The 72089-nt window shown below is 37.5% G+C and overlaps 2 protein-coding genes and 2 long non-coding RNA genes across 4 annotated transcripts; 1 reads left to right on the top strand and 3 right to left on the bottom strand.

Moving 5' to 3' along the window:
• Window positions 1-18872: 18872 nt before the first annotated feature.
• Window positions 18873-38724, top strand: LOC112727424 (cytochrome P450 CYP82D47). Its single transcript, XM_025777161.3, has 3 exons — window positions 18873-19497; window positions 36900-37319; window positions 37932-38724. Exons 1-3 carry the CDS (start codon window positions 18940-18942, stop codon window positions 38565-38567), a joined length of 1614 nt encoding a protein of 537 aa, XP_025632946.1. The 5' UTR covers window positions 18873-18939; the 3' UTR covers window positions 38568-38724.
• LOC112727425 (uncharacterized) lies at window positions 20435-24215 on the bottom strand. The gene is made up of 2 exons (XR_003165754.2): window positions 23698-24215; window positions 20435-20649 (listed from the first exon to the last, which is right to left on the bottom strand). It is a non-coding gene; the product is annotated as an uncharacterized lncRNA (long non-coding RNA).
• On the bottom strand, window positions 33856-35296 carry LOC112727426 (uncharacterized). Its single transcript, XR_003165755.3, has 2 exons — window positions 34870-35296; window positions 33856-34278 (listed from the first exon to the last, which is right to left on the bottom strand). It is a non-coding gene; the product is annotated as an uncharacterized lncRNA (long non-coding RNA).
• Window positions 38725-53957: 15233 nt separating the features above from the next.
• LOC140176732 (uncharacterized) lies at window positions 53958-54371 on the bottom strand. Its single transcript, XM_072208276.1, has one exon. It carries the CDS (start codon window positions 54369-54371, stop codon window positions 53958-53960), a length of 414 nt encoding a protein of 137 aa, XP_072064377.1.
• Between the last annotated feature and the right edge of the window lie 17718 nt (window positions 54372-72089).

Below are 72089 nucleotides of genomic sequence, written 5' to 3'. Positions count from 1 at the left end.
GAACGAACCATACTCCGCTCTGTCACTATATCTGCAATCTCACCGAAGTAGATTACGACCTGCATCTGAAAAATAACAACAAAGTATGGAATGAGAATCGGAGGTTCTCAATATGGTAACAGTGCCCAATGATGTAAGATGTAAGGCTCTGGAACGCCAAAGGCAATCCTAGAACTTCACATCACATACAGATATTCAAGCTTAGAACAAAATAAATAAATATATAAAGAACTTAAACCATAAACCGGGTTATCTAAACTTAGGAGAATTCTAACTAATACTAATCACACCACTGTATCCCACAGCCTTCGCCAACCAAACCTCTGTGCGATCCCATCGCCACCACCGGCCTAACCTCCTCAGCACCAAACAAACACAAGATAAATGCAAGCAAGTAAAACACAGATAGTATACATTTACAGCAAGTAGATCAAGAAGCAGGTAGGCATGTTATACAATTAGGAAAACTCAAGTAAACAAAGCAAGCAAGCATATAAAAGATGCACATGATGAATGTCTGCCCTATTGGCTGTGATATCACATGTCGGTTATCGCCAAACCCGACAAAAAATCCGGTCGACAACTCCCGGATTAGTCTCTCTATTGCGCATAAGGAGGAAAATTCCGAGGGATGAGTGCCCTACCACCTTCTCCTTTCAGAGGGAAATGTTCCGAGGGAGCGTGCCCTACCACCTTGCAATCAGAGAGAAGTCGCATTTTCAGGAAGAATAGTTCCGAGGGATGAGTGCCCTACCACCTTCTCCTTTCAGAGGGAAACATTCCGAGGGAGCGTGCCCTACCACCTTCCTCTGGTTGCAAGAAATATGAGTGAGAAGCCCAGCTTCAACTCTTACATCCGAACGTAGGCGGGAGTCTGCCACAACCCCTATGACGGATAACAATGCATATTGTAATCATGTATTCAATCTCAGAAACCACTACTCATAGCACACTTACACTCATACTCATCACAACCATCATCAATTCATAAGTTCCATTCTGAACTCCTTAGTTCATCAGTTCCTCAATCCCAATACCATCCTCCTTTCTCATCTACCATACCCATCCTCATTACACCAGAAACCTACACCTCTGTTTACTAACTTTCTAATGTAAAACCCAAATTAAACCTCCTAGGACCTTTCCCTTATTCTGATACCCAAAAATAAGCCCAAAAGTCTTAAAATGGTGTCACAGAAGCTTACAAGCTTGTTGGGAAGGTGAAATAGTTGAAAACAAAGTTTAAGTTTGAGAAACAGGGCGTGTGCGTATGCACAGGAGTGTGCGTGCGCACGCCCAGGAAGTTTCAAAACGTGTGCGTGTGCATAGGGGTGTGCGTACGCACAGGTACTAAAATTTACAATGTCTGTTCACTCGCACAACCTATGCTAGCACCTCCAACAGACTGATCTTTCCCAACGTGTGCCTGCGCACAAGGCTATGCGTACGCACAGGTTGTAAAACTTCCTTGGTATGTGCGTGCGCACATACCAAAAATCACGAAATTCTGCAGAGATTTCAGATTTTGACACCAATCTTAGAATGATCATAACTTCCTCCACGAAAGTCCAAATTTTACAAACTTTATATCAATTTGAAGCTCTCAAAGCCATCTTTAATTTAAAATAAGTTTCATGTAATTTCAAGCTTTGAGGCTCAATTTATGATCCATCAAAGTTTACTAAAAATCTATTTTTACCCAAAATCTCAAAAACTCAATTTTTAACCAAACCTCAATGCAATACCAAATCAATCACATATCAATCATACCATAACAGCCCAAAATTCATACCAAACACTACTTCAACCATTTTCTCAATCACACAACCTTCTAAACCATTTCAACAATTCTGAATCCAACCTAATTCGCATTTTTCACTTTCCATTAACCTTATTAACATCAATATAACAACTCACCATTACCATTCATCATCAATGTCACATATTTCCAAACTCCCATGCAATAAACACATTATCATCAATTCATCATCATCGTCAATACTCAGACTCATTATTCACAATTCTCAACAATACATTCATCTTCATCATATCGTCATCAATCATTATAATTACTCAATTTCATCAACCCATCATAAATCCTCATACATTACCATTCAACAACTCAACACCCGATACAACTCCTCATCAATTTACCTCAACATTATCCATCATTATAAACATTCATATTACCACAATAAACATACACACTCATCAACATCAACCAACATCATAATATATCATTAACACCAATAACTCTCATCAATAATAATAAACCACAAAACTCATCATCCACCTCCATACAACTTATCATCAACATCAAATTTGCATACAATTAAACATATACCCAACACTCAATCCTATCTTAGGGTCAACTAGCCTCAGTTTCCAGAAACATTACATATTACATAAATGAAACCGAAACCATACCTTGGCCGATTCTCAAATGCACCAAACACCAAAACGAAACCACCGAGCTTGATCCAAAGCCTCAACCAACTCCAACAAACACCAAACTCAATCTAACATCATATATATATATATATATATATATATATATATATATATATATATATATATATATATATATATATATATATATATATATATATCAAGATCAAAACCTAAGATACACAAAACAACTAAACACAAGAGTTTAGTGGAACCTTAACTTATCCAACATGAGTAGGGGTAAAATCCAACAATTATCCGCTACTAGAGATCACCTAAACAACCAAAACCACAAAATCTATTCAAAATCCATAACCAAAATCACGCAGAAACTTAGGACAGAGAACTGGGGAGTGAGCTTCAAGTTCTTACCAAAAAAACTTAGATAGAAAGGAAGAGCTCGTCGAGAGCTTTGCGTGACCGCAAACGGCTTGTCAATCGGAGCTCCGGATCAAAAGTTATGGCTCTCGGAAGAGGAGAGTGAATAGTAACTTCTCTTCTCCCTCTCTTCCCTCTATGCTGCGCCCCTCTCTTCAAATTGAAGAGAAATGAGCTGAAATGCTCATTAAATGGGCATATAAATATTGGGCCTTGCACCCGATTTGGATCCGGTCCAACCCGTTAGCATTTTAGGTTCGTTTGGCCCACTTTGGACCAAAATCTTTAAGATTAGTGTCCGGTCTTCGATTCTAAATTATTTTTATCCTTTCAAAACAATAAACCAATTTTCCAAAATCTTATTTTTCTAAAACATAATACCGGACAGACTTAAACCGGTTCGACCGATTTGGCTGTCGGTTCGCAGTTTTTCTTAGAAAAATCCATTGAAACTAAATTTCACCTTTTTATTTTCAAATTAAAACTTCTAAATTTTGAATCCATCTCGGGCACTTAAAATTATTATTTTATCAAAACGGTTTTACGTGAAAAGCTCCGGTTCTTACATCCACCGTGGAAGCAAGCAGTTGCACATAGTCATTAATTAAAATCGCCAACATACACACATTATTTACTAATTAACTAACTAGAATCACTACTTCATGCTTTTTCATGTAGTATATAAACCTAAGATCTGTTTCACCCCCAATATAAATAACCATAAAACTGTTTAACAGAAATAAAATCACAAGTTAATTTTGGAAATACATGATAGTTGATCATTCCATCTTTCAGTACCTTAAAGCGTGATCTATTAACATAACAATTAACAAATGAAGATATCTAAGATGACCAAAAGAAATCAGAGCACTGCACAGTAAACAATACCCAATAAACAATTAGAGAAATCAACTGCCAATGTCAATATACAACTTAACTAATCCATATAAGTACCACACGCTTCACATTAATGTATGTACAATATTTTACAACGTACTCATAATTATGATCTAGAACTAGAAGCAGTACCTTACGGAACTCCCCAGTTGTGTGATGAGCAACATCCTCCTCGAGAGACTTCTTATAACGAGCATGATAAGCCTTCCTTGCGAAAAGCAATTGGTCAGAGGACCTGGTACAAGCTATTTCCATCAAAAGCTGATTGCTTGAAGTCGATCTTTTGGTTGCTTCATTCGCCAAAAATGTATCTCGCTTAGCAGGATCAAGTGTCCAAAGAAGTACCAGCCTCTGGAAGAATAATATTCAATGTGAATCTCAGTTTCAAACAATATAATATATATATTGTTCCTGTAGCCATGTTTTGTTATCAGCTTTAATCATCAAACTTGTTACTTCCTCCATTCCCTTTTCCCTGTTAATGTAAAAATCTAGTAGATCTTTGGATCAATCAATTTGAACCTAGAACCAATGTAATTCAAAGCTAGACACATTGATCTAAGGATGTACCAAATTTTTATAGTAACAGACAAAAGGAAATGAAGTGAGTATTATTCATGCTCCCATGATCATATTGATACCTTCTTGACCTGAGAACCCCGATATTAACTAAAAACTTTGTTCAAATTTCAATCAGCAAACAGACTTAATGAAACCAATTTCTTTTTCCATCTATATTGACACATCCTCAGTCAGATCTACCGGCAGCACAAACCAAAAGATTAAAAACAAATGTCTCCATAATTCTATGGTACTGACCTCGAAGTCATTGCTGAGCTCCTTGTCCAAGGCCTTGAGGAGATCTTCTCCATAAGTCTCAAAATAAGTTTCTCGAATCAGCTTTCTCTGATCGATATGACCCAAAATCAGCATCTTGAATTACAAGACTGCATTAAAAAAAATTAACACACAAACTGAATGATCTTTACAATAATCACACAGATCAAACTATCATGTATTTCTCCCTTGAAAGTTTCCATGGGAAGAGAAACGGTGATGAGCGGATAATTTATACGCTTTTTGGCATTGTTTTTAGTATGTTTTTAGTAGGATCTAGTTTCTTTTAGGGATGTTTTCATTAGTTTTTATGTTAAATTCATATTTTTGGACTTTACTATGAGTTTGTGTGTTTTTCTGTGATTTCAGGTATTTTCTGGCTAAAATTGAGGGACTTGAGCAAAAATCAGATTCAGAGGTTGAAGAAGGACTGCTAATGCTGTTGGATTCTGACCTCCCTGCACTCAAAATGGATTTTCTGGAGCTACAGAACTCAAAATGGCGCGCTTCTAATTGAGTTGGAAAGTAGACATCCAGGGCTTTCCAGCAATGTATAATAGTCCATACTTTGCCCAAGTTTAGACGATGCAAACTGGCGTTCAACGCCAGCTCTCTGCCCAAATCTGGCGTCCAGCGCCAGAAAAGGATCCAAAACCAGAGTTGAACGCCCAAACTGGCACAAAAGCTGGCGTTCAACTCCAAGAAGGACCTCTACACGTGCAACACTCAAGCTCAGCCCAAGCACACACCAAGTGGGCCCCGGAAGTGGATTTATGCATCAATTACTTATTTTTGTAAACCCTAGTGACTAGTTTATTATAAATAGGACCTTTCACTATTGTATTAGATATCTTTTGAACCATCTTTGAATCTGTTGATCATCTTTGGACGCCTGGTTCTTAGATCAGGGGGGCTGGCCATTCAGCCGTGCCTGGACCTTTCACTTATGTATTTTCAACGGTAGAGTTTCTACACTCCATAGATTAAGGTGTGGAGCTCTGTTGTTCCTCAAAGATTAATGCAAATTACTACTGTTTTCTATTCAATTCATCTTATTTCGCTTCTAAGATATTCATTCGCACTTCAACCTGAATGTGATGAACGTGACAATCATCATCATTCCCTATGAACGCGTGCCTGACAACCACTCCCGTTCTACATTAGATTGAATGAGTATCTCTTAGATCTCTTAATCAGAATCTTCGTGGTGTAAGCTAGAATGATGGCGGCATTCAAGAGAATCCGGAAGGTCTAAACCTTGTCTGTGGTATTCCGAGTAGGATTCAATGATTGAATGACTGTGACGAGCTTCAAACTCGCGATTGCCGGGCGTAGTGACAGACGCAAAAGGATAGTAAATCCTATTCCAGCATGATCGAGAACCGACAGATGAATAGTCGTGCCGTGACAGGGTGCGTTGACCATTTTCACTGAGAGGATAGGATGAAACCATTGACAAGGGTGATGCCTCCAGACGATTAGCCGTGCCGTGACAGGGCATTTGGATCATTTTCCCGAGAGAAGACCGAAAGTAGCCATTGACAGTGGTGATGTATCACATAAAGCCAGCCATGGAAAGGAGTAAGGCTGATTGGATGAAGATAGCAGGAAAGCAGAGGTTCAGAGGAACGAAAGCATCTCTATTCGCTTATCTGAAATTCTCACCAATGATTTACATAAGTATTTCTATCTCTATTTTATTATTTAAATTCGAAAACCCCATTACTATTTTATATTTGCCTGACTGAGATTTACAAGGTGACCATAGCTTGCTTCATACCAACAATCTCCGTGGGATTCGACCCTTACTCACGTAAGGTATTACTTGGACGACCCAGTGCACTTGCTGGTTAGTTGTGCGAAGTTGTGAACCATGGTATTGGCATCATGTTTTTGGCGCCATTACCAGGGAAAGAAAGAGCGATGAATTTTACATAATTAAAGTGTAATCACAATTTCTGCGCACCAAATTTTTGGCGCCGTTGCCGGGGATTGTTCGAGTTTGGACAACTGACAGTTCATCTTGTTGCTCAGATTAGGTAATTTTCTTTTTGTTTTGTTTTCAAAAATCTTTCAAAATTTTTCTTTTTTTTCGAAAAAAAAATAATAATAATAAAATATAATGTTTTCAAAAATAAATTATTCTATGACTTCAAAATTTTTAAGAATGAATTCTAGTGTTTCATGAAGCATGTGAAGCCTGGCTGGCTGTAAAGCCATGTCTAAATTCTTTTGGACTGAGGCTTCCACTTATAAGTATATGAAGTTGAATGAAATATCAGCTATTGTATACATGAGAGGTATCTATGTTTGCTGAAGCTTGGCTGGCCATTGGCCATGTCTAGTGTTTTGGACCGGAGCTTTCATTGAAAGCTTGGCTGGCTAGTGAGCCATGTCTAATTCCTGGACTGAAGCTTTAGACTAAGAATGCAAGATTCCTGGAATTCATATTAAAAATTTTGGAATCCTTATTTTCCTTTTTCAATTAACTTTCGAAAAATCCAAAAAAAATTAGAAAATCATAAAAATCAAAAATATTTTTCTGTTTCTTGTTTGAGTCTTGAGTCATGTTATAAGTTTGGTGTTAATTGCATATGCATCTTGCATCTTTTCGAAAATTCATGCATTCATAGTGTTCTTCATGATCTTCAAGTTGTTCTTGGTAAGTCTTCTTGTTTGATCTTGATGATTTTTTGTTTTGTGTCTTTTCTTGTTTTTCATATGCATTCTTGAATTCTTAGTGTCTAAGCATTAAAGAATTCTAAGTTTGGTGTCTTGCATGTTTTCCTTGCATTAAAAATTTTTCAAAAATATGTTCTTGATGTTCATCATGATCTTCATAGTGTTCTTGGTGTTCATCTTGACATTCATAGCATTCTTGCATGCATTCATTGTTTTGATCCATAACTTTCATGCATTGCATCATCTTTCTTATTTTTCTCTCTCATCATAAAAATTCAAAAATCAAAAAAATATCTTTCCCTTTTTCTCTCTTAAAATTTCGAAAATTAGATTTGACTTTTTCAAAAATTTTTAAAAAAAAAATCTAGTTGTTTTTATGAGTCAAATCAAATTTTCAATTTAAAAATCTCATCTTTTTCAAAATCTTTTTCAAAAATTACATCTTTTTAATTTTTTTTAGTTATTTTCGAAAATTTCAAAAATCTTTTTCAAAAATCTTTTTCTTAATTTTACATCATATTTTCGAAAATAACAATAACAATTAATGTTTTGATTCAAAAATTTCAAGTTTGTTACTTACTTGCTAAGAAAGATTCAAACTTTAAGTTCTAGAATCATATCTTGTGATCTCTTGTGAATCAAGTCATTAATTGTGATTTTAAAAATCAAATCTTTTTCAAAACTAATTTCAATCATATGTTTTCAAAAATATCTTCTTATCTTACATTTTTCAAAAACTTGATTTCAAAATATCTTTTCTAACTTCTTATCTTCTTATCTTTTCAAAATTGATTTTCAAATTTGTTTCAACTAACTAACTAACTTTTTGTTTGTTTCTTATCTTTTTCAAAACCACCTAACTAACTCTCTCTCTAATTTTCGAAAATATCTTCCCTCTTTTTCAAAAATTCTTTTTAATTAACTAATTATTTTAATTTTTAAATCTCAATTTTCGAAAATTACTAACATTTTTCAAAAACTATTTTCGAAAATCACTAACTCTTTTTCAAAAATTATTTTTGAAAATTCCTTCTCTCTCATCCCCTTCTATTTATTTATTCATCTACTAACACTTCATCCCACCCAAATTCGAACCCTCTCTTCCATCTGTGTTCGAATTTCTTCTTCTTCTTTTCTTCTACTCACACTGGGACCTCTATACTGTGGTAAGAAGGACCCCTATTATTATTATTTTTCTGTTCTCTCTTTTTCATATGAGCAGGAGTAAAGACAAGAATATTCTTGTTGAAGCAGATCCAGAACCTGAAAGGACTCTGAAGAGGAAACTAAGAGAAACTAAATTACAACAATCCAGAGATAACCTTTCAGAAATTTTCGAACAAGAAGAGGAGATGGCAGCCGAAAATAATAATAATGCAAGGAGAATGCTTGGTGACTTTACTGCACCTAATTCCAATTTACATGGAAGAAGCATCTCCATTCCTACCATTGGAGCAAACAATTTTGAGCTGAAACCTCAGCTAGTTTCTCTGATGCAGCAAAACTGTAAGTTTCATGGACTTCCATCTGAAGATCCTTTTCAGTTCTTAACTGAATTCTTGCAGATCTGTGATACTGTTAAGACTAATGGAGTAGATCCTGAAGTCTACAGGCTCATGCTTTTCCCTTTTGCTGTAAGAGACAGAGCTAGAGTGTGGTTGGACTCTCAACCCAGAGATAGCCTGAACTCTTGGGATAAGCTGGTCACGGCTTTCTTAGCCAAGTTCTTTCCTCCTCAAAAGCTGAGCAAGCTTAGAGTGGATGTTCAAACCTTCAGACAGAAAGAAGGTGAATCCCTCTATGAAGCTTGGAAAAGATACAAGCAGCTGACCAAAAAGTGTCCTTCTGACATGCTTTCAGAATGGACCATCCTGGATATATTCTATGATGGTTTATCTGAGCTATCAAAGATGTCATTGGATACTTCTGCAGGTGAATCCATTCACCTAAAGAAAACGCCTGCAGAAGCTCAAGAACTCATTGACATGGTTGCTAATAACCAGTTCATGTACACTTCTGAGAGGAATCCTGTGAGTAATGGGACGCCTATGAAGAAGGGAGTTCTTGAAGTTGATACTCTGAATGCCATATTGGCTCAGAACAAAATATTGACTCAGCAAGTCAATATGATTTCTCAGAGTCTGAATGGAATGCAAGCTGCATCCAACAGTACTCAAGAGGCTTCTCCTGAAGAAGAAGCTTATGATCCTGAGAACCCTGCAATAGCAGAGGTGAATTACTTAGGTGAACCTTATGGAAACACCTATAACTCATCATGGAGAAATCATCCAAATTTCTCATGGAAGGATCAAAAGCCTCAACAAGGCTTTAATAATGGTAAAAGAAACAGGTTTAACAATAATAAACCTTTTCCATCATCCACTCAGCAACAGACAGAGAACTCTGAACAAAATACTTCTAATTTAGCAAACTTAGTCTCTGATCTATCTAAGGCCACTGTAAGTTTCATGAATGAAACAAGGTCTTCCATTAGAAATTTTGAAGCACAAGTGGGCCAGCTGAGTAAAAGGATCACTGAAATCCCTCCTAGTACTCTCCCAAGCAATACAGAAGAGAATCCAAAAGGAGAGTGCAAGGCCATTGACATAAGCACCATGGCCGAACCTGTAAGGGAAGGAGAGGACGTGAATCCCAAGGAGGAAGACCTCCTGGGACATCCAGTGGTCAATAAGGAGCTTCCCTTTGAGGAACCAAAGGACTCTGAGGCTCATCTAGAGACCATAGAGATTCCATTGAACCTCCTTATGCCATTCATGAGCTCTGATGAGTATTCCTCTTCTGAAGAGAATGAGGATGTTACTGAAAAGCAAGCTGCCAAGTTCCTTGGTGCAATCATGAAGCTAAATGCCAAATTATTTGGCATTGATACTTGGGAAGATGAACCTCCCTTGTTCACCAATGAACTAAGTGATCTGGATCGACTGACATTGCCTCAGAAGAGACAGGATCCTGAAAAGTTCATAATACCTTATACCATAGGCACCATGATCTTTAAGGCTCTGTGTGACCTTGGTTCAGGAATAAACCTCATGCCCCTCTCTGTAATAGAGAAACTGGAAATCAATGGGGTGCAAGCTGCTAAAATCTCATTAGAGATGGCAGACAATTCGAGAAAACAGGCTTATGGACAAGTAGAGGACGTGTTAGTAAAGGTTGAAGGCCTTTACATCCCTGCTGATTTCATAGTCCTGGATACTGGAAAGGAAAAGGATGAATCCATCATCCTAGGAAGACCTTTCCTAGCCACAACAAGAGCTGTGATTGATGTGGACAGAGGAGAATTGATCCTTCAATTGAATGAGGACAACCTTGTGTTTACAACTCAAGGATCTCTCTCTGCATCTATGGAGAGGAAGCAGAAGAAGCTTCTCTCAAAGCAGAGTCAAACAAAGCCCCCACAGTCAAACTCTAAGTTTGGTGTTGGGAGGCCACAGCCAAACTCTAAGTTTGGTGTTGAACTCCCATATCCAAACTCTAAGTTTGGTGTTGGGGAGTTTCAACCATGCTCTGAACATCTGTGAGGCTCCATGAGAGCCCACTATCAAGCTATTGACATTAAAGAAGCGCTTGTTGGGAGGCAACCCAATTTTTATTTATCTAACTATATTTTTCTTAGTTATATGTCTTTATAGGTTCATGATCATGTGGAGTCACAAAATAAACAAAAAAAAATAAAAATGGAATCAAAAACAGCAGAAGAAAAATCACACCCTAGAGGAGCATCTGTCTGGCGTTCAACGCCAGAACAGAGCATGGTTCTGGCGCTGAACGCCCAAAATGGGCAGTGTTTGGGTGCTGAACGCCCAGAACAGGCATGGTTCTGGCGTTCAACGCCAGAAATGGCCAACAAATGGGTGTTGAACGCCCAAAATGGGCACCAACCTGGCGCTGAACGCCCAGAGTTGTGTGCAAGGGCATTTTACATGCCTAATGGGTGCAGGGATGTAAATCCTTGACACCTCCGGATCTGTGGACACCACAGGATCACCTCAAGATCTGTGGACACCACAGGATCATCTCAGGATCTGTGAATCTCATAGGATCCCCACCCACCTCACCCTCTCTCTCTCCATTCATGGTCATCCCTTCTGTTTTCCATTCACCACTCACATCCATACACACATCCCTCCATCTCCTCCATATCTTCTTCTTCTTCTTCTTCTTCTATTCTTTCTTCTTTTGCTCGAGGGCGAGCAACATTCTAAGTTTTGTGTGGTAAAAGCATAAGTTTTTTGTTTTTCCATTACCATTAATGGCACCTAAGGCCAAAGAAACCTCAAAGAGGAAATGGAAGGCAAGTGCTTTCACCTCTGAGCCATGGGAGATGGAAAGATTCATCTCTAAAGCCCATCACTAAAAAAAATATGGAGCAAGCAAGAGAGCACATTCATGGATCTCAACAGGCACATGAAGAAGCTCATCATCAAGAAATTCCTGAGATACCTCAGGGGATACAGTTTCCTCCACAGAATTTTTGGGAGTAAATCAACAACTCCCTAGGAGAATTAAGTTCCAACATGGGACAACTAAGGGTGGAACATCAAGAGCACTCCATCATCCTTCATGAAATAAGAGAAGATCAAAAAGCAATGAGGGAGGAGCAACAAAGACAAGGAAGAGACATAGAAGAGCTCAAGGACATCATTGGTTCCTCAAGAAGGAAACGCCACCATCACTAAGGTGGATTCATTCCTTGTTCTTATTTCTTCTGTTTTTCATTTTCTATGTTATGTGCTTATCTATGTTTGTGTCTTCATTACATGATCATTAGTAGTTAGTAACTATGTCTTAAAGTTATGAATGTCCTATGAATCCATCACCTCTCTTAAATAAAAACTGTTTTAATTCAAAAGAACAAGAAGTACATGAGTTTCGAATTTATCCTTGAACTTAGCTTAATTATATTGATGTTGTGACAATGCTTCTTATTTTCTGAATGTATGCTTGAACAGTGCATATATCTTTTGAAGTTGTTGTTTAAGAATGTTAAATATGTTGGCTCTTGAAAGAATGATGACTAGGAGACATGTTATTTGATAATCTGAAAAATCATAAAAATGATTCTTGAAGCAAGAAAAAGCAGCAAAGAACAAAGCTTGCAGAAAAAAAAAATATAGGCGAAAAAAAATAGAAAGAAAAAGAAAAAGCAAGCAGAAAAAGCCAAAAGCTCTTAAAACCAATAGGCAAGAGCAAAAAGCCAATAACCCTTAAAACCAAAAGGAAAGGGAAAATAAAAAGGATCCCAAGGCTTTGAGCATCAGTGGATAGGAGGGCCTAAAGGAATAAAATCCTGGTCTAAGCGGCTAAACCAAGCTGTCCCTAACCATGTGCTTGTGGCGTGTAGGTGTCAAGTGAAAACTTGAGACTGAGCGGTTAAAGTCAAGGTCCAAAGCAAAAAAAGAGTGTGCTTAAGAACCCTGGACACCTCTAATTGGGGACTTTAGCAAAGCTGAGTCACAATCTGAAAAGGTTCACCCAATTATGTGTCTGTGGCATTTATGTATCCGGTGGTAATACTGGAAAACAAAGTGCTTAGGGCCACGGCCAAGACTCATAAAATAGCTGTGTTCAAGAATCATCATACTGAACTAGGAGAATCAATAACACTATCTGAACTCTGAGTTCCTATAGATGCCAATCATTCTTAACCTCAATGGATAAAGTGAGATGCCAGAACTATTCAAGAGGCAAAAAGCTATAAGTCCCGCTCATTTGATTGGAGCTATGTTTCATTGATAGTTTCGAATTTATAGTATATTCTCTTCTTTTTATCCTACTTGATTTTCAGTTGCTTGGGGACAAGCACAATTTAAGTTTGGTGTTGTGATGAGCGGATAATTTATACGCTTTTTGGCATTGTTTTTAGTATGTTTTTAGTAGGATCTAGTTACTTTTAGGGATGTTTTCATTAGTTTTTATGTTAAATTCACATTTTTGGACTTTACTATGAGTTTGTGTCTTTTTCTGTGATTTCAGGTATTTTCTGGCTGAAATTGAGGGACTTGAGCAAAAATCAGATTCAGAGGTTGAAGAAGGACTGCTAATGCTGTTGGATTCTGACCTCCCTGCACTCAAAATGGATTTTCTGGAGCTACAGAACTCAAAATGGCGCGCTTCCAATTGCGTTGGAAAGTAGACATCCAGGGATTTCCAGCAACGTATAATAGTCCATACTTTGCCCAAGTTTAGACGACGCAAACTGGCGTTCAACGCCAGCTCTCTGCCCAAATCTGGCGTCCAGCGCCAGAAAAGGATCCAAAACCAGAGTTGAACGCCCAAACTGGCACAAAAGCTGGCGTTCAACTCCAAGAAGGACCTCTACACGTGCAACACTCAAGCTCAGCCCAAGCACACACCAAGTGGGCCCCGGAAGTGGATTTATGCATCAATTACTTATTTTTGTAAACCCTAGTGACTAGTTTATTATAAATAGGACCTTTCACTATTGTATTAGATATCTTTTGAACCATCTTTGAATCTGTTGATCATCTTTGGACGCCTGGTTCTTAGATCAGGGGGTCTGGCCATTCGGCCATGCCTGGACCTTTCACTTATGTATTTTCAACGGTAGAGTTTCTACACTCCATAGATTAAGGTGTGGAGCTCTGCTGTTCCTCAAAGATTAATGCAAAGTACTACTGTTTTCTATTCAATTCATCTTATTTCGCTTCTAAGATATTCATTCGCACTTCAACCTGAATGTGATGAACGTGACAATCATCATCATTCCCTATGAACGCGTGCCTGACAACCACTCCCGTTCTACATTAGATTGAATGAGTATCTCTTAGATCTCTTAATCAGAATCTTCGTGGTGTAAGCTAGAATGATGGCGGCATTCAAGAGAATCCGGAAGGTCTAAACCTTGTCTGTGGTATTCCGAGTAGGATTCAATGATTGAATGACTGTGACGAGCTTCAAACTCGCGATTGCCGGGCGTAGTGACAGACGCAAAAGGATAGTAAATCCTATTCCAGCATGATCGAGAACCGACAGATGAATAGCCGTGCCGTGACAGGGTGCGTTGACCATTTTCACTGAGAGGATAGGATGAAACCATTGACAAGGGTGATGCCTCCAGACGATTAGCCGTGCCGTGACAGGGCATTTGGATCATTTTCCCGAGAGAAGACCGAAAGTAGCCATTGACAGTGGTGATGTATCACATAAAGCCAGCCATGGAAAGGAGTAAGGCTGATTGGATGAAGATAGCAGGAAAGCAGAGGTTCAGAGGAACGAAAGCATCTCTATTCGCTTATCTGAAATTCTCACCAATGATTTACATAAGTATTTCTATCTCTATTTTATTATTTAAATTCGAAAACCCCATTACTATTTTATATTCGCCTGACTGAGATTTACAAGGTGACCATAGCTTGCTTCATACCAACAATCTCCGTGGGATTCGACCCTTACTCACGTAAGGTATTACTTGGACGACCCAGTGCACTTGCTGGTTAGTTGTGCGAAGTTGTGAACCATGGTATTGGCATCATGTTTTTGGCGCCATTACCAGGGAAAGAAAGAGCGATGAATTTTACATAATTAAAGTGTAATCACAATTTCTGCGCACCAAATGGGTGCCTTCTGCTTAGTGTCGAGTTTCTTGGCAAGGTCAGCGTAAAACTCAAAGCAACCAGCAACATCATCCTAACATAAAATCAAGCGTGAATCAGAGAATTACAGTAACAATCAGAGAGAATCATCTGAAATTGAAGCAGAATTGAAGTACCATGTCCCAGGCAGCTTCATCGAGTGGTTTTCTGCAATCAAGGGATTCAAGCTTAGCAAGGTGATCCTTTCTCTCGACGACCTTGGCAGCGATGGCGCAGAGATAGCGGGCTCGGTGAGCGCCGAAAGCAGAAGGCCAGTCGTTGCCTTTGTTACGATTGAGTGCTCTTCTAACGGCGGCGACGGCACAGTCAAAATGTGCATTAACTATGCAAAGCAAGCAAACCTCTTGGTGTTAGGGTTTTGCCATTGCAATGCAGCTTTATGACAATGCCATATGCATGCAGTGAGGACTTCGAAGGTGGTGGAAGATTGAGCAAGATGACGAGGGAGGAGGGCAGAGAATAGCGGCGCGGAGGAAGGAAAGGCGACCTCCGTTAGCTGACCAACACCGTGAGTAGTGAGCGCAGGGAATGCGAGCGCCAGCAGAGACGGGTTAGGGGAGACGACGGAGGGAGCGCCAGCAGAGGAGAGAGTGCAAGCGCCGACGATGAGCTCTATCTGAGTTGGGGATGAACAACAGAGTCTGAGTGTTAGGGTTTCAAAGCATTAGTGTAAGTGTCAGGGGAGAAGAGTAGAAGAGTCTGATGAGTTTTGTAGCTTGTTGGGGAACCTTTTCGCCACGCTTTTTTAGGGATGCCAAGATCATAAACTTTTTGCCACGTTTTAAAAGTGTCCCTGTTTCTCTCTATGGCCACGCTTTTGAAGTGTGGCAAAAAAAAGCATGGCCAAATCTTTAATCAATTTGTCAGCCTCATACAAGCGTGGCCGTAGATCCTTTTCGCCACGCTTTTTAAGCATGGCAAGAAAAAACGTGGTCAAATCTCTAATCAATCGCCACCCTCATAAAAGCGTGGCCATTTACCACTTTTGGCCACGCTTTTAAAGCGTGACAAGAAAAAAGCACTGCCATAAGCCTTTTTTCTTGTAGTACAAAATAAACACCATAGATAAATACATGTAATAAAAATTGAGAATAAACCTAGTAAATAACACGTAAGAATTTTACTATGGGAATAACCTTATTTTCAATGTATGTTATAGGGTAAGTTTTCTCAATGAATAGCACCTAACTATTGACATTAGTCATAACGTATCAGGGTATGTTTGGATTTATGTTGGGAAAGAGAGAAGCGCGCTTTAGTCTCTTGAACGCTTCATTTTTATGTTTGGCAACTTTTTTATCCTCTAAACTCAGAAGTGATTTCACCGAACTCAATGAAGCTAAAAGTTGTAGTTTCTACGTTCACGTTTATGGTAGTTGGTTACCGTTGAGAAATTTATTTCTTTCTTACCAACTCTATCCTTCATTTTTATTTCTATAAAAAAGATACAAGTAACCATCTACTTTCACAATAGTTCTTTGTGATTCTTCGTTCCGAAATATTTTTTTTTCATCAACATCTTTTAAATTTGTTTCCATCACTATTAAGGTAAATATTTTAATTTTTTTATTACTTTTAGTACTCTTTTTTATATTTTGATTTTTATATTTTTTTATTGTATTTTTTTATTTATATGAAAAATATTTTTTATAATATTTTTTTAGTGTCCTTGTTATATTTTTAGAGTTCATATTACTTTTTAGTTTATATGAATTTTTTTTATAATTTACTATACTATTTTTTATATGTATATTTTTTATGAAGTTTTTTTTATTTTTATTTGGTTTTGTTCATATCGTTTTTTATTTATTTTTATTTTATATTTTATTCATATGATAAATGTTGTTGACTTTTTTGTTCAGTGCTCTGATCTCTCGGATATTTTATTAATTTTTATGGTATATTTATTATTTCTTGTTTATATAAATTCTTTTTTCTATCTTTTATTGTATTATATTTATGTTGTGTATAAAATTTTTTATTTTTTATTTAGTTTTATTCATATGAATTTTATTTATCTTTTATGATAATTTTTTTGTTCATATGATATATGTTGTTGGTTTACTAAATTTTTTATTATTTTTTATTTGTATGATTTTTTTTCTATTTTTTTATGAACTCTATTTTTGTTTTATATAAAAAAATTTTATTTTTTATTCGACTTTATAAAATTTGTAATTGTAATTATTATATACTATACTATGTTTATTATCAAAATTTTGTATAATATGAATGATGATCACATCAAAAAGAACAAAATGAATAAAAAAAACTAATTATAAGTAACAATAGGATTATAAATAATGAAAATTTATAGTCCAAAATAATACTAAATTAAAGAGTTTTGACAATACTAAAAAAATTATAGAATATTTTCTTTTTGTTTGACATTATAAAATTTAGAAGAGTATTAGGGGCTAGTAAAATTTGTAATTTGTAGTCATTATTAGTATTTTTAATAGTGTGAGATTATATCTAATGGTATAGAATTACTCATTTTTATTTTACTGGTTAAGTACTAGTCAGATTTTAATAAAAACTACTAACCCCCTCCACTTTCTCTAAAATTTATAGTACTCTCTTTTATATTTTTATTTTTTATTATATTTATTTTATTTATATAAAAATATTTTTTATATTATTTTTTTAATGTTCTTATTTTTCATGTATGTTATTATTTCTTACTGTTTCTTAATTGATATAAACTTTTTTTTTATCATTTAGTGTTCTTTATGTCTAATATTTATCTCTTCTATAGAAATAGACTATGTTCGAAACTCGATTAAGGAGGATCAAATTATTAATCACATACAGGAGAAATAATAATATTTTTATTTATTAATTTTGTATAAGATATTATTTTTTATGTATTTTATTAATATTTTATCTTTTAATTTAATATTTATTAATATTTTTATGTCTTAAAATATATTTTGTCAATTTTTAATGTTATTTTAATTTAATAAATAAATATTTAAATTAAAATAATAAAATAATATTTTATTTAAATTAATATTTCTTTTCATAATTTTTATTTAAAAATAATTTTAAATAGTATAATTTAAATAATATTAATTTTATTATAATTTATTTTAATATAAAAATTACAAATAAATTATATTAATACAAATTTATTTTTTATTAAAATCAAATTTATAAAATCAATTTTATACAAATTTTTATTTATAAAAGGTAATCCAAACATATACTCAATAATTGGATCGTTACACAAGCAACCAAACACTTAATTAGGATTAGACATAGAACATGGGTGGTAGCTTGGTACTCCGGTAGGGCACTAGCTAGCTAACCCCATTGGCTGTAAGTACAGCTGGCTAACACTAAAATTGACGTGACGGCGCGATGCACTACTCCGTATGTTTTTTAGCACGTGCCTTTAAGATAATGTCAAACAAGTTATAATAATGAGAATTGATTAGAAGGCCACCTTGCGATAGGTATCGCCGTCTAGACAAGAATACAACTTCCGCATGCCAGATATTTAGTAAGGTGGAGAAATATGCACGATAATAAATCAGTGAATAATTAATTAATATAATTTTTAACATTTAAATATATATATTTTTTAAGAAATCTGAGCGATTAATATTTTTCTTTGTATTTATTTTGTATTTAAAATAATATTAGTCAACTTATTTGTTTATTAAAACTATATTATTGACTTCAATTTCTAATATTTTCATAATTTTTTAACTTTTTATGAGCAAAAGTTTTTTTTTATTGTTGGTTATTTTATGTTTTCCTAAAAAGACCGTAATATTACATATTTATATATACGTACAAAGTTTAATTCTATGAATGCATAAATTATTCAGAAAAATTGGATAGATCTGAAATTAAAAAGTATTCATTACACATCCTTTTTTTTCCTCTTGAACCACAAAGTAAGTTTGACTTTTTACACTCCAAATACGAAAAATCAATCCCAAAGAAGAATAAGAAAAATATCTTGCGCTCATTACATAATGGTGAACACGTAATACTATATATAGATAGTCGCCCCAATTAGTTAATATCTTATCCAACAACTTAACCAAACATGTCTTCGAACCCATCGATTATTGAAAATCTCCCATTCCAATCAACCACGTTCACCATACTCGCCCTTCTACTATTTCTTTACACACTATCTGTCATAACAAGAAATCGCAAAGGCCCATCCAAATCACCACTGGAGGCTGGTGGTGCATGGCCTTTAATAGGGCACCTCCACCTTTTTGGCGGCTCACAACCACCTCACGTGACGCTAGGCGAAATGGCCAAAAAGTACGGACCAATTTTCGCCATACGACTCGGAGTTCACAAGACTTTGGTTGTGAGCAGCAAGGAGATGGCCAAAGAGTGTTTCACAATTAACGACAAGGCGTTTGCTAGCAGGCCTACAGGCATTGCCTTTGAGGTGTTGGGTTACAATTTTTCAATGATAGGGTTCTGCCGTTACAGCGCCTATTGGCGCTATGTGCGTAAATTGGCCACCTTGGGGATCCTCTCTACCAACCAGACAGAGATACTGAAGCATATCATGGAGTCGGAGGTGAAGATCGCAATGAAAGCGAGCTATGATTTGTGGTTATTGAAGAAAACTTGTTCGGAAAAGGTAGTAATGAAAATTTGCATGGTAGTAACCAACTATTTATTAGCCATTGTTTTTAAAATTATTCTTTATTTTTAGAAAAAGTATAACTAACCAATTCTATATACAATCAATTTGAATATTTTTTCAAAAATTTAAAAAAAAATCTATTTTCAAAATTTTAAAAAGTAAAGTTAGATTTAGAAACACAGTTATCCACACTACAAAAAAAAAGCCTATGGTCACGGTAGCTAGTAAAAAGGGTGACCACAGATCTATGGTCACGGTTTTGGACCTATGGTCACGGTTTTTTACCGTGGCCTATTCTCTCGTAGCCATAGGTCTATAGTCACAGTTTTTATGGTCACGGTTTCAATTTTCAAAATCTGATACTTTAGGCCACGTTTTTTTTACCGTGACCATAGGTTAATCTATAGTCACGGTAAAAAAATGTTACCATAGCCTTATCTATGGTCACCCCTCCTTAAAACCGTGACCATAGATAAGGCTATGGTCACGGTTTTCACCGTGGCCATAGACTCTATGGTCACCCTTCCTTAAAACCGTGACCATAGCCCTATCTATGGTCACGGTTTTCACCGTGGCCATAGACTCTATGGTCACCCCACCTAAAACCGTGACCATAGCCATATCTATGATCACGGTTTTCCACCGTGGCCATAGACTCTATGGTCACCCTCCTTAAAACCGTTACCATAGCCTATCTATGGTCACGGTTTTTCACCGTGGTTATAGCCTCTATGGTCACCCCTCCTTAAAACCGTGACCATAGCCTATCTATGGTCACGGTTTTTCACCGTAGCCATAGCCTCTATGGTCACAGTTTTTTAAAACGGTGACTATAGCCTGTTGTTGTTTATGAGATTCAATTTTTTTAAATTATAATCACATCCCAAAATGATAATAATCACAAAATAAATCTAAAAATAAGAAATTCAAGAAATCTAAATCATAAAAGTTTCATTATAAGATAGATATGTTTAATTTTTAGTCTAAACAACACAAATCAAAATAGAGTAAAATTTTTTCAATTACATGTAATACCTCAAAAAGTACATAACACATCAAAATATTACATTTACATAACTAAGGTGGTAAGACCCATCTCATGTGATATTTGTATGGAACATATTTTCTTCATCACATCTTGTCTTCCTGCACGTAAAAGAAATAAACATGTTAGATATCTTGCAAAAATGCTTTTGATGATGCAATACATATGCAGCAAAAGAAGAGAAACATTCATCCACAGCAACACTCAAGAATTATTCACAACCATCATTCACTTCAAACAGCAGCTATTGCAAGAATGCAGCAGTAGTGATAGCTTAGACTCAAAAATTCATTAAAGTTATCACTACTGCACAAATAATTCAGAATTTGTTCATTCCAGTAGCAGCCAACACAAGAATAAGGCAGTAATAATACTATGCAGTAGCATCATATAAACCAGTTTAGCACAAAAGTAAAACAATGAAACAACAACATAGGATCAATAACAGTTTAAACCTAATCAACAGCACCAAACAAACTAATTTAGCACAGGACAGATCAATGAAGCAGCAGCAGGAAACTAAATTAGAACATGGCAAGTCATTACGAGCACAGGAAAACCAATTTCAGATAGAATAAACATCAAAGTTCAAACCCAAATCCACTACAAAATCAATTGAGTACCTAACCACCTAATTCAACTAAGCTAACCTAATCAAACAGCAACCAAAAGCATACTATTAATTTAACTAGAGGTTTCGAACAGTACTTACTTACAACATATTTAGCAAATCAAATCAATTTGGGGAAGCAGATAAACCCAGGATATAGCAAAGTTAATACACTAACATGTAAGACAGAACAGTACATTACCTGAGCGAAAGCATAAATTGCACGCACGAGTCTAGCATAAAATAGTTCAAGTATAAACTTAGATACACTTGCCAATGAATTATAGTCCAAATAATATAGTTTTCTCATATTCACTTAAGAAGTTGTGAGTTTAAATCTCCCTATTTTTAATAAAAAAAATTTAGATACACTTATCTTCCTATCTTTGTTTTCTTTTTGAATTTGTGGTCTTTAAATTTAAGTTTTATATATATGAAAAAATAAAACTAATATTAAGAGGATTAATCTTTAAAATTGGTCTTTCAATTTAAGTTTTATACGAAATTAACTGTACCTGAATTTTTATTTAAATTTATTAATAAATAATTTTTTTTATACACTTGATTTTGACATTAAAAGGAGGTTATGGTTAATTAGAGTATGTAATAAGATCTGAGTTATGATAATTGATAATCAAGTAGAAGGTTAATCAAGTTACTTATAAAAATAGATAGAAGAAAATGACATAAGCATTATTGTTTAATACATTAAAAAGGTGAAACATAAAGTAAGTGAACATGTCAAAAAGGAGACCCAAAAATGGGGTTTGAACTTAAAATTCAAAATACGCATCTTCCATTTAATTATTTTGAATGGGTCTTGGTATTTCTTTCACTTTGTAATAGTCTTGGAAAATTCTTGAGTATCTATTCAAGGTGTAGTCAAAACAGCTTGTCGCAACCTTCGTTGATAATTAGTTTATATCAAACAATAATTAGTTTATATTATATACTAACTATAATTACAATAATATAACATTATTATTTCTGAACTGAGATTTCAACTTTATGGCAAAGTCATTGCTTCAAGGTACAAATTAAGTAGCAGCAGCCAACACAAGAATAAGGCAGCAATAATACTATGCAGCAGCATCATATAAACCAGTTTAGCATAAAAGTAAATCAATGAAATAGCAACATAGGATTAATAACAAGAGAGAAAAAATAAAATAGAAAAAAAGCTTGAATTGTAAGTAAAATACACAAACAAAAAAAAATTAATAAATAAATAAATAGAAAGAAAAGGAAAAAAGTTGTGGCTGCTAAATCCTAATAAGAATTGGTGTTTAAAGTATTCCCTGACGCTAAGTCTAACAAATTGGTGTATGAGAAATAGTTATAGCTATATAATGCAGCAGCACAAGACACAAGTACACAACTGCATCAAACTTTACAAGTTCAATTAATATTTAATATTTAACTTTCTCATTCATGAGATTATAAGTTCAACAGGTAAAAATATCATTGAATGCTACAATACAAAGAAAATTTTACAGCATGTATGAACAAGCAATCACAGAAAATTTCCTCACCAAGTTTGCAGCACGGCAATTCAATTACTGATTCAATATCTATTTATAATGCAAGAAAGAGAAAACATCATCTTAGTTCCCATCTACAAATAAGAAGCATCACATTGCCTCAGGTAATACTTTGCTCAAATTGTAACTCAATGTTAAAGAAATGTAGAAAAGGCTACATAGATAACCAACAGCACTTAGTATTATGATTATGAATCTTCTGGTGATAAATTTTCTTTCAAAGCTTCAAATTCACAAATAACACTAACTGGACTCTCTTCTTAAGAGTAAAATACACTTACAAGCACATTCAATCGGATAAACACATAATCACAAAACTAGAAAGAGAATCTAGATTTGAATAAATTGATGCAGTTAATTTCTGTTTTGCATCATTGGATTCTAAACAAGCACAGCGATATTTTACTATATATATTTTACTATATACAAAATAGGTGAAACCATAGGATCAATCCACTTTATAGGATCAGTTTTGTTGTTCAAAGAAACAGAAACTAAAGTGAGATATGTTGTCCCGTTAGAGTATTTCATGAAACTGTATCTAAGGAGCAGAACCATAAACAACATGAACAATGATGCTATCACAATCCTGCCATACCACTTCTTCATTTTTTTTAATGATCCTATGAACAATGAAGTTGTTGAAGTGAAATATTCTATGCTTTAACAGTATGCTAGAACTAGAAACCAATAAGAAATGAAATCAATTGGTGAAAAATACAAAATACAAAATATAACACAGTCTAAAAGCCAGCATGACTTTTTTTTTATTATTTCTAAAAAGGCAACACAATTTTTTTATAATGTATAAATTTTGTTTTCATTTCACCAAAAGTTGTAAATAGGTTCTAGGTAGCATTTTTCTCATCATTGATTAAAACTGCTTAACCTTAATGTACAGCAAAAATAAGATCTTCATTCTTTTCATACAGCAAATACCAAAGGAAGGTACAACCAATCCAAAATAATATGATGAAGGAACAGGAATCGCATTATACCTGTAACTTTTAATGTCGTTCTGCAGCACTTTGATTGTCTCAATGACAATCAACCCATCAAAGAGTTACTTATCTTCAAGATCTCTATCCCATTCACGATAGCGTTCCCGCTTCCTCCTCGCGCCAGCGACGCTCCCACCTGAATCTTTAGTCCTTCCTGAGACATCAACGTCGCATTCACAACAAAATCTCTGTAATAAGGAGCGCGACACCTACTCTTCTTCCTCGCGGTAACAGGAAGCTCACGGTGAGACGCGACAGAGGAGCTCGGCGACGCTAGGGTTTCTGCTTTCATCGATCTTGGGGGCTGTGACGAAGCAGGGGATGGGAGGAAGGTGAACGACAATGGTAGGGGCTGGGAGGAAGGGAAACGACGTACGATGGAGGGGGTTGGGAGGAGGTCGAAGGAAAATGGTGAGAATGGGGCTGTAACGCGAAGTGATTGGGGTTTTTTTTGTTCTAAGTTAGGAGGGAATGGGGATTTTGCTGGGAGGGAGGGGGAAATTTTGGGATTTTGGGGGGGGGGGGGGGGGGGGGGGGTGGGAACGACGGCGTTTAAAGGGAGGGATAATTTAAAAAAATGAATTAAAAAAAAAAAACGTGATCATAGACCACTTTAGGCCACCTCTAATAACTATGACCATAGACCCTTTTAGATCACCCTTTCGAAAAATCGTGACCATAAACTTTTTTGGTCACTGTAAAAAATCGTGACCATAGACCCCTTTAGGTCACTCCTAAAATCGTGACCATAGACCCTTTTAGGCCACCCACCAAAACCGTGACCATAAACTACTTTAGGTCACCCCCAAAACCGTGGCCAAAGACCACTTTAGGTCACCCTTTTTTGAAAAATCGTGACCATAGACCCTTTTTTGTCACCGTAAAAAATCGTGGCCATAGACCCCTTTAGGTCACCCCTAAAACCGTGACCATAGACTCTTTTAGGCCATCCCCCAAAACCGTAACCATAGACCACTTTAGGTCACCCCCCAAAACTGTGACCAGAGGTACCCTATGGTCACCCTTTTTGTAAAAACCGTGACCATAGACCCTTTTTGGTCACTGTAAAAAACCGTGACCATAGACCCCTTTAGGTCACCCCCTAAAATCGTGACCATAGATCCTTTTAGGCCACCTTTTTTTAGAAAACCGTGATCATAGAGGGTCTATGTCACGGTTTTTAACCGTGACAAAAAAAACCGTGGCCATAGACCCAAAATGTTGTAGTGCCATCTGAACTCCTAAGTTCGATCTCTCCTACTAATTTTTTTCTGCCGCTGCGATCTTCTTCTACAATTTTTCTCGAGCGCCCTCAAAATTCATCGCACCTCGCATGTCGCCACGTCCTACCCCAACTCTTCTCTTGGCGGCACTGTGCCCCTCCCTCTCCAATCCTGATCGCTGCGATGCCGCATCTTTTCATGCAACACCAAGTCCCGCAACGCCACACCCTCCCTTTCGGAACCCTCTCAACTACGACGTGTGTGCCTTCCCAGACAGTTATATTCCTCATGTCACAACGCCTTTCTTTGCAACTTGTCGTCCAGTGATGCAGTGTCCTCCTTCTCTGAATTTCAAAATAATTTCTGAAATTAGCGTCGTGCACCAAAATTATCTCTAAAATTCCAATTGCACTAATTACGTCTCTGAAACTGACAAAAGTGCACTACGTTAGTCCTTGACCTATTTTTCATTAGCGGCGTGATGACATGACATGATAACGTGGATTGTTAATGACATGTGTCACTCCATAGTTTGGTCACGTGTAATGATATGAATGTGTTGACCAGTGACACATGGCATGCTGACGTGGACGGTTGTAATACGTGTCACAATGCTATTTGACCATGTGTCAATTTGTGCCACGTGTCACAACATATTTGTCCACGTGTCATCCACTATGTCATCATTGTAGATAGTTGCACCAAATTAGTCCTTCTCTTTGCATTAAGTGACTCATTTTAATCCCTACAATTGAATGTTGTGCACCAAACTATTCCTTTTACCAATTTTTTTCATTTTTTAAATTTAAAATTCTCAACATCTTTGGATGCACTAATTTCAATCCTATTTTTTTCACATATCGTTTAAATACAAAGGCTTTTACATAAATTTTTAAGATTTTAGTTTTAATTATATAATTTTTCTATAATAATTTAACATTGATAATTTTTGTATATATAAGTATGTTATTATAAAAAAAAAAAGAATTATATGATTGATTAGACATATTTTTTCATTCAAAAACACATTTTTTTTTGTTCTTATGGAATATACATTTTTAATTGTGTGTAAATGGGCTATAGACTAAGACACTTCAAGTACCCTCACTACCATCTCTGACTTCTTTCGTCTAGCCTAGACGAAAGAGGTTAGAGATAGTAATGAGGGTGCTTGAAATGCCTTCACGTCTATTCCAAGACGACGGTTAGGGGTACTTGCAAGAAAAAAAATATTTTATAAAAGCACTTGTATTTAAACGTGTGAAAAATAGAATTAAAATTAATACATTTAAAGATATTGAGAATTTTGATCAATTTATAAGAAAAAGAAGAAAAAATTAGTAAAGGGACTAGTTTGGTGCACAACATTCGATTTTAGAGACTAAAATGAGTCACTTAATACAAGTGAGCGACTAATTTAGTACATCTACAATAATGACATAGCGGACGACACGTGGATGAATACAGTTACAACACGTGACACAAATTAACATGTGTTCAAATAGTATTGTGACACGTTGCACAACTGTCCACGTCAGCATTGTGACACTTTATCACACAATTACACATGGTCAAACCATAGTGACGCATGTCATTACTAGTTCACGTTATCAAGCCATATCATCACGCCGTTAATGAAAAATGAGTCAGAGACTAACATGGTGACGTAATTAATGCAATTGAAATTTCAGGAACGATTTTTGTGAATAAACGCCAATTTCAGAACCATTTTGGGTTTAACTCTCTCCGAACCCCTTTTCCTCCTCTTAAGTTTTGGATGTTTCTTTTTACTAATTTTAAAAGTTTCTTTCTTATAAGTTTCGTATGTGTTATGTGTTTTTGGAAGCTTTTTTTGTTATGTGTTTCGGAATTTTTTTCTTATGTTTTGGATGTTTCTTTTTTTTTAGATTTTAGATGATTTTTTTAATAGTTTTAGATGTTTTATTTTTTATTTTTTGATTTTTTTCAATAATTTTAAATGTCTCATTCTATTAGATTTTGAATTTTTTTAAAACGATTTTGGATATCTCTCTTTTGTTAGATTTTGGATGTTTCTATATCCGAAAGCAATACGTTCTTCTTTACTATAATTGAAAGAGTTTTGGATAAACTTTTATAATAATTTTGGTTGTTTATTTTTGTTCCATTTAAAATATTTTTTTTATTTTTTTTACTATGAGTAAAAGTAAAAATAAAATTAATGTAACTCTTGAGTTAAAGTACTTTTTTTTCATTAACAAACTCTTTTTTTTACTAATTACTGCAATTAACTGCATCCCTAATTAATTACTTAACAAATTTTTTATTTTTATATTTATCATACTTTTTTTCTTTTTTTTTCCTCCTTAACACACTATAATTTTTTCCTTTATCATTACTCATGATTTTAAATTTTAAATTTTATATTCAAATAAATTCTATTAATATTTTAAATTCTAAATAATAATCTTAAATTATAAAATTTTAATTTTAATCTCTAAAAGAAATTGAAAAGTAATTTTATAATAAAAATTATTTTTACGCTAATTTTTCTGAAAAATTTTTTACTATATATAAACTAGGGGACGAAACAATTAATAGTAATTTAGAATATAAAATTCTAAATTCTAATTTTGAAATCAATATTTTTAATAACGACAATAGTATTTGTTTAATAAAAAATTAGTTAAAAAGTTGTGAAAACATTGTCGTATTTAAATTTAATTGACTATTTTATTTCATAATTTGATTAAAAAATTAATTTAAACAATTTCGTACTAACTATATCATTTATGTATTTTATATATTAATAATAATATAAATTAAAAATTGAATTAATAATATAATGTATTGTTTTTATCTCTCGCAAACTTTAACATACAAGCAGAGCATTAGAAAAATAATTCATTATGATGCTAGATGGTACATACAAATCTAATTATGAGAAAGGTGGCTAATTTTTTATAAAATAGAAATATTATTGGTGATTTAGATGGTACATACAAATCTAATTATGAGAAAGGTGGCAAATTTTTTATAAAATAGAAATATCATTGGTGTTTTAGTTAGAAATTGGTGCAGTTAGTGTATTTACAAATTAATGGACGTGTTAGAGAAAAGTTATAACATGAAAGGGGTGTGTTGCTAGCACGTGGGGTGCGTGCTACCGTGATACGTGGGGGCTCGCTGCTGCATGTTTCAGTCTGTTGCTTGGTGATGTAACACGTGGCGAGGCGTGCTAAATCAACATGTGGGGACATGTTGCACGTGTCTCAGTCTAGTTGGTTGCTGAAGTAATACCGGAGGGCATGTTGAGTCAGCACGTAGAGGGGCGTGTTGCCACGTGTCTCAGTCTGGTTTATTGATGAAGCAACACGTGGAGAGTGTGTTGAGTGCTCCCCCAAAATATCACTGGGGTCTTCGATAACCACGCTATGCTCCATGCGGAATGACTCCACCTAAAACATGGTTTGTTAAAAAAATTAAAAAAAGGTACCGTCAATCAAATATGTATCGTCAATATAATGCACAACTAAAATAGGAACTGTTACCTCATGGTAATTGGTATCTCAGTCAGTAGAAGATACTGTCTCGGTACGGGTGCAACACACGACAGTCGCTCCCATGCCCAAACAAACAACAGATTAAAAAGGCCATCCATCTCCTTTGTATCATACCGTGATGCACGGCATAGTACCCTATAAAGATGTGCTGATAAGAAGTTATTCGGGTTTAATAAATTCAAAGCATTAAAATCTCAATGGAAAGGTTGGAAGGGACTAAGAAAAGAATGACACAAAAACAAAAGAATATTGGCACACCCCAAAGACAGCAAAAACATAAAAGGATAGGTAAGATTTTTTTTTCCTACTACACCTCTAAAAAAATATGTTCTTAGCAACCTAGGTCACTGGTAGAGATTCCCTACTAGACCTTCAAAAAGCCTGCCTTTGACAACCTAGATCAGGGGGATGAAAATTGAAAGAGACTAGCACACAGAATCATCTTAGTGTTGGACCCTTCAATCTTCTTCATGCAACAAGCGAAGCAAATCACTCACCTCACTTAATCACACTAAAAAAAACGTGCATAAAACAACTGAAAATTTTATTCATCAAAAGTTCTGTAAATTGTCTCACCAAAGGGTTTAAATAGGCCCCTAACAAACTAGCTATAAGATAAGATAACTTAATTTAAATCTCCTAAAAATGAGATGACTAATTTAAATCAGATTTAACTTTATTAGATTAGACCATATTTGATTTAAATTTTAAAATCCTAAAGATATGATAACTAATTTAAATCAGATTTGATCTTATTAGATTAGATCAGATTTGATTTAAATTTAAAATTCCTAAAAATACTACTAAGCAAATCAGAAATAAATCAAATCTTCCAACAAACTCTAACAGCAAAACAAATTAAATAAATGTCTAAAAAATTCAAAAATTAATAATAATTTAAGCCTCCCACTGAATTTGAGAAGCATTATTGTGCTTCTTTCTGTGCTGACTTAGCCCAATGGACCTTATGAGTTGTCGTCATTTCAGCACCACTGTTTTTGAGATAGATTCTTGGTCTTCTTAATGTCCAAGACTGGCATGGTATAATTATTATAGTATTCAGGTTCTTGAATTTGGCGAGATTACCATTCTGCTTCTTAACTCTAAAATGATAAAAATACCCTCATGAACACGTATCATCATCTCCCTCTTCAAAAAGATTTGTCCTCGAATCTTGAATGAGAAGCTCTTTTTCCCTCCAAGGAATCCAAACCCAATCTCTGGGTTTAAATACCATGGTTTGATGGCTCTTCTCTACCCACTGAATTATGGCTATGTCTCTCATGTGTGCATGTTCAATCTTTCTAACCATACTTTCACCATCTTGTCCAAAGTGTGCAATTAGTTGTCTTTCTTCCTTTTCATCCATATTAATGACTCCATAATTGATCAGTGAATCTGCAAAACCTTGAAAAATTAAGGACTTTTTGGAATTCAATGATACTAATGTACTCTTGTCTAAGCTAGAACTTTCTATATCTCTCTCACAAGTATGTTTATTGCTCTCAGTTTCTTTGTCGCTCATTCACTCCTCTCTTCACTATTATCATCTTTTCTCTCAAAACTCTCGCTTTCAATTAAACATTGATAATTTTCACTCAAACACCCACTCTTTTTCTCTGTTTCTTTTCTCTCTTGATTTGTAAATTTCTCACATTCCAAGGACCCACTTGAGAAATTCTGCACTTTTAAATCCTCCAAGCACACATCACCCTCTATAGCATACTCAAAAAATTCTTTCATCACTGGCTTGGATGAAAAATATGAGATACGCTTAGGAAAACTCATCTTCTTATGTCGATCCATAATATTCTTCTTCATCTGCTCCAACTCAATCACAACATTGACTAAATCCTCCATGGTTGTCTATGATGCCAGGATCTGCCTTTAAATTCTGATATGCATATTTTGATAGCATTGAGGTTACTATCAACATCTTCTGGTTGTCTATGACGCCGAGATCTGGATGAAGTCTCTACCTTAGACTCCTTAGATTGATTATAAATAAATTCTCGAGACCACGCTTGTCAGCTAGTGGATAAAGAATTAATTCTTGAAGCCATGTCCTCAAGAAGCTCTCCAATCCTTTCTAGTATGCTAGTGATTGCGTTGAAGCGGAAAGTCATTTGTGGATTGGGGGTCGCTTTGTCATTAGCAATCACTGAAGAATCTATGAAAGAAAAGACCTCACAACACTCTTTTCACGTGTATCATTCGGAGTAGGACATTTGTATTTACACTCAATATGTGACTTTTATCCTCTATTGAGCTCACCACTCTTGCCTTTTTTTCGCTCTTGGATTGCTTCAAAAAGTTGTAATTCAGAAAATGAGGAATTGAGACACCAAACTAAGATAATCTGAAGAATGATAAAGACGTTCAACTTGACAAAAAGACAACCAAAGTATGTGACAAAGGAAGAAAAACAATAAGTGATACTAAGATGACAGAAACTAAAAAAATTGAATCCTAATTGGAACCCAAAAGAAATTTGGAAAGCTAAAACAAAGCTAAAAAAATTGATGATTTTTTGTTTGTGTAGAAGACGCTAACGTAATTGCAAAACCAAAATTTAAAGATGAATTTTTTTTCTTTTTTTAATTTTTTTGACGTCTTTTTTTTTTACATTTTTTTAGACCTTGACCTTAAGATATAATAATTACAGAAACACAAAACTAAATAAGAAATTTCATTTTTTTTACTCTGAAGTAAATTTACAGAAATTAAAGAGAAAAATAAAGGGATAGATAAGGTTTTTTTTTTCTACTAGACCTTTAAGAAACTTGTTCTTAACAACCTAGGTCACCGAAAGGGATTCCCTACTAGACCTTCAAAGAACCTGTCCTTAACAACCTAGATCAGAAGGATGAAAATTGAAAGAGAATAGCACACAGAATCATCTTAGTGTTGGACCCTTCAATCTTCTTCATGCAACAAGCAAAGCAAATCACTCACCACACTTAATCATACTAAAAAAAATATGCATAAAGAAACTGAAAAATTTATTCATCAAAATTTCGGTAAATTGTCTCACCAAAGGTGTTTAAATAGACATCTAACAAACTAGCTGAAAGATAAGATAACTAATTTAAATCAGATTTGATCTTATTAGATTAAATCATATTTGATTTAAATTTTAAAATCCAAAAGATATTATAACTAATTTAAATCAGATTTGATCTTATTAGATTAAATCAGATTTGATTTAAATTTAAAATCCCTAAAAATACTACTAAGCAAATCAGAAGTAAATCAAATCTTCAAACAAACTCTAACAGCAAAACAAATTAAAATAAATGTCTAAAAGACTTGAAAATTAATAATAATTTAAGCCTCCCACTGAATTTGAAAAGCATTATTGGGCTTCCTTCTGTCCTGACTTAGTCCAATGGACCTTATAAGTTGTCGTCATTTCAGCACCACTGTTTTTGAGACGGATTTTTGGTCTTCTTGATGTCCAAGACCGACATGGTATAATTCTTCTAGTATTCAAATCTTTGAATGTGACGAGATTATCATTCTGCCCTTTAGCTCTAAAGTGACGAAAATACCATCTTGAACACGTATCTGCGCGAGACATGTTGACCCCAACTATAAGTATGGATCCTCTCAAAATCGCGAAGCAACGGAAGATATTTCGCGTGGGCATATGCGATCGACTTATCCGTGAATAGGGTCGAACCCAACAAACAGAAAATCTGGCATCTGACGTATCTCTGAATAGACTTCTCAATGTCCAATGGCTCTACGTCTCTGATACAGCAAACCCAACCCAACTTTATATAAGATTTCGAAGAAGTACTAACAACAGATTCGTGGCCGAATATCGCAATGCTCTGGCCCTATAGGAATTCGCTACTGTCCAACCGCTCACAGTAGGCTCACCCATCGGCAATACAAAGGTATGAGTTTTCAGCCTCCACCTTTCCACCAGAACACCTAATAAGAGGTGATATCTTCTTATCACTCCAATCCTAGAAACATGGTAAAATCCCGTTGAGTGCAAGTAGTTTTCGACCATCGAATTTCACGTCTGCGATGATCCAATTTATTACAAACCAACAGATCCCTGTTAGGCTAGTTCAACAAAAAATATATTTATTCATTAAATATATCAATTAGTTTAAATAAATAAAAATTACTACAAATAAATATTTATAATACTAATTTACATCAATATAAATATTGTTATTTCTAATCATAAATAAAAAATATTTATTTGTTTAAATATTATAAATAACTAAAATATTTATTTTTGAAAATAAATAAATCTAAATAATATTTATTTTCAAAAATAAATAAAATATTTAATCATATTTATTTATTAAAATATTTTTTGCAATATTTAATAATAAAATATTTTATAAATATTCACATATTTATTATAATATTTATTAATAAATAAATATTTATTTATTTAGTAAAATTTAAATTATTTATTAAATGTACAGAAAAATAATTCCATTATAACAAAAAATTCAAAAAAATTATATATTCATATTTATATAAAATAAAACATGATTATACTGGACAAATAAAAATATTATTCAAAAATTAATAAATTAAAAAATATTAAAATAACAATGCTATATTTTCATATGATACAAACAATAATAAAATTAAAAAAATTTAAATACATAAAAAAATAAAATTTATCAACTTACATATAATTCAAATAATTAATAATATATTTTTTGGATGCAGTATACTTACGTGCTATTTTTTATTAATGATATTCATATATTTTTTTTATATAATCACTCCTTTTATTTTAAAATACGTTATGCTACTAATACTACTAATCTAACTCTCTTAGGGTGTGTTTGAAAACCACGTTAGAAGAGAAAAAGCACCTTACAGTTTTTTAAAAGCTTCAATTTTTGGTTTGGCTAAGTTTTCTCTCTATAAACGCAAAAGTGATTTTAGTCTCAAAATCACGTTTACAAAAAGTAACAATTACTAGCTTTTGGCCATTAATATTTAATATTTATTTATTTTACTATCTTTATCCTTTATACATATTATTATATTATTTATAGAATTGTTATTATTTCTTTTTATATGAGTTTTTTTATTATTTATTATTTATATTTTTTATTAATTTTTTATTTGACATTATATATTTTTATAATGGTAATTTTGGTACATTATATTTATTATTATCTTTTTATAATATAATCTATTGATCCCATTGGGTAAAATAAATGAAATGAAAAAATTAACCATAAATAATAATAATGGTAAAAAATTATAGCATACTAAAAAAAAGTACTAAAAATATACTATATAAAAACATATAAAAAAAGTATAAAAAAAATTAAACATATATAAAAAAATAACATTATAATTTAATATCATATCCTTTTTAGTAATTATTTATCTAAAAGTGATTTTAATTAATATTATCCAAACAATATTTATTTTATCAAAATCAATTTTAGTATAGAGTTATCAAACATAAATTACATTGACACAAATTTATTTATACTCAAAATTAATTCTATAAAATCACTTTTATTTAAACCTCACTTTAACAAATCACAATCCAAACACACAGTTTTCTTCTTCTTCACTTCAGTTTCTCTCTCAAATTCACTCGGTCTTTGCATTTTGGCGGAGGAGGAGCTAGTCTTCTTCTTCTTCACTTCAGTTTCTCTCTCAAATTCACTCGGTCTTTGCATTTTGGCGGAGGAGGAGCTCTATTTAAAGAGCTTGGGTCTGCGTTGCTAATTTTCGGAGCTGACGTTTCTACTCCATCATGTCCTTCGTGTGTTGGCCGGGTTCTGCCAAGATGTGAGCCTGGCCACCTGACCCTGCACAAATGGAGAAAAATAAGAAGACGTGTCAAACAAGGCACAGAAGCACCTTCAAAAAAAAAAAAAAACAAACAAAACAAACAAAGTACAGAAGCTATCTATCTAATACAGTAATACTTGCCTTTATAATTATTTTTTTAACAGCGCTTAGCTATGTCAAGTAAAAGTGGTCTTTTATTAAAAATAAATATTATTAAAATTTTTAAAATAAATAATTATATTTTTATATATAGAAACATTATTTTGTTAAAAAAATAATTAATTTTTAGATTAATCAAACATAATTACAATAGTTAATTTTTTAAATATTAAAAATATATTTTAATGCTCGCTCTTTAAATTTAAGATTAAATGTGAAAGATTAATATAATAAATTTTAAAAATTAGAGTTACTACCAGAAGATAGATAAGGACAAGAGACAAATTATAGTGGGGGAATTAGGAGTGGTAATGAGAGAAAAAAAATAGTAAAACAAAATTATGAATATGAAGACAAAACAAAATTAAACTTGTTTTAAACAACTTTTGATGGAAAAGAAGGACAAATTAAAAATAACCATTTTTAAACATTAAAAATTAAAAATTTACATAATGCTGGTCGCGGAACGGTGTCCCTGTGCGAGAACTTCAAAGTGTCTCATGAGATTCTCACCAGTGGCAACTGCTCTCCCCTCCAATCGGAGCTAATCTTCTTGTCCAGCCATACCACACCAAACATCTCGCTCGCATTGTAATATAGCTTAATGTAGTTTATCCTCTGCTTTCAAAGCTTTAACAAGGGTGCGATCCCGAAGACAACGTGGTAGAGTTGTGTCTGGTCTGCGGTGATTTGCCAAGATTTGCGGCAAGTAAGGGCGAATGTACAGTTTAAGAAACTAACGGTGGATATGGTGACATTAATGGTGAGGATTGTATTTAATTCTATTCCTAAAAGAATGTCGGTGTGGGTGTGGCCGTGTGGGTATGGGTGTGAATGGAGAATGGGGGCTCGTGATAGTCAACTTCTCGATCTTTCCTACTTAAATTGAATTTAAAAAAAGAAAAGTGAAATTCTGAACAACATAATTTAAAAATTGCAATTGAAAAAATAAAGAGTTAATGGGTAATGGTGGTGGAAGAAGTTGAAGGAATGAGATGAGTAGAAGAAGTAGATAAAAGAGGTTAATTTAAGAATTTGAGTAAACTACTATTTTTACTCATGAAAGTTGAAAATACTGACACATTTACCCATAAAAAAAGAAAATTACTATTTGTACTCATGAAATATGGATTTCGAATAACAAAATTATCTAAATACTAAAAAATTACCTAAAATTTCTAAATTACCCTTATCTTTACCACCACACCACCTCCTTCACCCAATCACCTTTCTAATTCTAACCCTCTTCACCCAGCCACCATTCCCCTTTTCCTTTTTAATCTCAAATCCCACCACCATCTCATCTCCTTTATCACTACCATCACCACCACCACCACTATATCTCCATCATCATCTTCTTCACATAAAGCAGCAGCAGCAGCAGCAACAACAACAACAACAATAGAAAAAGCAAAGAAAAACAACGATTCTTCCTCCCTCACTAAACAGCGTCGACGACGATGGTGGCAGTGACACCCACTGGCGTCATTGCCCTCTCCTCCTTCTCCGATCTCTTGCGCGCTCTCTTCCTTCCAGACCAGCGACAACGACAGCGACAGACTCAATCAATGGCGGCGACAGACGTGACGGAGCCGGCAGCAGCAGGGCACGACGGCGGCGACAGCTCCCCCTCGCATCTTCTCTTCGGACTCCCTTAACAACGGCGACGATGATGCGATAGCGGCAGCGAGTCCCCACGTTGCCAGTGCGGTCTCCCTCCCCCTCTTCTTCTCTTCTTTTTTTTCGGGTGGGGGTGTGTGTGTAATGTCTCCGTGTGTGGGTTTTGGAGGAAAAGGAAGTGGTGGCTGGGTGAAGGGGGGTGGTGGGATTTGAGATTAGAAAGGAAAAGAGGGGTGGTGGTTAGGTGAAGAGGGTTAGTGTTAGAAAGGTGATTGGGTAAAGGAGGTGGTATGGTGGTGAAAATAAGGGTAATTTAGAAATTTTAGGTAATTTTTTAGTGTTTGGATAATTTTGTTATGCGAAATCCATATTTCATGAGTACAAATGGTAATTTCCTTTTTCTATGGGTAGATATGTCAGCGTTTTCAACTTTTGTGGGTAAAAATTATAGTTTACTACTTTACTCTAAGAATTTTAAAGAAAGTTTAACGGAATTAACTTTAAATTTACCGATTGGAGAATTTTTGTTGAATAGAATTCATTTCATGGCTGTTTCATTAATTTAATTTTTAATAATTAATTTTGTGAGTGCCTAAATCTTTTATGTTATAAATGATTATTTAAATACAAACTACACATGTAATGTTGAGTTCTTTAAATACAAATTCCAATAGATACAATACATTTTTTAACCAATTCTATACATCTCATTTATGTTAACAATTTTTGTTTAATTTTTTTAAATTTTGTTCTCATTTGTCATCAGCCAAAATTTCATGTTCCTGATCCAACAAGCAAAGCATAGAAAAGCTTTATGGCAAATACTAACAAGCTAGTATTATTTGTGTACCAACAACAGGTTACCGAGATGAAGAAATGGATAGGGGATATAACCTTGAACATCATGTTTCGAATAGTGGTGGGGAAACGTTTTGGTGTTGTGGTGGGAAGCGACTGCGGCGGCAACGAGGAGAACGTACGGCTTTGGAAAGCAGTTAGAGAGCTTTTCGAGCTGAGTGGGTCATTCTCGATTTCAGATGCGATGCCATATTTGAGATGGTTAGATTTAGATGGGAAAGAGAAGGCAATGAAGCGAACCAGAGATGAGTTGGACTACTTCGTTCGAATTTGGCTTGACGAACACAAATGGAAGAGGCTTTATGGCGTAGGAAAACAAAAAGATCATCACCATGATGATTTCATGGACACGCTTTTGTCTACCGTTGATGAAGAATTTGATGGTCGTGATCCTGATACTATAATCAAAACCACATGCCTGGTATGTATGTGTATATATATATATATATATATATATATATATATATATATATATATTTCCAATATTAGTACTGAGACTAAGAAAAAGTTAAATAGTTGATAAAAATATACATTCTCTTTTTTTATGAAACATTTAAATGATATTTTTTATTTATAAAATATATTTTTTTTTTGTAAAAATAACATATATTTTAATGGATATTAGTGGCTAAGAGGAGAGGAATTGAATATTAACCTCTTTTTATTTTATTTGAATAATCTTAGAATTGAATAAAACTTCTAAATTCTATAGTGTTGTTTCAAATGAAAAATAGAAGATTATTTTATTTTGTCTATTGTTGAACGAGGAGCTAAAACAAGAGTGAAAAACATAATCTTCTTAAAGTGAAACCACTTGGGAAATTTAAAGAAATTGTATCGCATTAATGAGTATCTTTCTTCACTTTAATTTGAAACTCGCCAAAATCATATAGGTGAGGATATAACACACGTACATCATGTCATCACATTTGTTTTTAATCTTTTCCTCCTTAATGCATTTTCTCTCCTAGTAAAATCGTTCAAAAATATAATTACATTTTTTTCACCCTTCTCTATGTGTGTATATCTTCAGGCCATGATTATAGGTGGAACAGACACTACTACCGGAACTGTAACTTGGGCTCTCTCGTTACTTCTCAACAATCGAAATGTTCTAAACAAAGTGAGAGACGAATTGGACTCACAAATTGGGAGGAAAAAAATGGCAGTAGAGGAATCAGACTTGAACAGCTTGGTATATCTCCAAGCCGTCATCAAAGAAACAATGCGCTTGTACCCTGCAGTACCACTAGGTGCTCCACATGAGTCCATGGAAGATTGCAATATTGGTGGTTATCATATCCCTGCTGGTACACGCCTCTTGACTAACATATCAAAGATTCATCGTGATCCTACAATATACGATGATCCTTTGGAATTTCGACCAGAGAGATTTCTTAAGGAACATAAGGATATCGACTTTAAGGGCCATAATTTTGAATTCATTCCGTTCGGTGCTGGTAGAAGAATGTGTCCTGGGATCCCATTTGGCCTTCAAATGATGCAACTAATGCTTGCTAATTTGTTACATGGGTTTGATATTGTTACTGTTGATGGAAAGCCAGTAGATATGGTTGAAGAGGTTGGGCTAACCAGCGTCAAAGCTTCTCCACTCCATGTTATTCTTACTCCGCGTCTCTTCGCTCCACTTTATTATGGTAAAAACTAAAAGGTAGTGCATGATAATAACCTTATACGACAGATTATAAGTGTTTGTGAAGCAGTAATATTGTAGGATTGTGTTCTATTCACTGCTTCTAATAAATACTTCAACTTTGGGTAATAAGAAGTTCCACTAAATCTTTATGATGAAATTTACTAATTAAGTGGATAAAGTGTAACAAATAGTTGATACTAGTAATTTCTTGAAATGAGGGTATATATATATAAAGTAAATTATATATCGATAATGCTAGAGATAAAATATCTTTAAATTATTTTATTTAAACATAATTTTATACATGTAATATTTTTAATTATATATTTATTATATTTAATATTTAATTATTATAATAGTAATTAAAGAAGGATTTTTTTAAATAAAATGAATTCAGTCTCACTTTAAAAATATGATAAAAAAGGATTTTTTTAAATAAATAAAATAAATATATTAATTACTTAAATATATATTTACGAGCGTTTTTATCGAAAAGTATCACATCACTTATCTCGTTTATATTGTAAACGAAATAAGTTAACACATATCTCGTTCATACTGTAAACGAGATAAGATTGAGAATAAATGTAGCGTATATTTCGTTTACAGTGTGTGACTCACCCTTTTCGGAAGAAGTAGGCAAGGCCTCTCGTAAATAATAAGAATACTGAATCAGGAATTAATTTGGCTTATAAATAAATTATTCAAGCAGACAAGTACAAACACTTAAATTATGAATTTATTTGCATAAAAAGTTTACTTGAATAATGAAAATGTTTAGAAAAATAATTAGCTTTAAAGTCTGTGTAATATAATGCAAATGAAAATGTCTCCTAAGATAACTAATGACTACACTAATAAACATCTATTTTAATTAATTTAAATAAATTTATTTAGAAAAATAGTAAATAACAAAATTTATTTCGCAACTCCTATATGTAGTAGATTAAGTGAACACATTTACTTACTGAGCAACAAGTACATCTGTATAGATGACTTAGTCTAAGTAACATCAAAATTCCGCAACAAATAATTTATTTAGATATTTAGTAAATACAAACATAAAACTTTTGTCATATCATTAGCTTTATTACAAATGGTTAATCCCCTAAATTAATAACTACATTAATAAACATATGCTTAACAATAACATAGCATACTAGCATTTAAACCCAACATCATATCCGTGCATTTAAATAAATTCTAACCTTAGTTAATAACCTTAATTAATAACTAAATCAATAACATCCAATTTAACTTGTACCGAACATCATATCCTAACATTTAAACTGATCCTAACATATACTGCATACTACCTACATAAAACTATCCTAATTAGGAAATTACATCTATACTTTAACATAACCATAAAACGGAAAATAATACCAACCTCAAAGTCTTCTGCCCTGTAATGTGCCAAGTTGTGTTGAGTTTGTTAATGTCTCCATCGTGGTTATCAACGCGTGCCATATTCTTCAAGTAACTCGGAAATATGATTAGAAATGTTTAAAAGTGAGAGAAAAAGCCAAAAAAGAAAAATCAAAGGGTTAAAATGGATGTTGTGGACGAGATAAATATATAGGTTTCGGCTCCTCTTATCTCATTTACAGTGTAAACAAAAGAAGTTAACACGTATCTCGTTTACACTGTAAACGAGACATTACAAGAAATTACTGGAATATCGACCGATTCTGGTGGTCACTAAAACTTTGATCTCTAATTTAAAAATAGCGACCAACTTCGGTCGCTAACCGTTAGCCACCGATTTTCAATCAATGCTACCAAACTAGTACCAAACAATATTAGTCGCTAAATCGGTCCCTAATAAAATTAGTCGCTAAAAGGTGACCACCTTTTTTGTCGCTAAATTGGTCACTAAGAAAATCGGTCACTAAATAGTGACCAACTTTTCAGTTGCTAAATCGGTCGTTAATAAAATCGGTTGCTAAATCATTTGCTGATATCTGATCTAAAAATCTAAAATCGGTAACCAAATCGGTTACTGTTACTGATTTTCTAATTACAGATTTTTACTAATTTAATATATACCATTATTAAAATTTGATTTTTATAAATAATTAATTTCAATAAAATATAAAAAAAAATCAAACATAGATCAATTTTTTAAATAAATATAAAAAATATTCACAATATCTATTTCGAAATATAAAAGTTAAAAAGACAAAATTCATAAATACGTTAAGTTTATGATCTACAGTCTATGTACAACGATAATTTTATAGCCAATGACCCAAATATATGAAAAAAACAAGCGAAACAATTAATCAAACTCTAAGAGAAGAGGGCCTAAAACAAATCTACCACCAGAACCAAGTAGCCCTCCAACAGTTCCACCAATGATTCCACACAAGGCACAAAATGCAAGGTTCATAGGTGTCCATACTATTGAGGCCTCACATACGTAATCTAAGCATCCTGTTGTGATTCTTTTCTAGTGATCCTTCTACAACTTTACTGTTTCATACCCAAACACCACAAATACAATTGGAAATTGAAAACACAAAAAAAGAAAAAAAAAAAGAAAACATAGTTTCATGTCAATTATTAGTAAAACCACACACTACTAAGTGTATTAATAAATAATAATTTGAGGTTATATTTGTTAATTGAACTTTATCCAACCTGTAATCCCAAAAGCATCCAATACAAAACACTGCAAGCCTTTGTATTATTCTGCAACCACCGCCACCAAACATGTTAAAATGAATAATATTAAAAAATAACATCAAAAAAATTTGGACAGAGTAAGATAAAGACAAAAAGACTTGCTTTGATGATTTGAATCAGCAAGAAATCAAGCCACACAACCATCAACACTAGCATCCTTTTCCATCCAAGGTTGAGACACATTATTTCCTGAAATATGAATTTTTTTTTTTAAGTGTAATAAAGGTTAATTTGTCCCTCTCATAGACAATAATAACAATAATTATGATAATATAACCACGTTTTTCATGCATTTTTATTTAAATAATTATCTAATAATAAAAAATAAATAAAATTACATACTAGAGCTGACTTCTCTTTTTTGAAGATCAATGGTTCATATTTTGTATCAATTAAAACTGCAAAAATCATTAACACAATTAGAACTCAAAACACAATTTATAAATAAACAAACTACCACTATAGTATATGTACAAGATGTTTCTGGTACAGGTTGAGAGATGGATCGGGAGCCTGCGGGTCAAGGCGGATGCTGGACTATTTGACTGGAGCAATGAGGGGAGGTACCTGCAAAGACACTCCGACGCTCAAGTCAGAATGGATCTGAGAGGTATAAGGTGTGAGGAATGAATGAATACCTGGAGGGACCTGGGTCCTCTATTTATAGGTGATGGTAGCTATCTTATCTTATCTTGTTTGGCTAAGATAAGAGAGACGTTTGAATTCGAAAGTTGGTTAGGAGTTCTAGAGGGCCGGCTTCGGGCCTTCTAGAAGGGCAAGGCGGGTCAGACCCGGGTAACCAGGTTTGGGTTTAATCCCGGGTCATGGATCCGTGGGCCGGATCCGTAACAGTTGCCCCCGCAGCGGGGGAGCGAGCGAGGTCGGTCTGTCGCTGGGAGGTGTGGTTTTGACCGTGAGCTAGGTCTTTAGTTCTTCTCGGATAGTCGTTTGATTCTTTTTGAGGGGAAGTCGGTGTGCCGGCCCTGGCCTTGATGGTCGTGCCGAAGATTCGTCTGGTCGTTTTAGTCCGACGCGACTCTTCCGTGTCCAATGCTCCTGTTGCGTTTTTCGAGGCGTGCTTTATTGGTTTCTTTTTCCAAGGGGGCATTTATTGTGAGGGGACGTTTTTTAGGTGTTTTTCCTTTATTGCCCCTACGCGCCTTTTTATTATTTAGGGCTATTTGTGTCTTTTTCTGCCCTTTTTGAAACCGTTTTAGCTTTCCTCCTTACTTCCCTCGTTCATTTCATTTTTATTTCGTTCTCTCTTCTGAAGAAAATTCTTCTTCTCTCTGTGGCGTTTTTGGTGTTTCTTCGAGGTTGAATTTCTGCTTCTCAGCTTTTCCCAGGCTCGTTTTCTGCATTATCAGGTCGGTATGCCTCCATTCTTTCTTGCTTTCGTTTTTGTGGTGTTTTGTTGTTCTGCATTCGCCATGCGTTGTTCTGCCATTTTTCTTTTTGTGCTGCATTTTGTGTTTTTTGGGTGGTGGTATTCGTGTTTTGAAGGGGCTGAGCACCGCCGTGTTGGTTTGATAGTGGGTAGTAGGTTTTTGTCTTCCTTGCTTCTGCGTAGGGTTAGTAGGTTGATGGTGGTGCTCCTCCCTGTTTTAGGTATGCATCGGCGGAGGAGTGAGGGTGTGGGTACTCCGATAGCCCCCTCCAGGGGCATCCCTGCTCGCTATACTTGGGTGACTAGCGATGTGTGGGGCGTTCCGTTGTGGATGACGAAGGCCGATCTTCAAAGGCTCCGTGATCAGGGGGCGATTTGTGGTGGCGGCGACGTGGAGCGGTAGTATGAGCTTGCCCTCCCGGATGCCGATGAGCGTGTTTGCTATCTGAATCTCAATTCGCCATTGTACCGGACTGGATGTGGGTTTACGAGTCGATGTTCACTCGGCTCGGCGTGCGACTTCCTTTTTTCGCCGTTTGTTCAGAATTTGCTGAGTCGGTATTTCGTGGCGTCGTCTCAGCTTCACCCGAATAGCTGGGCCGCCGTTCGGTCTTTTGAGCCGGTGTGTCAGTACCACGATCTTCTGGTTTCTATTTCTGTTTTCCTCTTTCTTTTCTTATGCACTCTTCCGACTAAGGAGGGGAAGCATAAGAAAGGGTATATGTCGTTCCGGGCTCATCCTCATCGCTGCATTTTTAGTTTATTTGAGGATTCTTTTCATGGTTTCAAGAGAGAGTATTTTAAAGTGCGCCCTGTCCAGGGGCATCATTCGTTTTGGTTGACGTTAGAGGGCGAGCGACGGTTTTCGACCTATTGGAATTTCCGTGCCGGGCCGTCGGTTTTGACTAAGGTCAGCTATGATGGTTTGTGTTCAGAGGATATGGATATTGCTAGTGTTCTGTGGCATTTGTTCGGGGAGCGCCCGTTAAATCCTCGAGACATCATGGGGGATCCTGTGGCCTGTCGGACGTATATTGGTGTGTGGCTTGTTTCTTTCTTTTGTTTTCATGTTTGTTTTCCGATTTTGTAACTTGATGTTTTTCTTTGGTTTCTTTCAGTTGAGATGGATGGTGGTTTGACTTCTCTGGCGCGGTTAAAGGCAGCGATGGATCGGGAAGAGGGGTCGTCGGCGTCTCCTACTACCCCTGCCTCTAATCCTGCTGCGGATTCTCGAGTTGTTTCTCAGGAGGTGGTTTCATCTGGGGTGAGGGTTGGTGCTCGGGCTTCACTTGGTCCTGTGAACTCGCCTGAAGTCGTTGTGGTTACGGCTGCCGAGGTTTCTCGGAAGAGAAAGAGGCCTGAGGAGCCTAGCAGTGAGACCTTCGGGGAGGAGGGTGCTGTGCCCACTGTGATGGACCGACGTTTTGATGCTTCGGGGTTCATAGATCAGCACTTGATGCCTGGCACAGAGCCATTTTTTGATGATTGTGATGTTTCCTTTCAAGCTAAGTCGGTGTATCGCGCCCTCCTCCGATCTGCTGTTATTATCCGAAAGGCTGAGCCTGTGATGGCTCAGGTCGGTTTGTTGGACAAGAAGCTCCGTCATTCCCAAGCTGAGGTGGCTAAGTTGAAAGAGCAGTTCGAAGCTGCCGAGGTAGCGAGAGAGAAGGCAGTGAAGTCTTCCAAGGAAGCTGGGGCGGAGATCCTCCGTCTTTCCGAGGTCGAGACTTCGCTTCTTTCTCAGCTGGGTGCGGAGCGGCAACGGGCTTCCAACGCGGGTTCTCAGGTTGTCGTGCTTCTTGGCGAGCTGGAGGTTTTGAAGGCCGAAGTCGCTGCTCTGAAGAAGGAGAAGGTGGAGTTGTTGGCCGATGTGAAGGGTGCGATCGTGGCCACCGAGGAAACGATGAGGGCTCAGGCTTCGGTGTTGGCTCCGGGTGTGGGCGTGTCTGTAATGGGGGCTTTCAAGACTGTCCGTGATGGCCGAATCGTTGACCTTGAGTAGTTTTATTATATCTTGTTATTTTAGTTTGTTTGAATTTGGTCTTATTTTGGATATTTGGTTGGCCGTCGGCCGTGTATTTGATATGTTTTGAACTCTGGGTTGTGCCATCATGGCCGCTTATAACTTGCTTTCCTTTGATGACTCGTGTGGCCGTTCGGGCTTTTATGTTTTATTTTGAGCCGTTATATGTTTAAGCCGTTGTGACTTAGGACCTTTGGTAGGTGACGAACGAACTCTTGACGGTTTAGAATTTATCTAATGAAGTCTCGTTGTAAAGTATAGTTTCCAAACCAATCAATAATCCTTTCATGCAAAAATTTTTGGTTGTCACAAATAACAAACCCCAAATAAGAAATAACCGGAGTATTTTAGACTCCGGGTCGTCTCACGAAGAGTAGCAATGAAGTGCTCAATTATTGGCTATGAAAATGCAAGGGGGGTTTGGTTGATATTGGCAAGAAATTTAAATGACAAGGAAAAGTAAATTGAGCAAGTAATTAAAGAAAGCAAGTAATAAAGAGAGACATTCATGGCAATAGATTGAGATCATAGGCTTTCTATCCTAGTCATGCATGATTAATTCATCTTATTTAGTTAATTCACACATCGGGAGAATGTCAAACAAGACTAATTAATCATGTCACAAATAGAAACAAGAATTTATCTCATTACGTCAACTCCAACAAATAGGGAGAAAGTCTAATGAGACTAGCTAATCTCAATCCAAAAGTCCTAACTAACTTACTAATTAAACTAGCAAAAGATTAGCGTTAATGGAAACAATATTCCATAAGTCCTAATCAAATCACTAATTAAATTAGCAAAAGATTAGCGTCAATGGAAACAATACTAGCTAACAACTCTAGATCACCAACATGAGTTGGGTTTTACATGACTCAAGATTGCCCAATTACTCTTTCCAAGCCAAGACTGCTCAAAATCTACTCTAACATCCTTCCAAGCATTTTATCAAACACTTGGAAGGCATAAAAAGAAAGCATAATAAATGAGCAAGGAATAGTAAAATCTACCAACTACCAATTGCAAGAAAAGTAAATCAACAATTCAAATTAACACAAAAAGAACATCAAACATAAAATTGCATTAAAATAAATGATCCAAATCCAACAAGGTTCATGAACATAAAAACAACAAAATGAAAGAAATGAACAAGTAAAAACTAGAAGAGTAGAGATGTAATAACAAGAAATTAAAAGGAGAAACTAAATCAAAACAAGAATTAAAAGTTGGATTTAAGAAAATTAAACCTAAACTACCCTAAATTCTAGAGAGAAGAGAGAGCTTCTCTCTCTAGAATTCTACCCTAAAACATGATGAAAACTAAACTATGACTACTTGGTTCATTTCCCCCTCAATCCTTAGGTTCAATAGCATCAGAAATGGGTTGGATTGGGCCCAAAATGAGCTGCAAAATCGCTGGGGGCGATTTCAATAAAGTGGGCCACGGACAGCATCGGCGCACGCGCGCAAAGTGCGCGTGCGCGCCCCTGAACGCGAAGCAACATATGGCAAAATTTATATCATTTTAAAGCCCTGGATGTTAGCTTTCCAACGCAACTGAAACCGCCTCATTTAGACCTCTTTAGCTCAAGTTATGGTCGTTTGAGTGCGAAGAGGTCGGGCTTGACAGCTTTACGGTTCCTTCATTTCTTCATGAGTTCTCCCACTTTACATGATTTTCTCCTCACTTTTTCCATCCGATACTTGCCTTATGAACATGAAATTACTCAACAAACATATCAAGGCATCAAATGGAATTAATAGTGAATTAAAATCATCAATTTTAGGGCTTAAAAAGCATGTTTTCACATTTAAGAACAAATCAAGGGAGAACTACAAAACCATGCTATTTCATTGAATAAATTTGAGAAAAGGTGATAAAATCCCCCAAAATGAGCACAAGATAAACCACAAAATTGGGGTTTATCAAATCTCCCCACACTTAAACTAAGCATGTCCTCATGCTAAGAATAAAGAAGGACAAGAAAAGGGTATGGACATTTATTCAATGCGAATAAACTATATAAACCTATCTACATGCATGCAACTAAATGCAATATGACTCTATCTACTTGGTTAAAAGCAAATCAATCTCCATGATTACATATGAACAAGTAGGGCTAAGATCATATGACGATTCATGAATCCTACCAATTTGAATATCAAAATAAAGTTCAATTTGACTTGCAAGAAGAAAGCTCATGAAAGCCGGGAACAAGGAATTGAGCATCGAACCCTCACCGGAAGTGTATCCGCTCTAGTCTCTCTAGTGTATAGAGTCAATCACTCAATTCTCTTCTAATCATGCTTTCTATGATTTGTTTTTCATCTAACAATCAACAATTATTCAATGCATGCATACATTCATCATGAGGACTTATTCATAGGTTGTAATGGGGCTAGGGTCAAGGTGGGATGTATATGGTCAAGTGAGCTTGAAATTTGTATCTTTGATTAGCCTAAGCTCTCACCAAACCTATATAGCAACCTATAAAATTCTAATACACAACCTAGCTACCCATGATTCCCACTTTTTCACATACTCATGCATTCTCTTTAATTCATATTCCATATGCATTGATTTTTATTGAACTTTACTTTGGAGCATTTTTGTCCCAATTTTATTTCTTTTTCTCTTTTTTTTTATATATATATGTTTTTTTTATTATCATTTTTTTTCTAAAGTATATACAAACATATCAATGTATATGGTTTTACATATAGTGCATGAATATGTACCCAATTCCGAATATTTTTAGCAAAAATAAAAATTACACTTTTATCTCAACCAATGTCCCAAGTTTCCCATACCCAAATGATAAACACTCTCACTAGCCTAAGCTAATCAAAGATCCAAATTAAGGACATTTATTGTTTTTCACTTAGGGGTAGTGATGTGCTAAAATTAAGAACAAAAAGGATTCAATAGGCTCAAATTTGGCTAACAATGGTTGATGAAAGGTAGGATATTTGGGTAAGTGAGCTAAATGAAATGATGGCCTCAATCATATAAATGCATGTATACATGGAACAATGGACATAAAGAATCAAATAAATTAAAGATTACAATCATAGAGAGAAAACAATGCACACAAGAATGGAAAATAAGTGGTTATAAGATGTAACCACACCATTAGGCTTAAAACTCACATGCTTGTGTTCTTAGCTCAAAAACCATGTTCCAAAATAAATTCTTCAAGCAAGTTTGTCACAAAAAATTTTTTCAAATTGGTAGGGTGCCCTAAAAAATAATTTTTCTTGGAAAAGAAATCATCACCCTAACCAAGTAGTCCTAACATAAAAAAAATGCTCAAATATGTACAAATTTTAACTATCATGCAACCTATCATGCAATGCAACAACTAACTAGCAAAGGAAATCAAGAATTGGTGTTGAAAGAAAGAAATTGTTACCCATGGAGATCGGTCAGACGACCTCCCCACACTTAGAAATTTGCACCGTCCTCGGTGCATACAAAGAAGAGCAAGGTGGACGGGTTTCTACAATTGATGAGCTCCTTCAAAAGGTTGTGTGGGTGAACTTGTTTGTTGTCCCATTTAGAAGCCCTTCTATTCCTTTCCTTCTTGGTGGCCAACCTAAAAGGAAAGAAAAAGAAAGAAAATTAAGCCTACAACAAAGATAGCAAAGCAAGTAGAACATAGGCGGGGCTAATGCCAAATAAGAGTAAAGTTCTCACTATATGTTAGCTACGCATGTAAGTGAGAGAGCAATATAGGCAAAGGGCATATCAATTAATACTTGATGCAAGAGTGAAGTCAAAGCATAGGTACATGAGATGAAAAGCATGTTGCATCAAGCCTAATCAACAATCGACACGAACAAGATTAGTGATAAGTATGAGAGCATTTGGTCCCATCCTAACTCAACGATAATAAGGTACAAAAACAAGGGATCATGAGTTAGGAAGGACTAAAGCACTAATCTTGTGTGTAAAGCAAATATTACAATTAATATCAAACAAGTCACAAAGCACCAAGATTAACCAAGAAATTCTCAACAATTGAATATAAGAATCCAACATCATTATTAAAATAAGAAACGTAGAAAATAAAAGGAAAAACAAGTTACAAAAAAAAAAAAAAATTAAAATGCAATGCATGAAAACAAGGAAATGCAATAAAAGAAAATGGGAAAAAAGAAAAAAAAATTTTTTTAATTTTTTAAAATTTTTTTTTTATTTTTTTTTAATAATAATTTTTTTCTTTTTATATTTTTAAAAGAAAGAAAAAAAATTTTCCAAGAGAGGAAGAAGAAAGAAAAAAAAAATAGAAAGAAAGAAGAAGGAAAGAAGAAAGAAGGAGAAGGAGAAAGGAGAAAAACATGGTGTAAATCCGCGCATATGCGCCATGTGTGCTTATGCACGGATGCAGCATGTACAATCCGCGCGCGCGCGCCATGTGTGCATGGGCGCGGATGCGACAGGGACAATCGGCGCGCGCGCGCCATGCGTGCTTACGCGCGGATCGCCTGGCACAAAGTAGGCATAAAGTGGGCACAACTCTCTGTTTTTTGTACCAGGAGTGTGATATGCACCACCCGCGCGCGCGCACTGCGCGCTTGGGCGCCGATTCCCGTTTTTTTTTTTTTTAAAGAAGCACAAACACAGAATTTAATACTCTCCTAATCTATAAACATTCTAAAGCAAGCAAAATTCAAATTTAACAACAAATCTTTTTGGATTTTTTTTTTGAAAAATTTTCAAATACACTAAAAACAAAACTTATACTACAAGCAAAATGCAATCTAACTACAACTATTCTAAGCAAAGCATGAATGCAATAAACAACCTACCAACAAAAGCAAAATGCATAAGAGTATAAAATAAGAAAAACTACCTACAATGGCAACTCCAATCACATATTGACCAAATCTAAAAGAGAGTGGAAAGAGTTTACCATGGTGGGGTGTCTCCCACCTAGCACTTTTAGTTTAAGTCCTTAAGTTGGACATTTGGGAAGCTCCTTGTTATGGTGGCTTGTGCTTGAATTCATCTTGAAACTTCCACCAATGCTTGGTTTTCCATTGTGCTCCAAAATTTCCAATGAGTTGCAACAAGTCTTGATGGAGTCCTTCACAAGCTAAGGGTTCCCAAAATTGATCCTCCTTGCGCGATCCGGGATCCCACACTTTGTTTTCACATCCGTCCTTGGGTTGATCATGGTGATTTCCTCCGGGTGGCAAGAGAAATGAATTCTCATAGGAGCACCAATCTATTCTCCTAGACCTATCCAATTGAGCACTAGTCCAACCCTTGCTCTTTGAAGCTTCAACCATGATGAGCCTAGACTTACAACGCCAACCACTAAACATCCTCTTCTTACGCTTAATTCCACAAAGCGTCCTAAGTTGGCCATCCGTCTCAAGCAAACCAAATTCAAGTGGGATAGTAAAGCTAAGAGTTAGAAGTTTTACCCACTCAAATGAAGGATTGGATGACAACCTAGGTGGAGGAGTTCCCAATGATCTTGACAATGCACGCTCCACTCCCGTCCATTCTTTTTGGAAGGCTTCCACCACTTAGCAAGGTTTTTCAAGCTCTACCTCTTGCCAAGCTTCTTCAACTTCAACTTCTTCCTCTTGGTGGCTCACTTCCAATTCAATTTCTTCTTCATTGCTCACCAAGGGCATGGGAGGTGAGGTATCTTCTTCCTTACCCTCTATGTCAAACCCAATTGGAGAGGATTCAATTGTGCATAAGAATTCTTCAATGATTGAATCCATCTCTTGGTCGACCTCTTCAAAGGCTTCAACCACTTCTTCCGGCTCAATTGTCTTAACTTCCTCCCCTTGTGACAATTCTGGCTTCAGCCTCTCTTCTTCACATTGAAGCTCTAAACTCACTCCCTCACTATGCTCCTTAATTGCCTCTCCACATTTGTCAATGGGAGTGCCTTGGTTGCTTAGGCTTAGTTGGGAGGAGGCCATATTGCTAACGGCTTCCACTAGGATAGCCATCTTGGCTCCTAGCTCCTTAAACTTCTTTTCATCCTCCTCATGTTGCCTTAAGATATGAGATTTAAGATCTCTCAATTCTTGCATGGGGGCTTCATCGGGAGGTGATGGTGGAAGAGAAGGTTCATTGTTTGGGAGAAAAGTTTCAAGATCTTCCAATTCTTCATCATTCATTATATGCTCAGGAGGTTGCGCATTATCCTCCTCAACACCAAATTCAAGCTCATTGGAAGAAGGTTCAACAACTTCCACAAAATCATCAACAATGTTACTCGGTGTGGAAGTGCTCTTAAGTTTGAAATCCACCTCTTGTTCAACTTCTTCTAACTCTTCAACCACTTCTTCTTCTTCAACAATCTCTCCCTCCTCCACTTGTTGCAAGACATACCCTATCTCCTTGTCCTCATGTTGAGATTCTAAAATCTCCTTCATGCTCCTTTCTTTGGTTGATTTCTCACACTCATCTGTGGAGATGCTTTGCTTGTTGCATGAGTCCCATGAGTCCAAGTTGGCTTTAATTTTGGCAAGGTTAGCCTCAATAGCTTCATAATTCCTCCTTTGGGCTTCCTCTTGCTCCTTTTGACGGATTATTGCTTGAAACCGATCCATTTCTTCCTTGAGACGATCCATTGACTCTTGGATGGATGGATATGGGTGTTCTTCCATAGAGGGTTGTGGTGGAAAGGGGAATTCACTTTGTGGTTGAAAGTTATCATACATGGGAGGTGATTCATCTTGATAATAGTATGGAGGTGGTGATTCTTGAGGGTATTGGTGGTGGAATTGGGGTGGTTCTTCATATGGTTCATATGGTTCACAAGGTGGTTGGTATGGTGGATATGGGTTAGGGTCATATGGAGGTGGTTGGTAAAAAGGGGCTTGTGAGTAAGGTGGTTCAAAATTATGTTGAGGAGGTGGTTCATAGGCATATGGTGGTGGTTGTTGACAATCATAATAAGGGTCACCATATCCATTAGATTGATATGCATTAGGATGAGAGTTATACCCATAAGAATCCGGAGGGGGTTGTTGCCATGAAGGTTGTTCATAAGCTTGGGGCTCCTCCCATCTTTGATTATTCCATCCTTGATGCACATCCTCATTGTAGCTCCCATTTCCTACAACATAATTTGAGCCAAACTCATAGCCAAAGGGGTGAGAATTCATAATAGCAAGAGAAAATAAAAACAAAACTAGTAAGAACTAATAAAAACTAACTCCTAAAACAAGCAAAAACTAGCAAAGAAGCATATTAACATATATACAATAGCCAATAACATAACACCATTGCAACTCCCCGGCAACGGCGTCATTTTGACGAACGAACTCTTGACGGTTTAAAATTTATCTAATGAAGTCTCGTTGTAAAGTATAGTTTCCAAACCAATCAATAATCCTTTCATGCAAAAATTTTTGGTTGTCACAAATAACAAACCCCAAATAAGAAATAACCGGAGTATTTTAGACTCCGGGTCGTCTCATGAAGAGTTTCAATGAAGTGCTCAATTATTGGCTATGAAAATGCAGGGGGGGTTTGGTTGATATTGGCAAGAAATTTAAATGACAAGGAAAAGTAAATTGAGCAAGTAATTAAAGAAAGCAAGTAATAAAGAGAGACATTCATGGCAATGGATTGAGATCATAGGCTTTCTATCCTAGTCATGCATGATTAATTCATCTTATTTAGTTAACTCACATATCGGGAGAATGTCAAACAAGACTAATTAATCATGTCACAAATAGAAATAAGAATTTATCTCATTACGTCAACTCCAACAAATAGGGAGAAAGTCTAATGAGACTAGCTAATCTCAATCCAAAAGTCCTAACCAACTTACTAATTAAACTAGCAAAAGATTAGCGTTAATGGAAACAATATTCCATAAGTCCTAATCAACTCACTAATTAAATTAGCAAAAGATTAGCGTCAATGGAAACAATACTAGCTAACAACTCTAGATCACCAACATGAGTTGGGTTTTACATGACTCAAGATTACCCAATTACTCTTTCCAAGCCAAGAATGCTCAAAATCTACTCTAACATCCTTCCAAGCATTTTATCAAACACTTGGAAGGCATAAAAAGAAAGCATAATAAATGAGCAAGGAATAGTAAAATCTACCAACTACCAATTGCAAGAAAAGTAAATCAACAATTCAAATTAACACTAAAAGAACATCAAACATAAAATTGCATTAAAAGAAATGATCCAAATCCAACAAGGTTCATGAACATAAAAACAACAAAATGAAAGAAATGAACAAGTAAAAACTAGAAGAGTAGAGATGTAATAACAAGAAATTAAAAGGAGAAACTAAATCAAAACAAGAATTAAAAGTTGGATTTAAGAAAATTAAACCTAAACTACCCTAAATTCTAGAGAGAAGAGAGAGCTTCTCTCTCTAGAATTCTACCCTAAAACATGATGAAAACTAAACTATGACTACTTGGTTCATTCCCCCTCAATCCTTAGGTTCAATAGCATCAGAAATGGGTTGGATTGGGCCCAAAATGAGCTGCAAAATCGCTGGGGGCGATTTCAATAATGTGGGCCACGGACAGCATCGGCGCGCGCGCGCAAAGTGCGCGTGCGTGCCCCTGAACGCGAAGAAACATATGGCAAAATTTATATCATTTCAAAGCCCCGGATGTTAGCTTTCCAACGCAACTGGAACCGCCTCATTTAGACCTCTGTAGCTCAAGTTATGGTCGTTTGAGTGCGAAGAGGTCGGGCTTGACAGCTTTACGGTTCCTTCATTTCTTCATGAGTTCTCCCACTTTACATGTTTTTCTCCTCACTTTTTTCATCCGATACTTGCCTTATGAACATGAAATTACTCAAAAAATATATCAAGGCATCAAATGGAATTAATAGTGAATTAAAATCATCAATTTTAGGGCCTAAAAAGCATGTTTTCACATTTAAGTACAAATCAAGGGAGAAATACAAAACCATGCTATTTCATTGAATAAATGTGAGAAAAGGTGATAAAATCCCCCAAAATGAGCACAAGATAAACCACAAAATTGGGGTTTATCAGTAGGCCGCTAGTGTTTGGGGATATCCGTTTGTTAGGCCCCGAGGGTGATCAATTCTCAGTGTTGTGGCCGTGTCTCTATTCCGTTTTGGGAGGTAGAAGGGGAAATGGTAGAACATAGTGGAATTTTATTTGGGCCTCGTTAAAACCCTCCGTTATGTCGGGAAAGAGTACCCGTGCTTAATACTTTAAATTATAAAAGGGGAAAACAAATGTAGTAAAGAAAGGAAATGAGTAAAATCTGATAAAAAATAAAATTAGAAAGACAAGGGAGGACCTAAGGTGGTCAATCTAAGTGTAGTAGTGTCGTAAGTTGGCGGCGTTCCATGTCCTCAGAATTTCGTCGCCGTTAAGTTGTTCGAGCTTGTATGCTCCCTTTCCGATTGTGGATTTGATTCTGTATGGTCCTTCCCAATTGGGGGTGAGTTTCCCTTCCCCTGGGGTCGAAGTTCCGATGTCATTTCGCCGTAGGACGAGGTTGTCGGGTGCGAATTCTCGTTTGATAATGCCGTGGTTGTACCTTAAGCTGATTCTTTGTTTTAGGGCTAGCTCTCTGACATGGGCTATGTTTCTTTCTTCGTCGATGAGGTCTCGTTCTGCTTCCTCGTCGTTACCTCCGACCGTTTTCCTTGCGCTTGGGTCTCCTATCTCCACTGGGATGACGGCCTCCACACCGTATGTTAATCGGAAAGGAGTTTCCCCCATGGTCGTTTGGGGGGTTGTTCGGTATGACCATAGGACCGATCCGAGTTCGTCGGCCCATAGTCCTTTGGCTTCGTCGAGCCATTTCTTGAGTCCTTTGATGATTATTTTGTTTACGGATTTCACCTGTCCATTTGTTTGGGGGTGTTCTACCGAGCTGAAACGGTGGGATATACGTAGTCCTTCTAAGAATTCTCTGAATTTTCTGTCAGCGAATTGGGTTCTGTTGTCCGAGATGACGATCTCGGGGATCCCGAATCGGGTGATGATCTGTCGCCAGAGAAATTTTCGGCATTGGGTTGCTGTGATGGAGGCAGGGGCTCGGCCTCGATCCACTTAGTGTAATAATCTATGGGGACGATGAGATATCAGAGTTGACCGGGTGCCGTAGGAAAGGGTCTGACAAGGTCGATCCCCCAGGTGCCGAATGGCCGCTCTACCGATTTGATGCTGAGCTGGTGCGGGGCGGCCTGGTGGATATTGGCGTGTCTTTGGCATTTATCGTAGTTTTTTACTAACTGCATGGAGTCCCGGATAACCGTGGGCCAGAAGTAACCGGCCCGGATGACTCTCTGGGCTAGGGTTTTACCTCCGATGTGGTGGCCGCAACAACCTTCATGGTTTTCGCGGAGTATGTACTCTGTGTCCCCGGGTTCGACGCATTTGAGCAGGGGTTGCGAGAATCCGCGTTTGTATAGTTGTCCTGCGACAACTGTGTAATTGGCGGCTTCCCTTTTTATCCATTTTTCCTCTTTGGGGTCTTCTGGTAGTGTTCCGTCGAGGAGGTATTGTAGGATAGGGTAGGTCCATGATCCTCGGCTGGAGAATGTCAGATAAGCGTTAGTCGTTGTCGATATGGACGGTGACTTAACGACTTCCTGAATTAACGATTTGTTGCCATGTCCTGGTTTGGTGCTGGCTAGCTTGGAGAGGAGATCTACTCTGGCATTTTGTTCTCTGGGAACGTGCTGTATGGTTACGCGATTGAACCCTTCTTTCAATTCGTTTACCTTGGCGAGGTATTGTTGGAGTAAGAGGTCTCGCGTTTGGTAGTCTCCGTTGATTTGGGAACTGACTACCTGTGAATCGGTGTTTACTTCCAGGACTTTTGCTCCGACGTCCTTGGCTAGGGCTAGGCCTGCTAGGAGGGCCTCATATTTTGCTTGATTATTCGATACTGGGAACTCGTATTGTACTGACTGTTCGATTATGACCCCGTTTTGACTTTCGAGTATGACTCCGGCACCTCCGGAAGTGATGTTTGACGAGCCGTCGACGTGTAGCTTCCATGACTCGGGGGTGGGTTTCCCGGCGTCATCTCGACGATAAAATCGGCCATGGCTTGTGCTTTGATTGTATTTCGGGGTTTGAACTTGATCTGGAACTGAGACAGTTCGATGGACCATGCTAGCATTCTTCCCGCTAGGTCGGGTTTTTGTAGTACCTGTTTAACCTCTTGGTCGGTCCGAACCGTCACGGGGTGGGTCTGAAAATATTGTCGCAGGCGCTGGGAGGCCGTGAGGAGCGCAAAGGCTAACTTTTCTAGTCGTGAGTAGCGAGTTTCCGTGTCTTGTAGGACCTTGCTTATGAAATATATGGATTTTTGTTCTTTTTTCTCATTTTCGCGGATGAGTGCTGCTGCGAGCGCTTCTTCCGTTATGGAGAGGTATAGGTAGAGGGTCTCCCCTGTTTGTGGTTTGGTGAGAACTGGCGGTTCCGCTGGGACTCTTTTGAAGTGTTAGAATGCCTCTTCGCATGTTGCTTCCCATTTGAAGGGGGCTCCTTTCTTCATCAGTTTGAAGAAGGGAGTTGCTTTTTGTGCCGATGCTCCGAGGAAGCGGGATAGTGCGGTGAGCCGGCCGGTGAGCTTTTGGATGTCGTTAAGGTTTTTTGGGCTTGTCATCTCGAGGACGGCACAACATTTCTCTAGGTTAGCTTCGACTCCACGTTGCGTGATCATAAAGCCGAGGAACTTTCCTGCCTCTATTCCGAAAGCGCATTTTGTTGGGTTGAGTCGCATTTGATGCTTTCGTAGGGTGTTCATTATGAGCGTGAAGTTGCTGATGAGTTGCTCGCCGGATTCGGTCTTGGCGAGCATGTCGTCTATGTAGACTTCTAGTTTGGTTCCGGACAGGTTCTAGAATATCTTGTTGACAAGCCTTTGGTAGGTGGCTCCGGCGTTCTTCAGGCCGAAGGGCATGATTGTGTAGCAGTACGTCCCGTTGGGGGTGATGAATGCTGTTTTTTCCTCATCTGGTTGGTGCATAGGTATTTGGTTATAGCCGGAGTATGCGTCTATAAAGCTGAGGTATCGATGGCCGGATGCGGCATCTACCAACCCGTCGATGTTTGGCAGGGGGAAGGCATCTTTTGGACAGACTCTGTTGAGGTCCGTGTAGTCGACGCACATTCGCCATTTCCCATTGGACTTCTTTACTAGTACGACATTTGCCAACCATGTCGTGTAGGGTAGTTCCCTGATGAAGTTTGCTTCGAGTAGGGCTTTTACTTGTCTTTTGACGTCGGCTGCTCGGTCTGGGGACATTTTTCGTCTCCTTTGTGCCACTGGTTTAGCTTTGGGGTCTACGGTTAGCCGGTGGGACATTAGGTCTGGGTCTACTCCGGGCATGTCGGCTGGTGTGAAAGCGAACAAGTATCTGTTCTGTTTCAGGAATCGGGAAAGATCCTCTTTAAGGTCGTACGGGAGGTTCCTGTTGATGAAAGTGTATTCGTCTTTGGTTTGCCCTACTTGTAGTTTTTCCATATCGCCTTCTGGTTCTGGCCTAGGCTGGCCCTCTTGTCGGGCATCCAGGTCGGCTAGGAATATCCCAGCCGCATCGCGAGACTTCTTCCGTAAAGCTAGGCTGGTGTTGTCGCATTCTGCTGCGACTTCCTGGTCTCCGTGGATAGTACCGATGGAGCCGTCTTTCGTTATGAATTTCATAAGGAGGTATTTGGTAAAGATGATGGCAGAGAAGTCGTTGATTATTTTCCTTTCGAGGATGATGTTGTAGGCGGTGGAGTCTTTTAGGACCACAAATTCGGATAGAATTGTCTTCTTTTGGTTGCTTGTTCCTATGGTGAGGGGGAGGGTGATAGAACCATCTGGTTTGAGGAAGTTGTATCCGAGTCCTGTGACGCCGTTGCGGTGTGTTTGGAGGTTGTCGTTGCGGAGCCCGAGTTTGTCGAAGGCTCCTCGGAAGAGGATGTTGGAGTCTTCCCCGGTGTCCACCAGTATTCTTCGAACTAGTCCTGTTCCGATTCTTGCCGAGATGACGAAAGGTGCGTCTTCCGCCGAGGTGCCGTTTTGGCAGTCCTCGGGTAGGAAGGTTACCGTTTGGTCGGCAGTGGTGGTTGGTGTTTGGTTTCTGACGGCAAGGACTTTGAGGTCCTTTTTTAGTGTTGATTTTGACTTGCCTGCGACGTCTTTGCCTGTGATAACGTTTACTATTATAGTCGGGTCGTCTTCTGGGCTTTCCCTGGGGGTTGTTTTTGCGTTCTCTGGTTGCATCCTTCTCTTTCTGGCAACCTGTCTCTTTCCGCGCGTTTTGGTTCTCTGATGATTTTGTCGAACTTTGGGAGCTTGCCGTCTCTTATTGCTTGTTCGAGGGCGTCTTTAAGGTCGAAACAGTCTTGTGTCCTGTGCCTGTAACCTGGGTGGTAGTCGCAATAAAGGGTTTTGTTGCCGCGTGTTCTTTCTTTGAGTTGCCGGGCTTTTGGGATAATACCTCGATCCACTATTTGGTGGTATATTGATAAGCAAAAATTGTTGTCGGTTAGGAATTTCTCTTCTAGAAATAAGAACTTCGTTGTAAGCATAGCTCCAACCCAACAAACAACTCTCGCATCAAATTAAATTTTTAGGTTGTCACAATTAACAATCCCCAATAAGAATTAACCGAAGTATTAAGACTCCGGGTAGTCTCACAAGGAGTTGCAATAAAGTGCTCAATTATTGGTTATGGAGTATAATTTGGGGTTTTTGGGATAAGAGACATGGAATGTAAATAGCAATGAAAATAAACTAACAACTAAAAAGTCTTGGCAAGGTTAGGTGGTCAAGGATCTCTATCCTTATCACTAACCACAACATGAGAATTGGCAAGGACCAACCCCACTAAGTTAACCCCTAACTAATAGTAGAGGAAAGTCAAGTGAGCTATGTCAATCCAAGTCCATAAGTCCTAGTTCTACACCTAATCAATTGGTGAGATCTAGCGTTAATGGCTCCCAATCATCAATCACTTGGACATTAGTAACTCAAGAGTTCCTAAGTTACCTTCCCAAGCCAAGAGCACAAAAATCTACACTAGAATCCAACCAAGCATTTCATCAAACACTTGGAAGGCATAAAAAGAAAGCATGGTAAATATGCAAGAATGATAAAATCTAACAACTACCAATTACAAGAAAAGTAAATTCACAACTCAAATCAACAATTAAAAGAACATCAAATATTAAATTGCATTAAAAGGAGATCCAAATCCAACAAGTATTCATCAACATAAAAGAGAGTAAAAAGGGAAATTAACAAGAGAGAGCAAGAGAGTTACAATACTAGAGCATGAAAATGTAGAAGAAACAAGATGAAAGCAAGGAATTAAACATGGATCTATGAGAGATTAACCTAACCCTAACCTAATTCTAGAGAGAAGAGGGAGCTTCTCTCTCTAGAAACTAACCTACATGATGCTAATGCTACAAACAATTTCTCCCCCCTTTGCCCAAGCTTGAATTCTGCATGAAATAGCATTAGAAATGAGTTGGGTTGGGCCCAAAGTGCTTCAGAAATCGCTGGGGGCGATTTCACCTTAGTGGGCCATGGCAGAATCGGCGCGCGTGCGCGCCCCTGAACGCGAAGCAAAATATGGCAAATTTTATATCATTTCGAAGCCCCGGATGTTAAATTTCCAACGCAACTGGAACCGCCTCATTTGGACCTCTGTAGCTCAAGTTATGGTTGTTTGAGTGCGAAGAGGTCGGCTTGACAGCTTTACGGTTCCTTCATTTCTTCATGAGTTCTCCCACTTTGCATGCTTTTCTCCTCATTTCTTCCATCCGATACTTGCCTTATGGACCTGAAATCACTCATCAAACACATCAAGGCATTGAATGGAATTAAAGTGAATTAAAATCACTATTTTAGGGCCTAAAAAGCATGTTTTTACATTTAAGCACAATTCAAGGGAGAATTACAAAACCATGCTATTTCATTGAATAAATGTGAAAAAAGGTGAATAAATCCCCCAAAATAAGCACAAAATAAACCACGAAATTGGGGTTTATCAAATCTCCCCACACTTAAACTAAGCATGTCCTCATGCTAAAATCAAGAGAGAACAAAGGGTATCAACATTTATTCAATGTAAATAAACTATATGCAACCTAAACTATATGAATGCAACTAAATGCAAAATGATTCTACCTACTTGATTAAAAATAAATCAATCCTCCAAGAGCATGTATAAACGGGTAGGGCTAAGGTCATATGACGACTCATGAATCCTACCAATTCAAGTACCAAAATGGAGCACAAATAGACTTGCAAGAAGAAAAGCTCATGAAAGCTGGGAACAAGGAATTGAGCATCGAACCCTCACCGGATGTGTATCCGCTCTAGTCGCTCAAGTGTATAGGGTCGATCCACTCAATTCTCTTCTACTCATGCTTTCCATGATTTGTTTTTCATCTAACAATCAACAATTATTCAATGCATGCATACATTCATCATGAGGACTTATTCATTGGTTGTAATGGGGCTAGGGTCAAGGTAAGGATGCATATGGTCAAGTGAGCTTGAAATTTGTATCTTTGATTAGCCTAAACTCTCACCTAACACATATAACAACCTATACAATTCTAATACACAACCTAGCTACCCATGATTCCCACTTTTTCACATACTCATGCATTCTTTCTAATTCACATTCCATATGCATTGATTTTTATTGAACTTTACTTTGGGGCATTTTCGTCCCCTTTTTATTTCTTTTTCTCTTTTTTTTTTCTTTTCTATATATACATGTTTTTTTTTTCTTTTTCTTTATCATTTCATCATTTTTTTTAAAGTATATATAGGCGTATCAATGCATATGGTTTTACATATTTAATGCATAAGCATGTACCCAAATCCCAATATTTTCAACAACAAAAAAAATTACACTTTTACCTCAACCAATGTCCCAAGTTTCCCATACCCAAATGATAAACACTCTCACTAGCCTAAGCTAATCAAAGATCCAAATTAAGGACATTTATTGTTTTTCACTTAGGGGTAGTGATGTGCTAAAATTAAGAACAAAAGGGATTCAATAGGCTCAAATTTGGCTAACAATGGTTGATGAAAGGTAGGCTATTTGGGTAAGTGAGCTAAATGAAATGATGGCCTCAATCATATAAATGCATGTATACATGGAATAATGGACATAAAGAATCAAACAAATCAAAGATTGCAATCATAGAAAGAGAACAATACACACAAGAATGGGAATAAGTGGTTATAAGATGTAACCACACAATTTGGCTCAAAACTCACATGCTTGTGTTCTTAGCTCAAAAACCATGTTCCAAAATAAATTCTTCAAGCAAGTTTGTCACAAAAAAATTTTTCAAATTTGTAGGGTGCCCAAAAAAGTAATTTTTCTTGGAAAAGAAATCATCACCCTAACCAAGTAGTCCTAATAAGAAAGAAATGATAGAATATATACAAATTATAACAAACATACAACCTATCATGCAATGCAACGACTACTCTAACAAAGACAAGAATTGAAAAATTGGTGTTGAAAAAGAAAATTATTACCCATGGAGATCGGTCGGACAACCTCCCCACACTTAGAAATTTGCACCGTCCTCGGTGCATGCAAAGAAGAGCAAGGTGGATGGGTTACTACAATTGATGAGCTCCTTCAAAAGGTTGTGCGGGTGAACTTGTTTGTTGCCCCACTTAGAAGCTTTCTCATTCCTTTCCTTCTTGGTGGCCAACCTAAAAGGAAAGAAAAGGAAAGAAAAATATGCCTACAACAAGGATATCAAAGCAAATAGAGCATAGGCGGGGGCTAATGCCAAATAAGAATAAGGTTCTCCACTACATGGTAGCTACAACATGTGAGTGAAAAAGCAGTTCAAACAAAGGCATATTAACTAATATCAAACAAGTCAAGAGGCACCAAAATAATGCAAGAAATTCTCAACAATTGAGTAGGAAAATGCAACACCATTACTAAAATAAGAAACTCAAAAAAAAAATAAGGTAAAAATAAGCTATGAAAACAAAATAAAAATGGAAAGAGTGGAAGTATACGAATGCAATGGGCAAAAGAAAATGGAAGAGGGGAAAAAAAACTCTTTTTTTTTTACCGGCGCGGACGCGCAAAGTGCGCGCACGCGCGGGTGGCGGGCACAGAATAGGCACAAAAGTGGCACAACTCTCTGGACAATGTACCAGGAGTGTAAATGGCACTATCGGCGCGCACACGCATAGCATGCGTGCGCGTGCGCGTGCATTGTGCAATTGGCTTATGGACGCGTACGCGCCAGGTGCGCGCACGCGCGAGCTGGTTTGTGCCTCGCGCACAAAGTAGGCGCAAGTTAGGCACAACTCTCTGGAATTTGGCTTGGAGGTGGAATCTTTGCATCCACGCGTACGCGTATATGGCGTGTCTGCGTGGATGATTGATAAACCCCATTTTGAGGGTTTATCTTGTATCGATTTCAGGGGTTTTATCAATGATTCCACACGCTTTTCATATGAAAATACAAGACTTTGTGTTCCTTTCCTAACTTTTGCCTCATGGATGAAAACATGCTTATTTTGCACTAAATTAGATACATTTCTAATCTTCTCTTGGTGCCATTCGATGCCGTGACCTGTGTGTTAAGTGGTTTCAAAATATAGGGCAGGGATGAACCGGAAGAGGGAAGAAGAATGGGCACGAAGGAAAGGAGCATGAGAAATTGAGCTTTGGAAACTTAAGCAAGGGCGCGGGCGCGTACTTGGCGCGCCCGCGTGGATTGCGCAGCTAGGAGCCAAGCCACGAGCCGGCTTGTGTAGCGGCTAGGCCACAACCCCCATGGGCGCGCACGCGTACGCTGCACCTCCGCTCACATTACAAGATGCCCCAGTGGCGCGCACGCGTGCTTTGCGCGTGCGCGCCGATGCTCGAACATGATTTTTTTAGAAGTCACGTGACCTAAGCGTGGAGACAGTTGGAGATCTCATCTTGGGGGAAGTGCCTTGGCGGGAAGAGCTTAAGAAGACCAAGGGTTGAAGTGTTAAGGACTTTTGGCTCAATTTTAGATGGTTCTAGATTTTTTTGGCATTTTTTAGTTACACTCTTGGGTAGAGAGAGAGAGAGGGAGATTCTAAGCTCTCATGAGGGTTCATCTTCATCCATTTTCTGAATTTTCCATCACACTTTGGTGAGATCCATTGCAATTCTCAATTTACTTGTTCATGTTATAGATCTTCTTCTCCAATTTCAATTAGTGCTTGTAATTGCTCCATCCTCATAGATCCTAGATTCAACTTTGTAGTTTTGAATTTTTTCCAATTTCTTGAGAAGTTCATTTCCATTGTTGTTCTTTGTTAATTGTTGTTAGTTCCTTGTGTTGAAGCACTTTCAATTCTACTTCCTTCTCATTTTTACTTATGTTGATTAGACTATACTCACGATTATATCCATTACAACCAAAGAAAAGACCTCATAATATATGTTGATTGATTAGATGAGGAACAAATCTTGGAAAGCATGATTAGGAGGAAATTGAGAGAATCAACCCTAGACACTCGAGCGAATAGAGTGTAAACACTTCCGGTGAGGGTTCGATGGCTCTAATTCATGATTCCCGGCTCTCACGAGCATGCTTCATGCAAAGTTGCATATATTGCACTTGATGCTAAAAAAAATTGGTGAATCCCATATATTGACCGCCACCGTGCCCTATATGCTTGCATATATCTTAGGAAGGTTGATTTGTTCCTAACCAAGTAGATGGTAGTACTAGTCGTAGTTGCATTCACGTAAGTAGGCTGCACCTCAGGAGTCTTATGCCTTTATGATCCTTCGGTCTTTTGCGTTTCTCTTGCATTTCTCTAAGCATGAGGACATGCTAGAATCTAAGTTTGGGGAGGTTGATAAACCCCATTTTGAGGGTTTATCTTGTATCGATTTCAGGGGTTTTATCAATGATTCCACACGCTTTTCATATGAAAATACAAGACTTTGTGTTCCTTTCCTAACTTTTGCCTCATGGATGAAAACATGCTTATTTTGCACTAAATTAGATACATTTCTAATCTTCTCTTGGTGCCATTCGATGCCGTGACCTGTGTGTTAAGTGGTTTCAGAATATAGGGCAGGGATGAACCGGAAGAGGGAAGGAGAATGGGCGCGAAGGAAAGGAGCATGAGAAATTGAGCTTTGGAAACTTAAGCAAGGGTGCGGGCACGTATTTGGCGCGCCCACGTGGATTGCGCAGCTAGGAGCCAAGCCACGAGCCGGCTTGTGTAGCGGCTAGGCCACAACCCCATGGGCGCGCACGCGTACGCTGCACCTCCGCTCACATTGCAAGATGCCCCAGTGGCGCGCACGCGTGCTTTGCGCGTGCGCGCCGATGCTCGAACATGATTTTTTTAGAAGTCACGTGACCTAGGCATGGAGACAGTTGGAGATCTCATCTTGGGGGAAGTGCCTTGGCGGGAAGATCTTAAGAAGACCAAGGGTTGAAGGGTTAAGGACTTTTGGCTCAATTTTAGATGGTTCTAGATTTTTTTGGCATTTTTTAGTTACACTCTTGGGTAGAGAGAGAGAGGGAGATTCTAAGCTCTCATGAGGGTTCATCTTCATCCATTTTCTGAATTTTCCATCACACTTTGGTGAGATCCATTGTAATTCTCAATTTACTTGTTCATGTTATAGATCTTCTTCTCCAATTTCAATTAGTGCTTGTAATTGCTCCATCCTCATAGATCCTAGATTCAACTTTGTAGTTTTGGATTTTTCCAATTTCTTGAGAAGTTCATTTCCATTGTTGTTCTTTGTTAATTGTTGTTAGTTCCTTGTGTTGAAGCACTTTCAATTCTACTTCCTTCTCATTTTTACTATGCCTTTTATCCTTGCTCATCAATTGTTTGATAAAATGGCAACATTAGTTATGGAGTAAAAGTTTCTTACTTGGCATAGGGTTTGGGTCATTAGGAAGAGTTGAATAGTTTATGTCAATTGTTGATTTGGAATTAGAAATTGCTAATTGACTTGGAGTGCACTAAAGCTAGATTTCTCTAAGGTGAAAACTAGGACTTGTGACTCAAGTTAGTTATTCTCATTTGACTTTCCTCTATACCTAGGGGTTGAATAAATGAAGCAAGGCCTAATTGTTGTCATCATTGAAGGGACTATAAGGATAGAATTTCTAATGCCAACCCTAGGCCAAGTCTTCTAAAAATTGATTGCTTGTTTGTCATTGATTTTGCTAAACCTTCAAAAGAACCACAACAAGGCTTCCTAATCAATAAGATGCATGCTCTAGCAATTCCAAGGGAGGACGACTCGGGGGACTAGTACTCTCGGTTATAGATTGTAGGATTGTTTGATGCGAAATTTGAATGTTGATTAGACTATACTCACGATTATATCCATTATTGAATTCTATATCGGCATGACAAATTTCGTTTATCAAAATGGCGCCGTTGCCGGGGAATTTTGCTTAGTGTGCCATGTTATTGCTTAGAGTAGTTATGTGTGCATGCATATAGTTGCATCTTTTTGTGATTCTTTGTCCAAGTGACCAACCCTTCATTGTCACCATGAATTTCACTTCCCTTTCATTGCATGACGCGTTCACAACCGAATCCGAGCTTAGTCCCCTTTGATCCGGAAATAGAACGAACTTTGTTTCACATCAGACAAGCTCGGAAGCGGTTAAGGTTTGGACAAGGTGAAGAGGTTTTCACCACCTCAACCACCTTACTAAAAGTGAACATTGAACCGTCACTCAACGAAGGCAATAATCATTCTCCCATCAAAATCACTAATAATTCTCTTTTTGTTTTAGGTGCTAACACCATGGATGCTCCAAGGAGAGTTACTATCAAGGAAGCGGGTGCACCGGATTATGTCCTTCAACCCCTTCATGTAACTCACCCCAATTTGAATGCAAACTTTGAACTCAAGACCGCTTTGATCAACCTCCTACCCAAATTTCATGGGCTTCCCGCACAAGACCCTATTCGACATTTCAAAGACTTCCATCGTATATGCTCAACAACTAGACGGGAAGGGTCCGATGAAGTCACTATATGGTTGTTTGCTTTCCCTTTTTCTCTTGAGGACAAGGCTAAAGAATGGTTTTACACTTTATCTAGTGAAGTCACCTCCGATTGGGACTTGCTTAGACGAGGATTCTTGGATAAATTCTTGCCCCCGGAGAAGATGGATAGGCTAAGGAAGGAAATGTCTTGTATTGTACAAGGTGAAACGGAACCACTGTACGAGTATTGGGAACGGTTTCGTAAGCTACTAGACGCATGCCTAAATCACATGCTTGACACTTAAGTATTGCTTGGATACATATGTCAAGGGATGCGAGAACAAGATAGAACCCTCTTGGACACCTCTAGCAATGGTTCTTTGTCTAAATATAAAACAGCGGAGGAGGCATGGCAACTCATCATTGATTTAGCCGAATCCAATCAACATATGAGACGAAGAGTCAACTGCCCAAGAACCGTGAATGAGGTATCCACTAGTAGTGAAACCACCGCTCTAACCAAATCCTTGAGCGAAATGACATCTGTCTTGAGGCAACTCCAATTGAGCCAACAACAACCACAACAACCTCAACCTCAACCATATCAACAACACTCTCCACCCCCTCAACAACACAACCAACAATTGGTCCCTCAAAAAGTGTGTGGCATTTGTTCTTGCTATTCCCACTACACGGACGAGTGCCCAAGCCTTCAAGAGGACAACACTTTGGCGGCTACCCACAATTTCTATGACCGCCCATATCAAGGGTACAACCAAGGCGGTAATCCTAACCAAGGGCAACCTTATCAAGGAGGAAACTACAATCAAGGGAGTGGGTACCACAATCAAAATTGGAGAGACAATCATCAACAAGGGAATAGGGACAACAACAACAATGGAGGAGGTCAAAGATGGAACAACAATTCACAAAACCGGCCACCATACACCCAACACAACCCACCATACAACCAACAAAACCCACAAAGAAACTACCAAACATACCAACCACCACATCAAAGACCACCACCCAACCAATCACAAGCTCCTCAACTCACATATCCAACCGCCCCCTCCAACCAAGATGAAACACTCCGGACCATCATCCAAGGCCAAAAAGAACTACAAAACACACTTGCTTCCGGTCTCACCGGCCTCACCTCTACACTACAAGCTCTTCTTGCACGAATGGACACATCATCAAATCCCACTCCTCAACCCCCAATCCAAAGCGTCATTCCCTCTCAACCTCAACCCAATTCTAAGGGGGGCGTCAATGCCATCACCTTGAGATCCGGAACACAATTAAAAGAGAAGGGAGAAAAGGATTCAAAACCCATCACAATCACTCAAGAGGAGGAGAGAATAGATATAGAAGAGGTAGTGGAAGAGGAGACACCACAAGTCATAGTTGAGGATGAAACTCAACCAACAAAAGAGACTCCCAAGACCAAGAGAACCTTGGAAGAAGAAATTGCTCAACCACTCCCATTTCCAACACTTGCAAAGAAAGCTAGGAAGCGCATAGAACTCGACCCCAAAATGGTAGAAATGTTCAAGAAAGTCGAGGTAACCATCCCCCTCTTTGACGCTATCCATCAAGTTCCTAGATATGCAAAATTCCTTAAAGATCTATGCATGAACAAGGATAGAATTCTTGAATTGGAAACCATCCCATTGGGGAGTTCTATTTCCGCTTTAATGGGAGCATTGCCCGAGAAATGTGATGATCCGGGCCCTTGCATGGTCACTTGCACCATCAATGGAGTTCAATTCGTAGATTGTATGTGTGACCTCGGAGCATGTGTTAGCATCATGCCTCTCTCCGTCTACCGGGTATTGAAGTTACCACCACTAAAAAGGTCGACGGCGAGATTTGTCCTAGCGGATAAAAGCATAATAACCGTGACGGGTGTCGCAGAAGATGTATTGGTGAATATCAAAGGGTTGGTATTTCCGATTGACTTCTACGTCCTTGAAATGCCATCAAGTGAAACCGAGAGAGCATCATCCATCCTACTTGGAAGACCATTTTTGAGAACTTCTAGATTTAAGCTAGATGCTTACTCGGGAACATACTCATTTGAGATAGATGGGAGAGTCGTAAGTTTTAGCCTAGAAGAAGCAATGAAGCATCCACCGGAAAATCACTCTCTATTCTGGTGTGACCCAATTGACAACATTGTTGCTGAAGTGCACCTTGCAAAGTTAGATGAGAAGTACATGATTGGAGAAGCAAATGAAGATCCAAGCAAATTAAACACCACACACCATACAAACCATCCGGAAACTCAAACATCAAATCATGACAAAAAGATGGAATTGAAGCCACTACCCCCCCCACCTAAGGTACTCATATCTTGATGAAGCCCAAAAGCTCCCCATGATAATCGCACAAGAGCTAACTCCTCAACAAGAAGAAAAGTTGCTAGAGGTATTGAGAAAAAATAAAAGGGCAATCGGGTGGAGTTTGGCGGATCTAGTGGGAATAAGCCCCCAAGTATGCGAGCATCGCATATTCCTTGAAGAAGGAGCAAGACCGGTCCGACAACCTCAAAGGAGACTTAATCCAACCATTCTTGAGGTGGTAAAAAAAGAGGTCACTCGGCTACTTGAAGCGGACATCATCTATCCTATCTCGGATAGCGAGTGGGTAAGCCCGGTCCAAGTGGTGCCAAAGAAATCCGGGGTGACCACTAGGGGTGGCAAGCGGGGAAGCCCGCCCCGCCCCGCCAGAAGCCCGCCATTTGGCGGGCTGGCCCGCCCCGCCCCGCCTAGTGAGGCGGTCCCAGAATCCTAGCCCGCCCCGCCTAACGGCGGGCTGGCGGGCCGGCGGGCTAAGCCCGCCAAATATCTTCTTTTTTTTTTTTACTTTTAACTATTAAATAATATATATAAAGATATAAAAAAATCTCTTTTGTTTTTTACTTTTAACTATTATAATTTCTAAAAGTATAAACAAATTATAATTTTTGTATTCACAAACATTAAAGTCTTTGTAATTATAAATATTGTTTCCAAAGCAAAATAAACATAATCCAAAACATAATTAACAATATTGTCTCTAAAACAAAACAAACATAATCTAAAACACCCAATTTTCATCTTCATTCTCTTGTAAGTTGGGTTGGGGAAGTTGGATTTTGGTAAAAAAAATTATAAAAATACCCCTTGCTAAAAAAAGACTAAGCCCGGCGGGGAAGCCCGCCCCGCCCCGCCAAAACCAGCGGTTTAAGCGGTGCGGGTTAAGCGGGCTTTTGCTATTTGGCGGTCCCAATTTTCCAGCCCGGCCCGCCTTTTTTGGCGGGTTACGCGGGCCGGCCCGGCGGATTTAGGCCCGTTTGCCACCCCTAGTGACCACAATCAAAAATGAAAGCGGTGAACTTATAGCAACAAGAGTGCAAAATTCTTGGAGAGTATGCATAGACTACCGGAGGTTGAATGCGGCCACAAGGAAGGACCACTTTTCACTACCGTTCATCGATCAAATGCTTGATCGACTAGCCGGTAAATCATATTATTGCTTTCTTGATGGTTACTCCAGATACTTCCAAATACACATTGCTCTAGAGGACCAAGAAAAAACAACATTTACTTGCCCCTTTGGAACGTATGCTTACAAACGTATACCATTTGGCCTATGCAACGCACCGGCAACGTTTCAAAGATGCATGATGAGCCTATTTGCGGACTTTCTAGAGCAATGTATGGAAGTCTTCATGGACGACTTTAGCGTGTACGGTGATTCATTTGATCATTGCTTAGGTAACCTTGAAAAAGTCTTAGAGAGATGCACCAAAACAAACCTTGTCCTAAATTTTGAAAAGTGTCATTTCATGGTCAAACAAGGCATTGTTTTGGGGCACATAGTTTCAAAAGAAGGCATCTCCGTAGATCCGGCAAAAATAAATGGCATATCTAGTTTACCTTACCCCTCCTCCGAGAGGAAAGTCCGCTCTTTTCTTGGACATGCAGGATTCTACCGGAGATTCATCAAAGACTTTAGCAAGGTAGCCCTACCTCTCTCTCGGCTACTGCAAAAGGACACTGAATTTGAGCTAAGCAAGGAATGTATGGAAGCATATGACAAACTTAAAGTGGCATTGACACAAGCTCCTATTGTGCGAGGACCGAATTGGGCTCAACCATTTGAAATCATGTGTGATGCTTCGAATTATGCGATAGGGGCCGCGTTAGCACAACGCGAGGGTAAGACTCCCTATGTCATAGCTTATGCTTCAAAAACATTAGACGGAGCCCAATCCAACTACACTACTACCGAGAAGGAACTCCTAGCTATTGTTTTTGCTCTGGACAAGTTCCGAGCCTATCTTCTTGGTTCTAAGGTAGTAGTGTTCTCGGATCACGCGGCACTAAAGTATTTGTTGGCCAAAAAGGAATCAAAACCGAGATTAATTCGTTGGGTGCTTTTGTTACAAGAATTTGACTTGAAAATCAAGGATAGGAGTGGTTCCCAAAACTTAGTGGCGGACCATCTGAGTCGCCTTGAACACACAAAAAGCGACACCACTCCTATCAATGACTCCTTCCCTCTAGATAGTTTGCACGCAATCTCGGAAGTGGTTCCTTGGTATGCCCCGATAGCAAACTACTTGGTTTCACGCACCTTCCCTCCCAATCTCAACAAACATCAAAAGGACAAGCTGAAAAGCGAATCCAAATACTAAGTTTGGGACGATCCCTATTTGTGGAGGTGTGGAGCGGACCAAATAGTGCGACGGTGCATACCTCAAACCAAATTCCAAGCAATCTTAGACGCTTGCCATTCTTCCAAAGGAGGTGGCCACTACGGCCCCCAAAGAACGGCAAGAAAGGTCCTTGATTGCGGATTTTGGTGGCCAACCCTTCTCAAAGATTCTTCCCTCTATTGCAAATCTTGTCCCCAATGCATTCGGTTTGGAAATATTTCTAAGAAGGACGAAATCCCCCAACAAAATATGCTTTTTTGTGAAATCTTTGATGTATGGGGAATCGACTTCATGGGACCATTTCCAAATTCCAATGGCTTTCTCTACATTTTGTTAGCCGTCGATTATGTGTCAAAATGGGTGGAGGCAATCCCCACCCGGACGGATGATGCCCATGTTGTTTATTCTTTTGTGAGGAATAATATCATTTGTCGTTTTGGCTCCCCAAGAGCAATCATAAGTGATCAAGGATCCCATTTTTGCAACAAAAAAATGGACGGCCTCATGAGAAAGTATGGCATCATACACAAAGTCGCCACGGCCTACCACCCTCAGACAAACGGCCAAGCCGAGGTGTCTAACCGGGAAATTAAACATGTGTTGGAAAGGATTGTGAAGCCGAATAGGAAAGATTGGAGCACTAAACTCTCCGATGCACTTTGGGCATATCGAACGGCTTATAAAACACCCATTGGCATGAGCCCTTTTAGACTTGTATATGGTAAAGCATGCCATCTACCGGTAGAAATCGAAAACAAAGCTTATTGGGCCATAAAGGAATGCAATATGAATTTGGGTGGAGCCGGAGTAGAGAGAAAGCTTCAATTGGCGGAATTGGAATGCTTGAGATTAGAAGCCTATGACAATTCTAGACTCTACAAGGAGAAGATGAAAGCCATTCATGACAAGAACATTAGGAGAAGGGAATTTGGACCCGGTGACCTAGTGCTCCTTTACAACTCAAGGTTGAGATTACTACCCGGAAAGCTTAGATCAAGATGGGACGGACCTTACCAAGTAGAGAAAGTATAACCTTACGGGGTCTATCACTTGCGCCACCCATCAAGTCCGGACATTTTCAAGGTGAATGGGCACCGTCTCAAATTGTACCATGGTGAGCAAAGAAAGAACTCCAAGGAATTTGAAGTGTTCCTCTTGAGGGATGCATCTCTTGAACAAGAACTTTGAGCTAATGGATGTCCAACTTAAGGACGGTAAACAAAAGTGCTAGGTGGGAGACACCCTACCATGGTAAGATCTACCATTTGTACATAACCATCGAATTCTTCTTTGATTGATACTTGTTTACTACTTGACTTCATGTTTGGTAGCTAGGTGATCGGTGAAGTTGTAGTTAGATTTCGTTTCAAATTTTGTTTCATTTGTAGAGTTCATTTGGTCCTTTATCATGTCAATACATCCTTCTATAGTGCCTAAAATGGTTGTTTGGAGGGTTGGAATGCTGAAGGTAGTGCAAGAACATGCAAATTTGAAGAAGGCACCCTTTTGCGCGAGCGCGCACCTCACGCGCACGCGCCCATGAAGCATTTCCGACAACCCACGCAGACGCGCGATGTGCGCGGACGCGCGGATTGCACGAAGTACCCCTCCATACATATTCCAGAGAGTTAGGCCACTCTCACGCCCGCACCATGCCTGAAGCACAGGCCGCTCACGCGTGCGCGCACAGGGCGCGTACGCACCCCCTGACAAATCCTCAGATCGACGCGCTAGCACACCTCGCGCGCGCGCGCCAATTGCCC

This window comes from Arachis hypogaea, chromosome 12, assembly GCF_003086295.3.
Source record: "Arachis hypogaea cultivar Tifrunner chromosome 12, arahy.Tifrunner.gnm2.J5K5, whole genome shotgun sequence".
Lineage (NCBI taxonomy): Eukaryota > Viridiplantae > Streptophyta > Magnoliopsida > Fabales > Fabaceae > Arachis > Arachis hypogaea.
This window is presented reverse-complemented; position numbering and strand designations above follow the sequence as displayed.

Coding starts and splice junctions, on each gene's coding strand:
- LOC112727424 (XM_025777161.3), top strand. CDS start 18,940: ATGTCTTCGAACCCATCGATTATTGAAAATCTCCCATTCCAATCAACC. Junction 19,498..36,899: donor AGAAAACTTGTTCGGAAAAG/GTAGTAATGAAA, acceptor TACCAACAACAG/GTTACCGAGATGAAGAAATG. Junction 37,320..37,931: donor TAATCAAAACCACATGCCTG/GTATGTATGTGT, acceptor GTATATCTTCAG/GCCATGATTATAGGTGGAAC.
- LOC140176732 (XM_072208276.1), bottom strand. CDS start 54,371: ATGGGGGAAACTCCTTTCCGATTAACATACGGTGTGGAGGCCGTCATC.